This window comes from Pipra filicauda, unplaced genomic scaffold, assembly GCF_003945595.2.
Source record: "Pipra filicauda isolate LSUMZ 115617 unplaced genomic scaffold, ASM394559v2 scaffold305_size881528_pilon, whole genome shotgun sequence".
Lineage (NCBI taxonomy): Eukaryota > Metazoa > Chordata > Aves > Passeriformes > Pipridae > Pipra > Pipra filicauda.
In genome coordinates this window covers 400,581-472,283 of record NW_024104427.1, presented here as the reverse complement: position 1 = coordinate 472,283, position 71,703 = coordinate 400,581, and the positions used below count along the sequence as shown (strand labels likewise).

The following is a 71,703-nucleotide window of genomic DNA, read 5'->3' as shown; positions in this document are numbered from 1 at the left end:
CTTGCGACACCATCTGTCTGGCTTTTCTGAAGCCAGGGTAAATATTTCTGAACCATTGACTTCCATGTCTGCTCCCAATGTAGAGCTTTCCTAGGCAGCTGTGTAGGAGTCAGTCAGCCAGAGTAGCCGTACCAGCTGCTCTGTTCAACTATGGCAATGCAAAGCAAACCAGAAAAACTGGCTAAGCTGCTGTTTCCGTGGACCGGGGAATCCTTTGGCGGGACAGAGCCAGTGCAGGACGATTCCCTCTGCCAGCACGTGGACTGGATTACAGTTGGGTAAAGTGCCAGTAGTGACAGTGAGCTTATATAGGTGTAGATCAGATGATGACAAGAACCTTCAGAGGCCTTTGATGACCTTCCCAAAGCCTGTTGCTCATCAAGTGAAGCCCAACTGGATGTGATGCTCACCAGTTGGTTCTCCAGCACTGCTCTAATGGTGCTGTGCTGGCTGACCTGTGCTGACCTCTGCCATGGCTGAAGAATAGTTTCTTTGCTGGAATAAAGCACTACTGTAGCTTTTACATCTCCCAAATGGATCACAGAGTGGGTGTGTGTATTTTGGACCTAGCGGGCACTTTTCAGTGTGCGTGTGTGAACGTCCTAAGGAGCAGCTTGAGGAAACACCTTACAGGCCCAGCAAGGTTTGTTAGCTCCTTCTGACCAAGAAACTATTCCTGAGTATGTAGTATATTCAACTGGAGCATTTGCACCTCATCTACTACCTGATTGCACAGGCTGGTAACCACTGGAGATGGGAGCTTGTGCTTTTCAAGTGAATAATATGAGACAGCATTTGCAACTGAAACCTTAGGACGAGCTTTGAGAAAGCAGACCACAGTGTAAGGAGCACAGTTTGATGGAGATGGGGTGCAGAGAGTTGCCCCCAGGTCTGGGGAAGTGCACAGAGAGGAGAGCTGTGCTTGTGAGCATGGCTACAGCACATGCACAGGCTGGTCTGGTGTCCAAGAAGCCCTTTGTAGGGAGTGTGCATTGCTAATTCAGCTTGAAACCAGCTTCCAGAAGTTCCCAAGACAATCTCATTGCTCCCAGCAATGCCCTGTTCTGTGGAATTTTGTTGGGAGTGTACAGAGCTCCTGTTGATGCCAGTGGCACAGTTCTATAGGGCTTGTTCTGTAAGCTGCCATTGTGTAAAACTACCCCTGCTGTGAGAAGCTGCTGCCGGGGTGGGTGTTGACCCAGCCCACACATATATAACCTCAGAAAGATTTTCACTTATTCAGTGACCACCAAGACTGGTTCCATTGCTATGGCTTGTCTGTTGTGGAGACTGCCTTGTGTTGGAAAGGATATTATCTGACATGCCTTAACTAGCACCATATTAAATGCTGCTTTGCCCAGCTGTCCTTGTTGCTGCCAAAGGCAAAGTAATATTGAATATTGTGGTGGTGTTGATCTAATCATGCTAACGAATATATTTTCTAAGACGAACTTTTCCAAGATGAACTTTTCCACTGTAGACATAATCTGTAGTTCCAGACAAGTTAAAAAGTACATAACTGATTCATCTCTAGTTGGTGTCTGAGCTCATTATGGTTGTAACTACTAGCTGCTTTTACAGAGATTTTTTGTTAGAGAGGAGAGCATGAGCCCATTTATCTCAACAGCACTGGTCAAGAGGAACAGTGGAGGAACTTAGAGAAAAACTTGCTTCTCCCTCAATTTCTCTTCCAACATCAGGGCAGGTAGGATGCAGGCATCAAGAAGGTTGTGAAAGCCATTGTGAGCATAGAGTAAGGAGCTGAGAAGTGTGTTCTTGGCCCCTTGTTGCTTGTTTTTGCTGGCCTGGCCTGGTGCAATGCATACACTTCTAAGGAACTTGGTAAATCTTCTAGCTTGAGTCAGGAAAGTAGGTTTTGAAAATTGTTCCACAAAACTCTAACCAAGGCCAGCATGTGCTTAGGGGTCCCTATGTGCCTCTGCAGTATGAGTTGGTCAACCCAGTTCAAGGCTGAAATTCCAGCATTTCCCAGGATGGAGATGTTGTGGATGTCCCATCCCTGGAAGTGTTCAAAGTCAGGTTGGATGGGGCCCTGGGCAACCTGATTTAATGAGTGGCATTCCTGTCAGTGGCAGAGGGATTGGAACTACATGATCTTTAAGGTCCCTTCCAACCCAAACCACTCTAGGATTCTATGATTACTACTCTGATACCAGAGAAGCCAGAGAGTTCCATGTGTAACTACTCATTTAATCTTACAGAAAAATCAGGGGTTTTATGGAGGTTATTAAACATGATAGAGATGGAGCTTGAACTGGATTCAGACAAACTCAGTAACAGTTCACTCTTAACTTCTTCCTGTAAGCCAAAATCAGCACGTCACTTCCTATGGGAACCACTTCTGAGAGTCACAGAGGAAAAGTGTGGCTGATAAGGCTCATGACTGAGGGTGATTACCTTGTTCCAGGGCAGTCCCTGTGATCACAAAAGGCTTTTCATGAGGTCTGGAATTTGAGGAAGAAATGCCCTCACTCAGCTTCTGTCGGTGACCCAGAGCATTTTAGGAGCTGAAGGTGATGGAACAGTGAGTGAGGCAGTCTGGCGAGATCTGAGGTACCAACATCATTTTGCCTGAATGTACTAACTGGTAGAAGACTGGAGGCAAATTTAAATAAAAGCACACTGCACAATTATGAGAGATTAGATCAAGTTGAATTAATTGAAGCTGCATGAGCAAAGGGAAGAAATGCACTGCTGCAGTTTGAACAGGTTTTACAGTTTTGTCCAGCAAACGTCCCTGACACTAAACATCCCAAGAGAGGCAACTCTTGGGTTACCTTGAAGGTGGCTCAACAAATGACCCCGTTAGCTTAACACTTGGACCAGTTGGGTAACTCTGCAGAGGACTAAGTAAAAGGGTTTGTAGAGATGTAACTCTGAAGAGGGGTCTGAAAGTCAGAGCTGGGTTCTTTGGATCCTGGTTTGCTTATCTTCACTACCTGATTTTCTTTGGTGCTGTCTACAGACTGATTGCTCACCTCAGCTTGTACCACAACAGCCATTTAGAGGGCAGGGATTGAGCGCCATGCATTTGTACACTGCACAATGCTATGCGTTTTCAGTCTTGTGATATTTGAATAAAATAGTGAGACTAAAACCAAGAAGGTTTTCTGCCCATGTCTGCTCACAGAGAGGCTGTTGTTTGCATCCTGGTGAGAAGAACATACAGAAACTGCAATCTCAAGATGAGTCTCCAAAGAAAAATCATCAAATCATAGGATTAGTTAGGTTGGAAAAGACTTTTAAGGACATCAAGTCCAACCATTAACCTGGCAGTGCCAAGGCCACCACTAAACCATGTCCCTAAGGGTCATATCTGCACATCTTTTAAATACCTCCAGGGCTGGTGACTCCACCACTTCACTGAGCAGCCTGTTTCCATGCAAGAGCACTGGGTCATCCAAAAGAAGAGGTTTTAGCAATAAATCCAGCACAACTAGACATAAAGTATTACTCACTTGTTTTCATATGGCTGAAGATAAAGCATGAAGCACAGGCATGATTGAAATAGCACCTCTCAGAAAGGTTTTAGTGGCCAGTCACCACCACACACCTAATAGGCTGTTCTACTCCAAGCAATGTCATCATCAGAGAGAAGGAAAGAGGGGTAAGTGCATTCAGAACTGAACCATTAGCTAGTTTTGCAAAACTTCTAAATATTTTCATGTCTGAAATTGTCTTTAAAAAGAATTAATTTTACACTATCTTAAATGTGAGTTAAGAGCAGAGTCGGTAACTGTTATCTTTGCTTCCTTTCTTTGAAACCTTAGGTCCTGGGGTTGTGATACTAAATAATGTTTAGATGTTGTGAAGAAAAGCTGTAAATGGCCCTTGGAAAGCACCTTCCAAATTAAACAATGAGAAGCCAAATAAAAAGATCTCCAACTGGTGACTTAGACTGAAAATAATCAGAATTAAAAGTCCTGCTTCTTTGGGCTGGAATTGTGAATGTGTGGGTCTATTAGTATAGAAACCTGCTATTAACCCCATACCCTGCATTTGTCTGGCACAGTGTATTCTGCCATGCCTACGGAAGCAGGACTCTTCCTCTTCCACAGAAATTCAATCTTGGTGTCAGAGATGGATCTCCACCAGAGAGCTAAAGAGAGTTTGTGAAGAAAGCCCACTTCACAAAAGCCAAGGTGGAAGTCCAGATAGAAATCTGTTCTCCAGGCTCTCACTGAGCATGGATTCACATCTGGGGGGAGTGCAGTTCCTTGGGTGCTCTACAGCCACCTGGTCACTCGGTCCAGTATTGACCTGGGTTAATTACCATAAATGCTCTTTGAAGCATATTATGGAGAGGGAATGGCAGATATTTCACCTGAACTGACTTGGTTTAGCTTCTTTCCTTTAGCAAACCGTTTCCCAAAGTACAGGACTGTTAGTTTGCTCCTCTTCATCCTGCAGTGAGAATAATTTATGAGGAACGCATTTTTCCTCCTGCTAAATACTTTTTCTTAGCATGTCAAGCGTGTACATTGCTGCTGGCAAAAAGCAACCAGACTTGTAGAAAGAAAAATTTCTGAAGAATGTGTGGGGTGTTTGGGTGGAGCACAAACGAGCAGATGTTCCCACAGAACAACAGGGTTTTATGGTGAATGAGCAGAGGTAAAGCCCTGGCTCCAGGGCAGCTGGATGCGTTAGGTGTACTCCAGTGTAAGAGTCACAGATGCAGCAGGACTGCAGGAAAAATAACTACTGGGATGTGACTGAACCCTTGAAATGCTGCGTCTGGGTGTTTCCCCCTGAAGGAGCTCGTTGGGATGGTTGTATATGGGATTACTGGGATAATCTGTGTCCAGTTTACAGCCTTGTCGATAGACAGTGTTTGCCTTTCTGAAGCAAACACTGACTAATGTGAGGTTTAATGTCAGGGAGAAAAATGTCTGTAAAAAGTTTCAAACCTGAGCAGTTGAAAATGAGCCAGCTAAATCCACATGTTAGTTGGAAGTAGTAAAATGCCAATTTTTTTTTTTTGCTTGTAATTATTTTATTTTTGTAAGTGAGTGGTTGAAAATATGAAATATCTCTTTCACCTCACCCAGGCAAGACTGAGGAACCCAGAAGCTAATCCTCTGCTGCGTGCCAGTGTGGTCCCCATGCACCAGTTTCTAGGGCTACTGCTGCAACGCTTTACATGTACAATCAGATAGTTAATGAAGCTATTAATTTACACCATATTGGAGCTCTCTGCGCTTCTGAAAATAAAGTGTCCTACCTTCAGCATCTGTAAACTGCGGTAATTAGCTGCAGAAACTCATCTTTCAAGTTTGACAGCTTTAGCACCAACCTAAAAGGTTATGCAGAGAGCTGAAAAGCCCCCCCTGGTGCCCCCACTTGTCACTGGACCCCACCTACTTCTGTGTACCTGGGAGATGTGTTGCCAACTCACCCTGTTCCTTGAGCTTGCATTGTTGTTTTTCTACTAAATTTGTGGAGGTCTTTCTTCTTCAGCACCTATAAGATGTGAAAATAGAGAGAGTAATGATTAACCTGAACGGCTCTATGATCCTAATAATTTATTTTGCTGCTGAAATTCCCACTCTCTGCACATTCCCACACAAAATTTGCTTCATCGGTGCCTGAACTTCAAGGTACCTAAGATGAACAGCTTCAGTTATGCTTCTTGAGTGTTACTGAGAGCTTGGTGATATCTGATTTCCTCTGTCTTGTTTGTATCTTGCTCATGCGTGCATTCTGCACAGAAATCTGACAAATCTATAGCCGAACTAAATTGAGATGTTTCGCCTCATCTAATATTTAATGTGAACCATTGGCTCCTTTGAGGCTGGAATGAAGTATTAGGTTTCAGTCACTGTAATTAGCAGTTGTTTGAAATGATAGTTAAATCCATTTTCTGAGCCAAAGGTATCACTCGGACACCGAGGAAAGAAAAATAAACACAGATCAGATCAGCATTATATTTGATCATTTGGAATTATATGCAAAATAAGCTGGAAACTTTGAAAGGCAGGGGGATGTGGAAGATCTGTCCCTTTGTAGCCACAGATTCTCATTTCTCAAAGGGAGAAGAAAGGTCTCACTATAAGCCACGGGTCTGTGCTTGCCATATCTGTCTTTCACACCTGAATCCTGAGAGATGATGTGGACTTTGTAAAGGAGTATCTGCAGGACCATTTTCAGGTGCTCCTGTGCTTGCAGGAAGGGGCAGTTGCTGTGATATGTATCAACTGTGAGGAGCATCCTAGATCAAGAACCACAAACCAGCAAATTACTGGGTGAATAATAACACAGCTTTCCTAGGAGATGCTGAGGAGGAAAGGCTGGTCTGGTGATGTTTGCGGGGCTGCACAGGCAGTGAGGGACACTCACCTCCCTGGTGCCCTTCTGCAGAGTAGGTAGGAGCTAAAGGCAGTGGTGACACATTTAGACTCTTATTTGGATGCTGACATCCAGAGTGAAACACTCTGTGGTCAACTAAGTGACAGTCTTATTTTAGGCATAATTCTCTCCTGGTGAGAGTGTGAAGTGGCCCCTTGAAACAAGGCACAGCCCACGCAGACCTGGAGATCAAGGACAAAGCATGGGGCTGTGAGGATGGTGAGGTCTGAAAGTGTTGCTTTTTTTTTTCTCCCTTTGCAGGATAATCACAGGTTGATTTGTCACTGAACGACCCCACCTACAGCATGTTTCACAGATCAGATTGGTTATTGCATGGAGTCATAGTGATGTGCAAAACCACACTAGAAGTATTTAAAAGGCATGTGGACGAGGCACTTGGGAACATGGAGGGACTTGATGATCTTAGAGATCTTTTCCATCCTCAGTGATTCTGTTACTGTGATCACCGACACCTAAATACTGGGAGGCAACATTACACCTGAGCACTCACCCCTAACACTGCATTGCTTGACTGCTTCATTTCTCAACTTTAATGTTGCATAAACAGCTGTTTTTCTGCCCCGTCCAACGTGCTCACACACGCACAGAGGCCTTGCTTCTCCAGTCCCTCCCACACAGGCAAACCTCTCTTGGCTTTGCTGGAGATTTTGCCTAACAACTGAAGTGATGGCCTTTTACATGGCTCCTTAAGGTTGACCATAACAATGAGGATGAGTGTTTCCCTTTTGGAGCTGCCCGCTCTCCTTGGGCTCATAGGGCTCTTATGTTCTTCTCTGTTCACAAAATCCATGCGACACACTGATCTGGGCAAGGCAAATGTGAGTTAGTACCACTGACAGGAGAATTGTGGTGCATTCAGAAAAATTAACTAGCTGTTGATCAGCCAACCAAAACTATTTTGGATTCTGCAACCTCAGAGCCACCCCTTTTGCCAATAATTTCTTGCATTTTCTTTACCTTGTAAAAATTTCTTAAATTCTGTATTTAAGTACAAGGTTGATGGAAAAGTCATGACCATTTCTGTGCCAACATAGTGTCGTAGTGTTGTAATGTTGTAATGAATAGAGTACTTACTTTTCTGTTTTCTGAATATCCAGTAACAGCCTTGCTTTTGCAAACTCAGTTCCTGAAAATGTCATTAAAATCATTCTCCAAGAGTGAAAGCTGATAGTGCGGTTTTATATGAAATGGACTTGGTATCTAAAGGCTCTCACTGGCTCAGGTTTCTTAACTTCTGTTTATTTTTTTAAAAAGAGAAAAAAAATGTGATCACCATAAACAAATAATAATTAGTAATAAAAATAGAATGTGTATGTATGTCCTATGCTCTGAGACCTTGTCAATGAAAAATCTCATCACAAGTAATTAACAATGAGGGGGCACAGGTGAAAGTGGAAGAAAGTGCATCCGAAATGTTTCAGCCCATCTGAGACTTCCTCCAGTTCAAGGTAGAATTACAATCTTAGTGGTAAATACCAATAAAACTGGTAAGCAATACTAAAAGAACTCATTTTCCCAGAACTTTTACCTAACAGCAGAACTCTTGCTATGCTGAAATTCTAACTAGCAAGCATGTAGATATAACTATATATTAATAACTATATACTTGTTAACTAGCAGAAAAAAACACTGTTGCAGAGAAAAGGGGAGTGATGCCCACCTGGCACAGCTCCAGGTACATTCTCCTGCCCTCTCCACAGACATTGATCTCAGAAGAAACACCAATTTTTTGCTATTGTGAGGTTGGAGGAGGTCCAGCGCTTGGTCAGCTCCACTCATCCACCGTAAACATCTTTGCTCAGCCTGGGCAAGGAGAGTTGGGAGTTCCTCCCTTGCAGTTTGGACCCAGCACCCCTATCTGGATCTTGGTGTTTGTTCAGCATCAGCCTCACAATGTGTGTTGTATTTATCTGCTTTTTTTTTTTTTTTTTTAATCGTATAGTCCCTGTGCTGCCCTGAAGCCAAGTATAATTGTTCCAGACCTTGGTGGTTGCCTTGCCAGTTGAAAGTCCCTGGTCATCAGGGTTGTATTGCACAGTTTCCCAGCTCTCTTGAGCTACTTGGAAGATGATAAAACTTGCAAAGGCATTATCTAATTTTCATGTGTTTTTGTCATTCCTCCTGTTGGGATATGAATATTTCCTTGGGTAGTTTGTGAAGGGCTTCTTGGCAGACAGTTTTATTATTTGGGTGTTTATACACCCCAGGCTGAGGTGATGAGGGTTGTTCTGAGTGGAATAGCTTTTTTTGAAGAGGAAGAGTCTGCAGGGTCTCATGAAGATGGTACAATTCTGGATTTTCCTGGTATTCTCCAAGAGTTTGGCCATAAATGTCTTTGGGAGGTATTTACAGAAGTTTTGCATGTGTAAGCCATAAACCTCCAACAGAAGCATTTGGTAGGAATGTATATGCTGATGAGGGTGTTCCCACAAATGCATTTTACTATGCCAGATCAAACAGGCCTAAAATTTACCTCCTGTAGGTTAGAGGTAGCTGCATGGTTTCTGTCCAAGAAAGAATATCACCGGAAATCTGAATTACTTGAATAACAAGCCCTGAGATGACATTCAGACTACCATGACGTTGAAATTCTCACATGTAGGCTGTAAATGAGTGGCCCTTTATGACAGCAGCACATTCCCAGTGTGTGGACTCATAAGTCCCTGGAAAGTCATTCCACCTTTCTTAGTAAACCACCTGGCAGCTTGGTCCTTTCCCTCCTTTTTATGAAGATGACTCAGTTTTCACCATCCCTGTGCCTGTCTCTGCTCTTCTTCTTTGGTTTCCTCACCAGCTGAACATCTCAGTGCCATTATGCTGATGTATTCAGCAGTTTCCTAAGGACCCAAGGTCCGTGGTCCTGTAGTTAGCATCCTGCTGTGGTTCCCTTGGCTGGAGCAGGTGGTTGGTGGTGGAGGCCAGACTGCTAAGACTGTCTGCTGAGACAAGACACTGACATCAAATGGGAGAAGACATTACTAGAAGACCATATTAGGCAAAAATATAAGACTGGCACTATGTGTCCTCTGAAGCCACTGTGCAAACTGAATCAATTAGGCACATTCAAGAGCTGATCCTGTCCCGCTGCTCAGCCCTCATGGAGGTGCACAACGAAAATGTGGTGAGCTCAGTGTAATGTCAGCATTTAAGTGCATGTTCTTCCCCTGTGGAAGATGTGTATGTGTCATTCCAGGACAGGAAGATGATTGTTTTGGAACCCTGTAATGTGCAATGAAAAACTGTCAGTGCTCTTTGAGTTTGTTCCTCCAGAGTGGCTTCAGGCACCATCACCTCTGAACCTGCCATCAGCTGGGGGATAGACATGGCTGGGGGAGTTAAACGCTGCAGGGGGGCACAAGAGGGTGAAAACAGATCTCCATCCCCTGCCATATGAAGAGATTACTGGTCAGCTCTACTAAAGAAGGTCTAATACCAGGGTCTGCTTGAAAACATCCACAAAGTCAAGCTAATCTGTTGTTCAGGAAAAAATGGTCTCTGTCTGCCTTTTCTGTATTTCTGGTCTGAAAGTGGAAAAATCGACTGAAACCAATAAATGTGTTTTCTGCCTTGCTGAGCAGACTAGACAAGTGTCTGATGGAAGGTCAGCAGAAAGAATAATTTCTTGACCAAGTTATTGTCTATATTGGGAAAAGGATAATTGTGATACCCAGGAAAGACAAGGACTGATTCCTCTTGTGTTGGGTTCAGGCTTTTTTGGTAGGACCAGAGCCATCACATAGAGCAACATGCTGGCTCCTGAGAAAATGGCAAGCTGCTGGCTGGGTCCTGGTTGTTCAGGCAGCTGTTTGGGCTGTGTAGGAACCTGTCAGGAGTGCATAACAGCACTTCTCCACAGGGCTTCTTGCTGTGTCTGTGCAGTCTGTGCATTTATTCTCCAAAGCAGAGCTCCTTGAGGCAGCTTCAGTGAGGGCTTGTAAGAATTCATTTGGGTTTTTCCCCAGTTCTACCAGTCTGGCAGAGCCTTTAGGGGATGAGTTATATTTTATATTGCTTTTCTCAGCCTTGATTTTCTGCTGGCTATTGAACTTCAGGTTCTGCTCCTCTCCTCTTAAGAGGTCTTGTTGGTATGAACTAAAAGTTTCAACATTTCTGCTTGCAACCTGCTCTTCAATACAGTCTGTAACATCTGGGAAGCCTCTGATTACACTTACATCCATGTGTATGGCCTTTGGCTCAGGGGGTACCGAGCCCAGACACAGTGCCTACCTGAGACATAAGGCACCCACCTTGGATGTGAGGCAGTGGTGCCACCTTCGCCCCATCTCGGTCTCGAGAACATGCAAAGGGGGGCAAGGCAGCCTCAGAGGTGAGTGTGCACAGCACTTAGCTAAATGCCATTAGCAAGGGCTACACAGGGTGTGTTGTCACTGGAGGGGCTGTGTGTTGATTATCCATGGTGTTATCTTGTTCTGCCCAGCGCTGGTTTTAGTTTGTGCTGCCCTATTTTCCGGCCAAATGTGCAGTGAGTGCACCCCAGTGTCATGGAGGTGAGGAGGTACTTGATGCTCTCCTGGTGCCAAATTTCCCCTTGCTTTCACTGCTCAAGTTTGGTGCCCAATGCCTATTTCAATGTAGCATTTGGTTGGAAGATGCACTTGGCTCTGTCCCTTTTTTCTGCTCTCCTCTCCCAGCTGGGGTCCTTCCTCCTTGATGGAAAAGACACTTTTACCTGCACTGGTGAAGAACCTGGAGCAAGCCATGGTTGGTGGGTGATGAATGCAGACTTTGGTCTTCAGCAAAATTGTTCATAGGCCAATCCCACTTGCACATTTGGTAAGACCTTTCTTCTGCTTGCATGCTTTACCATCCCCTACCACACCTGTCCCCCTCCACCAGCCCCAGAAAAACCAAACAAAACAGGTCTGTGACAGGTACAATGGTTACAGCTCGTCTTTGGTGGGCACCAGCAGGAGAGCTGGTCACACAGTGGTGTGTGTGGGCACAAATGTTCCCACAGAGCTCAAAGCTGGCTGTATCACTGGGCACTACAACACTGATTTCTTTCCTGGGTTTAGATAATAATCCTGTTGGGGCAGGGCACAACACTTTTTCCGCTTGACATGTTGCTGACACCTGAGAAGCTGTTTGTGAAAAACTGCATGATGGTGATGAAACAGACAAACTAAATCAGAGCTAACACAGAAAGGGGAGGGAAAAGAGGGTAAAAGAGTGACAAATCCTTTCCCCTGTCTTTTGGTGAGCCCATGGTCCTGGGTCACAAAACCCTAGAAAGCACTTAGCTCCTGGCTTCTCCTCTGGCTGTTCCCTCATGCCCTCCCATTGTTAGTAGCTCCGCTGTGTTGAGCAGAGCCATCATTCGCCTTTTACATTCCTTTTTCATGTCAGCACAACCCATGCCTCCATATTCTCTTTTCTGCGGGTTATATAACTCCTGGGAGGGATGAACTTGCTCAGAGGAGTCCACCAGCAGGAGACACCTCCGAGAGTTTGAAATGGCACCAGGAAACTTTGCTGTTTTGGTTTTAGTTGCCATCTCCTACTGACACCTGCAGGGCTTCAGACTTTTCTTCCTTTTGCCAAATCCTCCCTGTCTCACCATGGAGCCATGACCAATGGAAATAAATCACAATTTTAGGAATTTATTTGAATGTTGCTATGAAACAGGTCACGGCAGCCAGTGAGAGGCCCTATTTATGTAGTCACCCGCAGAGGAAAGAAGACATTTGTTCTGCTTTGAAAAATAACTCTTTCATGTGGAAAGGGCATAGGGTTTGGGTGGAAGGCTGCAGCCAACAAAGGGGAGATGAGCTGCAGTGGGATGTTCTCTCAGGGACACAGCCCAACTGAGCAACTTTGCAAATGTTCCTTGAGATTGTTTTGCGCGTTACTTGATGTGCATCACACGCTGAAGCCAAATATTCATCCTGGACTAAGAACTGGATGCATTGTAGGGCAATTAAAGTAAAATATTACCCCCTCCTCCCTAGGCCACAAGCAAACACTGCTGTGGGTGAAGGCCAGTAGAGGAAGAATGACATCATGAAACCCCAGAGGGAAAGCAAATACCATGGCAGCACCACACGTGGGTCAGTGCTGCGCCAGGACAGAGACTTTCCTCTTTGTGACTTTGACTCTGTGCTATCTGTGTGCTAAGAGGACTTTTTTTGGGACAGCTATAAAGCACAGGTATACTACACACCACAGCTCACTGGCGAACAATCTGCTCTGCTTCTGCTTTTCAAGTCCTGGGGGTTGCAAATGGTTTCATGACATCCTCACCACCCTGCCACAAGGAAGTAATTTCCACATGAGCCAGCAAAAGGCCATTTAGTTGCACTCTGACTTGACTGCAGCCCTGGATGATCAGGGCTTGTCCCCTGGCCCACGTTCCTCCTGCTGGGGCAGGCTCAGGGCTGGCCACCAAAGCATGTCCCTAAAGCATGGAAACAACTTGTGTCAGGTAGCAAGACTTGTCCCACAATGCAGTGGATCTTAGTGGTGCTAAAAGGATGTGTTTTTTTCTTGCAATGGCAGGGAAATGACCTAAATCCCATGTAATTTTTTTATTTTTTAAATTCTATTAGGATGTAACAGTGGTGGTGCCAGTCCCAGTGCCACAGATGTAATTTCCTTGGATGCATGCCATTCCATGCCCAGATACTTAAACACAAGTGCTTGTTCCTGTGGGCAGACTATACAAACTTGCATGCAAAAACCAAGATGTATGGGATGCAGTACAACAGGATCACTTGTAGAAATCCATTAATACTATATGAAAGGGCTGGTAGGATTGGCCCAATCTTTCCCAAACTGCAATATCCCCCCCCTGCATTGTCTGCTACTACCTGAACCAGGATTTCCTGAGCCTGAATCCAAAGCCAAACTTGGTCACCTTTTGCTCCTTGGGATCCAGGCAGGATTAGGTCCCTTGTGCCTGTCCCACTGAGCTGGGAGAAGTCTCCCACTGGGAGCTTTAATGAGCAATTCCTGTCCTTTTGCTACTGCTGTGTGCTTAATTCCGTATGAGAGCAGGGGTTAACAACTCTGTGCACACAGTGGCTTGTGTGGCTATAAATGTACTCACTAACAAATACAGAATACAGTCCCTTCAACCAAAATTGCTATAAACTTATTATGAATTCAAAACCTGTGCTGGCCAGGACTTGCAAAGCAGCACTATAAAAATTAAACCCTCCTGGAACTACAAATCCCAGTGCCTGGAAGACCTGGTTTTGCAAAGGACCCTCACAACTGGATGTAAATCCCAAAATTTAACATCTTGTTTATTTATTAATTTTTTTTTTTGGTAGAAGTAAGTTTCCCATGTTAACAAAAGCAGAATAGTTTTATTTAGTGTTCATCTCACACCTTTGACAGCTACAGCTGTCAGGCACAGAAATACAGTATTAAAATAAACTGAACAGAGTTGCTCATTGCAAAAATCACGCTATGCAAACCTGTGGATTGTAACATCAACAGTATAAAATGTAACAAAATTGGAATTTTTAATTTTTTTTTAAGCTTTTAAAGATAATAGTCCAGGCTATAAAACTATATAAGCATTGAATAAGAAATGTTAAAGTCAACAAGTCTACAACAGATACATCTTGTAAAAACTCAATAAATTATATATATATTTATAATATCTAGTAACATTTAAAATCATGCACAGTTTTGTACATTTTCTTTTTTTCAGTACAGGAAAACTCGATGCTTCGAGTACTTGGAATGTACACAATTAGCAGACATTTGTAAGAAAATACCAAAAAATTCTTTTCTTTTTATTCCAACAAAACAAAAATCTATAGAAATCTACCTTCTCAAACTTCCACTGAAGTAACCTCAAACTATAAATTATTTATTTTAGGGTAAGGATTTTGTGGCTCTAAGAAGAAAAAAAAAATCTTAAAACGAGATGCTGTCATCCTGCTATTCCACAACATTGATATGTAATACGCACCAGAGAAAAATGGAAAGAAAGAATTCAGGATGCAATTTGCCTTGCCTCTTTGTGGTAGTACATGAAGTCTCCTGGACAAAAAAAACAACCCACCCACAAAAAATCCTCAGCCCAAACCTCCCCCATTGTCAGCCTGATCCGTGCTAACATTCCTTATTTCAGTCCTGTGCTTTTAAACAGCTATCTGGCATTGAGGAACAAAACAGCACAGCATTTTAAACACCAAATATCAGGCGTCACTGGTATTTTCCAACGTGTTAGATGCAAAAGAAATACGCAGCCGTAGCAGCTCTCCTGCGAACAGTGTCACTATTTTGCTCACATGGCATTTCTGAAACCCCAAAATACAACAGTACTGGCAAAAGGGAAAAAAAAAACCCTACCCCACATCATCCAAAGTCAACATTTCGCTTTGCTGCACACTTGTTATTAAATCGACCACAAAGAATACCTTCATTTGAAAATAGAAAAATAAACACCCACACCCCCTTAATGCACAGTGGTTAAACTGATGGAAGAATTCTTGGCCTTGTTTTTCTGAAATATGTAAAAATCATCTCTCTGTTGCTATTTGTTTGGTTTTAACCACTGGTGATGTATTGAAAAATAAACTTACCTTTGCTCACTGCAATCCAGGATAAACTAATATTTTTTTAATGAATACATATATATATTTATAACATTAAATGTAATTTGTTAAAGGACTGTACATCTATACATTCTTTCAATATTTCCCATAAACACAAAGGAAAAACTTGATTAATATATTTTTTCTCCACTTTTAATAAGTTAAAAAAACACCCTTAAGCTCGGTGAAATTTAAAGTTTACAGTAACGCTATGCTATTTAAACCAATGAACAGATATGTTAATATCTATAAATAACTTTACAAATATACACGTTAAGGTACAATTTTTAAAACAAAACTGTGAAGATATAAAACAATCAAAAACATCTTTTCTTTTGCCCAGATCAGTATATCCTAGATTGCAATGCTCGTATTTTGAGACTCTCTCTCAGTACTGCTTTATGTTGCATTAGTATTATACATTCTTTTTTTTTAATATATTTATTTATATATATACATGATATATTTATAGATATATACACAGATTCTCTGGAATAAACCTTTTTGATATAAGTTAAAGGCTCTTGCCTACAGGTACCCGTAACTTCTTTCTCCGAGTCACTGCACGTAGATGGAGCCAAACCGCTGGCATCGAGGGGTGGGTGGAGGAGCTGCTCCCCCCACTCACCCTTGGCAAGCAAAAACAGGCAAACACCAAAAGCGAGATTTTTTTTTTTTTTCCCCCAAAAAATGGCTGTTCTCAGAGGCCAGGATGTGACTTGAGATGCTGTGTGGGCACCCAGGAGCCAGGTCTCAGGGCACCCCGCCGCTCTCAGATTGGTGGTGCTCTCTTCCCCAGGGACCCCACGGGGTCTCTGCCCATCCCTGAGGTCTGCTCCTGCCTTGGCACGGCCCCATCGCTCCCAGCCCAGTGCAAGGGCCAAAGCGCTGACACTTCAGGTGACTTGACCGTCTCTTTTTGTTATTTTTATTTTCATTTCTCCGTGACAATTTGCGTTTTACTTAATTTTGTTTTTTTTTCTTCTTCTTCCAAAAAGGATTCCTTCTATGTAGCTGGGTAGCACGATCATGAAGCTATAAAAACGACGACAACAAAAATATAGATATTTTTATAAATATATGAATCCCTGCAGGCAACGTGGCTTTTCAGCTCCACCAAAAAGGTTCATGTACAGATTGCATAAGCCAAGAATTTCCACATTCTTTACACCTTTTTGTGTGTGTGTGTTTTTTGTTTGTTTTCTTTTTTTTTTTTTTAAAGGAAGATTTCTTTTTTTTCTCTTCTTCTTATTGCAGGCACAGAACGGTTACTCTGGCACTCGAAACGCAAGCGCGGAGGCTGGGAGGTCAGCACCCCCCAGGTTCAACATTCTGCGTAGTAAAGATAAAAACCCCCAAAAAAATGAAAAGTAAATAACGACAACAAAAAAAAAATCATCTACGATAGATCATCTTGGCAAGAGATTAGTTCCTTCAGGCCAAACAGTGCTTCTTGACTTTTCATACAGCAATAGGGAGAAAAAAAAACTTTTAAAAAAAATTTATAAAAAAAGTTAATCTTTTTTTTTTTTTTTTTTTTTTACCCTGAACAGCTCGTCGACAACACAAATCTCCGGGCACCATCATGCAGTTCCACTGGAAGATCCTTCACTACGGTTTCACCCTCGGCGGTGCCCCACACTCGCACCTCTGTGGGCACTCTGTCCGCCCTCCCATCCGTCCATCCGTCTGTGCCGGGGGTCCTCACGTCCGGATGACACCGTTGCAGGGGGGATGCTTGGGCAGGCAGGGCTCGTCGGGCAGCAGGTCATGTGCAAAGACCGAGTCGTCCCCTGAGGAGCAGGTGCTGTGGGTGTCCTGGCCAGCCGGCGAGTACTGCTCGAAGGGCACCGAGAGGTCCAGGTACTCCTGCCAGGGTGACAGACCCATCAGTGGGTGCCCCCCGCCGGGGACCGAGGGACCCCTTCCCGCACCCGCCCCACCACACTCACATCGGTGGACGTCACGGTGAGGACTCTGTCCAGGTCTTCCACCAGCTGCTTGAAGGTGGGTCGCTGCGACGGGACGGCGTGCCAGCACTCCCGCATGATCATGTACCTGCATGAGAGGGGAGAGGGGACAGTCACCTTGGTGGGGCTATGCAGCACCCACCGCCTGCCCACCCACCCTAAAATCGCCTGAGAGAACAGCTACGGCCAACGCAACCCCAGTCGTGGTGGCCTCGGTGTGTGGCAGGCTGGGGGGAAGAGGAGGGTTCTGTGGAGCTGTGACTCTCATCACCCATCATCTCATGCATGACTGTGCTCTCCAAGCAGGAGGAGGATCTGTCCTGAAGGTGACATACCAGAGCTACACCCCCAACCAGCACCTGCCAAACGAGGTCAGGCGCCGTACGCTGCTCAGTAGCCATGGGCTGAGCCAAAATGAGTTGGGATGGGTAAGTCTACCTGGAGATGGCTGCAAAATTTTGCAGTGGGGATGCACCAACAGCTCAAACTACAGCTCAAACAGCCTAGGACACTATTTGACCATAGAGGGAAGGGTCAGCAGTGCAAGAAGGTCAGCCCACACCACACACTCACAAATCATGGGTGCAGTTCGCAGGTTTGTCCATCCGATGGCCTTCCTTCAAGAGCTTGAAGAGTTCCTCAACAGGAATTCCCGGGTATGGAGACCCTCCCAAAGTGAAGATCTCCCATAGTAGCACTCCAAAGGACCAGCTGGAAACCAAAGAAAGATCTTTAAAATTCAATGAGTTTTTTTTTCCAAGCATCCCCCCATATCCCTTTCCCCCTGGCTTGGCTTTATTTCTGTGCAGCCATGCATAGCTAACAAAGTCATCAATAGCATGACTAATTGCCTAGGCCATTTTTACTAGTTACTTGGAGATCTCTGCTGATCCAACTCAATAGCAAAGAAATCCCAGGCACCAAGTCTGAAATTGAAATGAGCATTTAATCAGATAGGTGACAGCCCATCTATCACCCCCAGCTCTTTGTTAGGTCTTCCACCAGCTCCACTGAATGGAACAAATCAAATTATTCATGCACGGCTTCACTGAATTGCAGGCTTGGAACCACAGGCCACTAATTGTGCAAGTTGATACCAAAACTTGCTTGTTACAACACTCATTTCACTGGCCAAGCCGGGAGAAAAATACCCCAACAAAAATCAGCGGAGCACTAATGTTACACACTCCAGTCCTGCAGCTGTGCTCTGGTTAAAAGTCCTCTTTTTCAAAAATATCTTCTGCCTTCTTCATTTTCTTTTTAAAAACAGGGATTATCTGTCTCTGTTTCGCTTTCATGCACACTCGCTCTCCCGTTCTCTAGCTTTGATTTATCTGTCATGCCTTCTGCAGCATTACCTAAGCATGGAAACTATGATTTAAGATCAATAAAAGCCAAAGTATGGGAAAACTACAGAAATAGAATAAGATTCGTTTGTGCAACTGCAAGCAGTGAGCTTTGGGGAGCAGGCAGGCTGACTGTAAAAACGCCATTATTGACCAAATATTGCAATAAAAATTCCAGTGTGCATGTGGAGCTGCTTCAGCCCTTGCAAAATTCAGATGTGATACCGACCTACATGTAAGGCGGGCTCTGCTGTTTGCTTACTGTGCAGAGGCACTGAAAAACTAGATAGGATTAGGAAAAATAAAGGAAATAAAGGTGGCAAAATTAATCTGGGGATATATTTGCTGAATACTCTCTGATCAATTCTAACAGCAGACAGAGTATTTCAAGCTCATTCCACATACTTGACTGAAGTGTTAACTCTCTGGGGCAAAGCGTGGAGGATGCCGAGGGTGATTTTTTTTTCATGGAGATTTTTTTTTTAGCACAATATTTTTCAACCGCCAGACGAATCACCTCATCCATAAGCTGGACAAGAAATGCCTGCCTGCTTTCCAATAATTTTTCAGCAGCTCACTAGAGATCCTCAGATGAAAGCAACCAGATAACGGCAAAACAAAACCACGTGAGCGAAGATGCAGCTTGGAACTGATTCCTACGTTTTTGCATCCTCAGGTGCCCCAGGTCATGCTTAGCAGTATGTTTGTCTGTAAGATACTATAGGTGTTGATTTTCCTGTCATTTTATTATTTTTTTTTTTTAAAGTGTAGGTTTGCTTACACATCGCTCTGGTGAGTATAGACCCGGTCAAACAAGGCTTCTGGAGCCATCCATTTCACAGGCAGCCGACCCTGTAATTAGGAAGACAATGGGAACATCCCATCAGCATATTTCCCCAGCCACAACGGCACCATCTGAATCTTCTTTTCTAATCCAGTTTGAAACATTTTCATTAACAACCACATCTGCCTTCCCGGTCACTGGGCAAAGCAGCAGTGGCCACATATAAACAGATTAGAGCATTTGATCCCTGGATCTTCGCTGACAATCTTTGCAGTAAATGCTCTCTGTCAAGGACTGTATTTCACTGCCAAGGCAGGTTTAACGTATCAGCGCATCCAAATCTTTGCATGGGAACAGCATCCACTACTCATAGATGCAGAGCATGGGACAACACTTTCTGTCGCTTTGGTTGGAAGAAACAGTTGATTACAAGTCCAAACCCAGCCTAGGCTCAACTTGAAGGAACTCCTAAAGAGTGAAGGCAAGGGCCAGATCCTCTAAGAAACAAATCCTGATCCTGCTGGAGGCTAAGAGAAGAGGTCTGATCCCATCCTACATCAGGGTCATAAACACAGGCTGTCACATGAGAAATATGAAATGAGAAAGAATAGATTAATTATAATTCTCTGGGGCTTTGCTTGGCCCCTGGAGGGAGTCAGAAAGAACTGTTTCATGTTTAAGCCATAATTTGGCTATGGGGGAACTTTGTCCTCTTCTGACCTACTGTCTCACTGAGGGAGACAACTAGAGATGGAATACACAAATGGGATTATGCTTTCAGCTGTCCAACACAGGTCAAACAGGGAAAATCCATCTATCTGATCTATGACTAAAATTCCCAAGAATTGTTATTAATTTATGATTAAGAAATCCTGGCAATTAAGAAAGATTTCTGATATACTATTGGGAGGGGATAAGTATGGCCATAGTGGGCTTCAAAGGACTGCCTGGACCATCTTCTCACTCTTGGCAGGGGAGTCAAGGAACTTGGGATGTAAAAAAGAGAGAAATGCTCGAAAACCAGGTAGCTCCAGGTATGCAAGTAATGTTCCTCTGTCAAGGGCTCTAGTGAGACAGAAGTTGGCCCCTTGGGACCTTAAGGAACAGTACTGGAGCAGACTTGAGAAGGTTTCATTCCCCTATGGGAGAAACTTCTGTTTCTCTTAGTCTAAAGTTTCCTGGCTAGAGCTGAGACCTCTCAACCCGCTGCTGGCAGGAGCAGGATCTGTCAGGAAGAAAACAGATGGTGTATAGACTCCTTGGACCAGTCTATCTACAGTCCCTCCCTAGGTGAGGTCCCCATCAGATTTCTTCCTCCTAAGCCCCTCTAGAAAGAGAGATGTGGGACAAGGGCCACTTGCTGCAGGAATGACCGAGTTCCCTGTCAGAAGGAGAACTGCGTGTGCTCGGCAGCGCTGTACTTACATTGGTGGTTTTCTTGTAATAGTCAATGTTGTGAACGTCTCTAGCGAGGCCAAAATCAGCTATTTTCATCACATTATCTTCGGTGACTAACACGTTCCTGGCTGCCAAGTCGCGATGAATGCACTGTGGAAGGTGAGCAAGTCAATAAATAAGGGTTCGTTAGCTGCTCGCGCCTGGAACCAGCAGCACCGTGTGGTTTATGAGCTGCCGTTTCATTGACTCCCGAGCTCATAAAGCTGTGGGCACTGCTTAACTCCTGGCTTTCTGTGTCACCGCCCCATCATGCATGCTCAGTGGGAACCACCTCTTAGCAACACCTAATCAGCAGCCCCAGCGCTGACACAGCCATGCACGTGCCTTTTCTCTCCAAAGGGGATGCACAGATGAGAAAAGCCAACTCTCCCCTTCTATGGGCACTTACTGGGACGTGAAGCCAGGAGGAGGAGTGCAGGCTGATGTTTGAGGGGGAAAAAGATCCTTGCATTCAGATATCCCCAATACATTCAAAATACATCGAATCATAGAATGGTTTGGGTTGGAAGGGACTTTTAAAACTCACCTAGTTCAACCCCCAACATCATAGTTGTCAGCTGACAAAGATGTTAAATCAGCCAGCACTGTGCAGAAAAGGTTTAAAGCCACCATGAGCCACCCACCGTGAACTGCAGGCAGAGGACAAACACATCTGACATCTGAAACTGAACTTGCTCTTGCTACAATGCTCCCTTGCCCACAGAAAGGCCATGCTGGCTGGGGCACAGCTTGGTGAACCAAAGCCTGATTCTCCACTTGCTGATGTCAGGGTAGTAAATCAGGAGTAATCCCAGGGCATGATGTAAGCAAACACAGCAGCTGGCTCAGCACCAGCAAAGTGCTCCCCTGGGAGCATCCTGGGCACCGCCATGCATTGAGCCAAATCCACTGCCGGCTCTGCTCCCACTGAGCCTACACGTGCTCGTGACAGCTGCAAACACATGAGCTACACTCAGGATCTCAGTTTCTCTGTGAGTGCTCTGCATCTTTAGCGATCTCAGAAAGGAGGTGAGGGGAACAGGGCTGCACTCAGCTTCTCACTGCTGTCCAACCTAACATCTCCCGCAGTGGAAGTGCACAATTCGGCGTGACGCTCACCCTGACCACTGCTGCCTGAGCCTCAGAACTGCACAGCTCAGTTACCTCTACAAGTGGTAGAGGTTGAACTGGTGAGGAAAGGCACCAAGGACTGGGTTGCTTGTGTTTTATAGGCATTTTGGGGATGCTAATGGTCCTGCAGGTGACAGCAAGGGCTGCACAGCTGCATGGTTCATGAATGAAGCCAGCACACAGGGACTTCTGCATATGGGTGAAGCCTGCAGCAAAAACCCCAAGACACTTCATAGGGAAAAGTCTGATCTCTAAAGGGAGAAGCCTGCAGTGCTTTGCCTGAGGTTGTTCCACACACATAGCATGGCCTGCCTTTGAATACGTGGCTTTGATGGAAGCTTCTACCAAATGATGTTTCTCAACTCACTTTCTGAGATGCCAAGTACTCCATGCCCCGTGCCACCTGGTAGGCGCAGGAAACCAGGTCCTTAAACGTCAGCTGCTCCTCGGGCAGCTTGCAGGTGTCGAAGGAATAGTCCATGCCAGGTGGGCGACGTGCCCTGAGGTATTCCCGCAAGTTCCCCTTTGACGCATATTCCACCAACACATAGAGTGGTCCTGCAAAGAAGGGCACATCAGTGTCCAGCAGAGGAAGAGCTGACCACCAAAATCTCATCTGGGTTATTCTGGACAGCCAGTGAGTAATTACACGGAGGGACAGCCAAACCTGAGCCTCCCACGACCCTGTGAGCACTGGGCTGCTCTGCTACGTACCATCCTGTGTGCAGGCACCGAGGAGGTTAATAATGTTTTTGTGCTTTCCAATCATTTTCATCATTTCCATCTCAGAGACCAGGTCAGAAAGGTCCTTGTCTGTGGCGTCATCTGGAGAAGGTAGGAGAGGAAAGCAAAAAAAATGTCATGGAAAAGAATAAGTGTTTAGGGAAGTAGTTACTACTTACAGTAGTTACAACTGCTGTGTAGCCCTGTGGGGCTTTGGTGTGGAAACAATACTCAAAATATGGCTGTATTTGGTTTTGTTCTACTTTGGGAAGAAGAATCAAAATAAAACCAAAATCTACTACCATTAGAACAAAAAAAGATAAAAGAACAAATAAGTGGAGATAAATGTTCATATGGAAATCAATAATGCCTTTCATCTTCTGTTTCTTCACGGTAAGTATTACAGAAAAAAAGTCAGGTTTTGGTACCTGGTACCTGCTTTTCTGATAGTTTCCCTCCCTCAGCTCCACGGGTAAAGAGTAAATGATGGTGGAAGGTAAGAGCTGGGAGAGTGGCTACATGAAGGATTGTATTTTTTGTATAGAAAACTGCAATTTTTCTACAGAAGTAGAAAAACATTTCTGCAAAAGCAGAAAAATGGGGGAAAACCTTCCCAAAAGAATGCTTTGATTTGGAAAGATGTAAATGTTCCTACTTCCAAACCCCGCTTCAGAATGGACTGAAGAAAATGTAAATTAAACAAATCCTTTTCTGATAAGAAACATTACTTTTTTTTACATGTCACCCCATGTAACCTCAAGCCCAGGCTGCTCACTGCTCACTGCTGGAACCCCTACTCTACTTGCTCCAGCAAGTTTGGGATTGAGTTTTTTCCATGAAGTTCCTCAAGAAGGGGTTTGCCAACCGAATTTCTGCAAACCCCATCTGAGCTCGCTGCATAAGCTTTTGGTAGAACAGGCAGCGCTGGTTATGGGAGGAGCAAGGAGTGGGCTGATTCATGGAGCTGACTAGAAGAGAAGGGGGTTCCCCTTCTTCTCAGGCATGCTATTGCCCCTTGGCAGAGAACTGGTTTAATTCCCAGTCCCTCTTCCTGATGGGATTTGCACTTTTACCTGCTCTCCAAGGACAGCCCTCACCCCCAGGCTATATGGGTGAAGGGGAAGAAAGGCAGTTCTTGCTTTCTTCTACTGTATCTGTTTGTATAAAAGACTTAAAAGAGAGGCAAACAGAGGAAATCCCAGCACAATATGCTGTTCTGCCTTCTGTGGACTCCCCATACCTTTTAACATCTTGACAGCAACCGTGACGGCCTTGTTGGGTTTGTCCTTATCAATCCCAATTGCTTCTGCCATCACCACTTGGCCAAAACACCCCTCACCAAGAGGCTTCCCCAAGGTCAGGCTGCAGGGAGGAACAAACAGGCATGTTATGGGGGTACTGGTGTGGCTACACCACCAGCAGGCACAGAGGCTCCAACCCATGGGTTTGACTGACCGAGAACGTGTCAATTCCCACTTGGGATCTGGAGGCAGTTCCAGCTCGGAAACGTTGGCCAGCATTGGCCCATCACTGGAGGAGAGACGTGTGATCCGGACCAGGGGCGTGTTGGAATTCATGGAAGAGTTGGACTCCAGCGACACCTGCTTGGGTAGAGCAAATGAAGTGTTATTGCCAACTGTATTCCCAGGGCAGGCAGTGCCTGAGATGGAACACTGAGGAGGTTTGAGCTCTCTTTGCCCATGGACACACATTTCTGGAAATTTCTAATCAGGAAATGCCCCCACCCTTGCAGAAATGCACTCATTTAGGCACCTGTGGTCAGGTTTTTAGCTTGTGGAAAGAAGGGACAGATCAGCCAGTGCCCTCCAGCAGCAATCCATTCAGCTGCTCCGCGTGCATCGCCGCAGCACATACAGGCTATGGAGTGACCTCTCCCATTCTGGCACTGTAAACAGCCACCATGAGCTTGCAGCCAAAGCTTGAAATCCGTATCCTTCACTATGGGGTTTCATGTGCTGTCTTTTGCTCCTGCCCCTCTGCAATTCCTCTAACTGCACAGAGGACCCTCTGCCACCTCCATGAGAACTGCTCTGGGTTCACCAGTGACCTCTGTGAAAGCAGGAAGGAGCGCAATTACACGTGCTCCTTCTCCTCAAATCCCTGCTCCATCAGGGAGCCTGGACTGAACTGTTCCTCTGCCAGATGTGCTTCTGTGGCACCCACAGCTGCACTGCCAGCCCCTCCTGGACAAGGGCAGCAGCGATGCCGCTGCTTGGGGGCTGCTCATGAACCAGAGTCAGCAGCCACCTGCCACTGCTCCACTGGCACAGGAATTAATAAAAGGGGGTTACACTTATAGGCTGCAGCCAACTTATGTCCCTCTTGGGCAATGTTTTTCTGATGGAGCTTCTCACCTAGAGAGAAAATGTCATAGAGGAGGAAGAAAAAAAAAAAAAAGAGGGATACCATAGGGGGGAATAGGAATCTTGTATCTACTTTCTGTTACCTGTCTCTTGAGTGGAAATTTGGAGACTTTCTGTACAGTGGGGGTGTTCATGGCCTTTTTGTTTGGCATTTTCATCCTCCAGACAATCACCAAGACCAGCACCAGGAGAAGGAAAGAAAAGCCAGTGCCATAACTGAGAATGCCAGTGTACACTGAGCCTGAATCATCCATTTCCATGAGCTCCTCGGCTGCAGGGTGACAAAAGATGGCAGTCAGGACAGGGCAGGCAGCTGCCCACAGGCAACCACACACACGCAGCACAAAGAATTTGGGGAGGACTTGCTCAGCTACGCCAATTTGCTGAGTGACTTCAGTGAGGGGATTCTCCCAGGCCAGTGGTTTTCTGCCTGCGGCTGTAGCTAAAACATTAGTTCAGTTTGCCTCTTTGGGGTAATTCTACTGCCCTTTGATGCAACCTTTGGTTTTTAAAAGTATTCAGCCCACAGACTGAAAATCACTGCTCTAGGCTGAAGGCATCTTCACACATCTGTGCTGTCCCTCTGACCCAGATCTTGCTTTCTCCACACATCCACACCATGTAGCTAGATGCCTTGGATGTGCAAAAGCTGTAGGACTGGGGTTTGCTTCACTTTACTCAGATTCTCTATCAAAGATTTCCACTGGACCAGTGCCTGCTCTGAGGGACCAAGGGGCTCAAGGAGCACCCAGCAATAAGGTATCACACAGGGAAAAAGCCTCAGAACAATTTGCTTAATTATTCAACGAAAACTGTTTTGCTGTGTAGAGGCTGGAAGGTCTGGTTCAGAGAGGTGCGTGAGCCAGGACGGTGATGGCATGAGCCCATCAGCAGTGGCTACTTGCTAGCAAGACTTTATTTAGAGACCAGTAAAGCTCAGCTGTGTTTTCTCTCTTGTTCCTTTCAGGACAGGCACGTAGACCAGAGAAAGGGGCCATGGTAGGACTGGTTTTCTGTCCCACAAAGGCATGCTGGCATCAGAGGAACAGTCAGCAGTGGGAAACTTTATAATGAAGTCATGCCGGCGCGGGTAGCTCACTGATGGATCGTGTCCACCACTGAGCAGCCCCTTCGGCAAGCAGCAGGAGCCTTTCCCTGGCAGCAGCAGGTTCCATGTCAGGTCATGGATGGTTGTGTCCAGGGGGACATGGGGAAGGGGCTGTCGGTGACAGTGGGGGCTGCACCAGCCTGTGTGCCAGCTGTGGAGGGCCTGATCCTGCCAAACAGCCATCCCTTCCTGTGAGAAAGGGGTACCAGATCTCCTGGGACCAGGCACTACGGTTGGTGCCACAGCTCTGCTGCCTTGGCTCACACTGTCTCGTTCTCTGCTCCACGTCCCTCCTCCCATAGCGTGGACGGGGGTTTACCAGCTGAGGTTCCCCCGACAGGCTGTATCCTGCACCCCCTCTGTGGAGGCCTGCTGCTGCACAGACAGCTGTCCTTCGCTGTGTCTGACTTCAAAATAAAGTTCTGCTTCAGGTTTTTTGGTGGGTTTTCTCCTGCTTATTCTTTGATAAAGTAAGAGGTGTAAATTCATACATTGTAAAAACAGAGCATCAGTCGGTTGAGACAATATTGTGAGATTCTCAAAATAACAGAAACATTAGTCTTCTAACGAAAGGAAATGATTTCTCATCCAGTGCATGTCAGAAGCAGAAACAGGATCAGATCAGCTATTACAGAGCTGGCAAATAAACAGGAAAGATCAGCAGATCCCACCAGCTGCAGGGTCGGGCATGGAGGAGACCTTCTTAAGCCCCAGTAAAAGCGATTACATCCAAATCATCCGCACAGATAAAGTCAAGATTAGAAATGCCAAAGTTTCCAGTTCCTAAACACATCATGAGATGGATGTGTTGTGAGATGGACCCAAATGTGGTCTATGACTGGATGAGTCAGAGTGGGCTGTCCAGGATTTTGCATGCCTTTTCATTAAGGGTCTATTGAACATACTCCAGGTCTGTTTCTGCACTCTGTGCAAGGCACAGCACATATGAGATTCAATATGAATATTGCTAGTGCTTCTCTGGACCATGCTCAAGCCTGCCCTGTAGCTGGAGGCAGATTCTGCAGGTGAAGGGGCAGCACAGCCTCATTCCCCCTTTTGGAGAGCAGATCCCTCTGTTGCATATTCTGTGCTGGCTTCATTGTCAATAAGAGCTTTGCACATGAAAGGACCACAAAATCGAGGTCACTCTGGCCTCGGGTTTCAAGCCCACTGCAGCTTTCATCGATCCCAGCTGGAGCAGGCAGCATGCAATGCCCCTGGGAGCCAGGACTCCTGTGCTCTGTCTGCAGATGACTCTCCTTGACCTTCTGTTTGAGATCACTATCTTGGCCTGCTCATCCGTGAAGTGGAAATAATGCTACAGGCAGGGAAGGGTGTACTCACACCAGACACTTATGCATCTAATTTTAGGTTAAGATATGAGGTCAGACAGAAAGGATCCTTCATAAGATGATCCACAATCCATGTCCAATTTAGGTGCCCTGGATCATCTCATGGGGAGGCTTCCTTCTCTCACTGGCAGTGTAAGAAGACAAAGCTCCTTATTTTGGCACCTAACAGTCTCCTAACAAAGAGGCTGTGAACATCTCCCTGCTATCTAGATAAAAAGGAAAAAAAACAAAACCCGTGCATTTTATTTATTTTATTTTATTTAGTATATTAATTAATATTTAATTTATTATAATATTTAATTTACTGCAATTATTTAAAATTTTAGATGCAGTGCAAAAAGAGTCAGCTGCGAGTATGCAACAGGGGTCTGCAGAAAATCCCTCCCTGGAAAACACCCCTCTTCCAAGCAAGAGGCGGTCTGCGGGAACTTGGCATTTCTAAAGCAAAACATCAAGGCATCCTGGAGAGGGAAGGAGAAGCCAGCACAGAAGGAAATACCTGGTAGCACCGTCAGCCAAGCAGAGTGATGTGAGAACCCAATAGAATTCCCTGCGAGACAAGTATATTCCCCAGCATCCTCAAAAGTAACATTTCGCAAGTACAGAATCTCTAGCTCCTTATCCGTTGTGTTAACACCTGCCGTCTACAGGGAAAAAAAACACACACATATAGAAAGAGGGAAAACAGAGAATAAGCCACATTCCCAGCAAGTGTGAGGACACCACAGGCAAATTTTTTAAAAGCAGATTAAGGTGGTTCTTTTTTTTTATTTTTTTTTCCAATGGCCCATCTTCCACATTTATTTATTCATTCCCCTCTGCAACCTGTAGTCAAAAACAAACAAAAAAAAAAGTTCCCTTCACCAGGTTCTTACTCTGTCCCACTAAAGAAGCATGCAAGCAAAAGCATCCAAATGAAAAATTGCCCCCACAATATGACTGACTTTGGGTTAGTAGGATGAGTACAGGGGTGAGGAAAGAAAGGAGGAAAGAGGAGAGAGAGGAAAGACAGTAAGAAAGGATAAAGGAGGGGAGATGTAGTGGGGAAAGATTCAAGTGCTGATCAGAGGAATATACAAACATTTTGGTTCATGAGTTCATTAAAAAATATAGAATTTTATAATTTTTTATCATTTCTTCAGTGGGCATCTCAGAGCCATATGTTGATTACACAGCCCTCAGTACTGCAGTATAACTCCTGTTAAGAACTTTCCTGCAGTGGCACTGAACAACACAGCAGCCAAACCCTCCAGGCTGGAGTCAAAACCCAGAGCCCAGGAGACTGCTGTTGTTCTTTAGTTAACATGTTTGCTTGCATGAGCCAATGTTGATATTTATTTCTCCATTACTTCTCCAAGGGACAGAACTGATTATATCAGTTTTATGGGTGAAAAACTTGAAACAGCTTGGTTTTTCAGAGCTTTGAACGTCAGAGGTCATTAACATGCAATTCTGTTATCAGCACTCAATTGTAAGGAAGGGAAAGGAATTAAGTATGAAGAGTTGATAGCAAAATTTGACAGTCATTTTATTGTGGGAATTTTTCCATGGCAATTGCTGTATAGGCGTTACATTCTTGTAAAAAAAAATTAGCAAGGAAATAAGATAAAGCCATTCAGCGTCAGTTGACAGGGTATAATACAAAATGAATAGTAATTTTAATCACTAGATTCTTAAAAATGTTATAGCTCATTCTTGCAGTTGCCAGGCCCTTGGGACAGAGTCTATGGTTTACCTGGTTTTGGTTTGCGAATGTGGAGCCAAAATGGCTTTTCGGCTATGCCTACGAAATTGTTGGCTCTACACAGATATTCTCCTTCATCTTGTTCTGTCACATTGAACAGATTTAGGTTAGCATCGGCTTCAGCGCTTTTACTGATCCAAGACTGCAGGAATAGACAGAAACCTGAACTTCAGTAAACCAAACAATACCTCCTTCGCACCTACATCAGATAGGATTGACTGTGCACAGCAGGTTTCTTTTCAGCTGTGGCAACATCCCCAGCTCACCCTGTGGCGAGACACCTAACCCAGGACCTAAATGATGAAGAGAAGTTGCATTTGGCCCCCAAAACACGTGCAGGTGAACTCCCTTCCCTTCACACATGCGATTTCTTTTCTAAAACAGACCAGTTTCCCCCTTCTCCATCTCCTCGGTTTCTTAATAACTCTTCAGACAGGAGCACCAGAGAAAGGGTTTAAGCAGAGATTTGTGTTTGCAACTCAGCCCAGCAAATACTGTTTCAATTATCAGATTCCAAAATAGAATTTGGAAACAAAATATAAGCAGTGGCGGTCTGAAACTCGCTGCTGACTTTGCCTTTCAGAAATTAGCTGTAATTTTTTCCACTGCTTATAGGAGCCTCTTCTTTACTAAATAAAGTGGTGCATATAAATCAAACAAAGTTCAGACTCTTAAGCAAGGGGTTTATTTATCTTCTTCCATGCTGCCACAACAGCACATCAGTTTTTTCCCTAAACACTAAACAGTTGTTTTTATTTTGGCTGAAAATGCACAACTGTTTTAAGTGGCCTCAGAAGAAGCTTCAGTTCTGGAAATGAAAATAAAACAATTCTCAGTTTTGGTCTTACGCTCTCCAACTCAGTCTTGATGCCTTCCATTTCAAGGCCTGATCCTGCCAATATGACTTGCAGCCCATTAAAATCATCAGAGCAGCCAGCTCTGATAGGTTATTAACTGAACCCAGAGGAGGCACCAGGAGAGCCCCAGTGTCCATGTCTGATGACAAACACCACCGTTTTTGACCTGATCTCATCTCTAAGGCTTACGCGCTGGCAAGTTTGTCTGCCCTGACTAGTGGGGAAACGTGCCTGCCTGCTGTTGCTGCCTTGTTTATAATTAAACTGGGCATGTTTCAATGCAGAACGTACAATTTAGCCTTTGACAAAGCTTGGGCACAGTGTTGCCAGCACCCCCTGTAACTGGAATGCATTTAGTGCTCTTCTGCAAAGAAAAAGGGTTTTTCTTTGATCACGAATTAGCCCAGGCTTTCAGGAACTGATGCAGGTGATGGCTTGGTTTTGTCAAGCTGTTTAAAAAACGGGTTGAAAGTACAGCATTCAACTTATCCATCTGGACTGGTGTGGGGTTTTACCCCCCCCCTTTAGATGGGGGTGGGGGGAAATTTCATGTGCTAGGCACCACTCTGTCCCCCTCATGTGATGGAGACTGGGATATTCCCCATACATAAACTGCCCCATAGCAGCTCCTACACTCCACAAAATCTCATAAAGGCAGAAGGGAAGGGCAGGCTGATAAAAAATCCCTTATCTCCCTGCAGGCAGCACAGCGTGGGGCAGGAGAGAGCCCCAAGATGACAGTGAGATCATTTTATCAGATATTTATTTATAAAAAACAAGCACACATACATTTAAAAAAAAAAAAAAATCCCTGCAAAGCTGGGCCTGACACAACTCTGTGGAGGCCCAGTGCTGGCACACAAAAGATGCATCCCAAAATGGAAATGCTCCGTGCCCCAGTGCTGATGCCGGCATTAATACAATTCAAAGCATTCCTGATTAACCAGAAGTAGTAAATAGACGTGTGCTGGTCCTATTCAGCAAAAAACATAAAACCAAACAAAACTTGTGCTTTCAAACGCCTGCCTGTGCTCCCCTTCGAGGAATGCGGAGCCTTTGCCGTTCACAGAAGAGAAGGTATTTGGCAATTCTAATTACCTAGCCACCCCGGTGCCGCTCCAACTTAATTTTAAAACACTATTTATACGGACTATTTATATGTTCTTTGCCACAGCAAAATGGGAGCTTGTGCTTGTGACACAAGGCACTGTTCGCAGCGGCTCTGCAAACTTCCAAAAGGTAGCACTTTTTATCCCACGGGGAGACCACACACAGAGCTCGGAGACTATACGAGATGGCATGTGACACAACCAGCTATTCAGAGCTTGGTACTGGGCTGTGAAACCAGGGGGAAATTCAAATATACATAATTCAAACACATTTGGAGAGATGGCGAGAAATAAAAAGTTTTATCAACTTGTGAGAAGCACATGTTGCCAGTCCTGAAGAACTGTCTCCAACCATTTCTTCCAACCAATCTGTTATTTCAATCTGTGTAATTATTTCCAGGGTCTCTGGCTTTTATTATCATGTATCTGGCTGAGTTACAGTTTTGTAGATACTGTCTGATAAGTGTTTGTTTTTTTCTTAAACTTCATACAAAGAGAAGAAGGGTGTGTGCAGCAGGATGAGCATGGGGAATGTCCACACACAGGACAACCTCAGCTTGAAGCTGCAGAGATAAAATCTGCTTTCAGCATGAACTGCAGACTCAGAAAAACTCCATTATGCCCTATATATTTTAATAAACACCAACACATGATGTCCTTAATTATTTAAAAAGAAAATGAATTTTTGAGGTCCAATGTCTTTTCAGTCTCTATTCCCTACTTCTTATATTTATATTGGTTGAGGAGAACCAGACCCTCTGGCTTTGTTCTAGCTGTAATCTGCAAGTTCCCTTTCAAGAAAGCATTTTAGCAAAGTAAAGTCTTACTATGTGAGTTTTTATTCAATTAAAAAAAAAAAGTTTTCCTGAGCACGGATAATAGCAACGTTCACAAATGTTAGTGGGTGGAACAAGACTATCTTGGCTCTCAGGTGCTGGTTGTTCAGCATTATTTAGTATGTGCATGTTGCAGTACGTTTATTTGGAAAAGGAAGAATGTGTTTTAGTTGGGAGCCTTTTATTTTAACAAGCCCTGAAAATACCTCTATTGAAGTTGTAAAAAAAGGTTATTTTTACAATTTTAGGTCAAGTGTAATCTGACAGCTCCTTTATTATGCTGCATTTCTCACAATTACCTCAGCTCTTTCAACTACTTTGCTTATCTCTGCCACTACAGTAGTAGTGTTATCTCTGGCAAACAGAAGAGTTTGGAACATTGATTTTAGAACATTTTTGCTGTATTCCCTCCAAAATGCAGAGTGTTCCACGGCGCAGACTTACAGAAGGACTGCCCTGAGGGCGAGAAGAAGGAGCATGTACCAACCTTCAGCACCGTGACATATGGGGTCCCATCGGGTCCATACTTGCTGCCATTGACTTCCACGTGTTTCAGCCACTGGATATGAGGCTGGGCATCACTGTAGACCTTGCAGTGAAACTCCACATTGCTCCCTACCACCACGGTCTGGTTGGCAGGGAGCCCTGCTTGCAGGATGGGTCGGTGGGGTGACCTTTCTGAAAAACAGAAAAGAGAAGAAATCCTTTTACTTGTCCTTCTTCCAGCCAGTATTCTCCTCTGAAACCTCTATCTGCTGGCTTTTCAGCAGAAAGGGTGCAAAAAAGTTTTGTTCCCCACAGGTGTCCTGACCACTGCCCTACCCAGTGCTTCTCAAGCCAAACAGAGAAGAACCACCAGGGAACAGAAGAGGCACTTCAGCCCTGCCATGCCTTTTCTGGCCCCTCTGTAGACTGGTTAAGTAATTTACTGATCACAGTTCTGAGCCTGAATTATTGGCCAAAAAGAAGTTTGTTGTTGCTTTTAGAAGACACATGATCCAGCACCTTGGGAAAGAAACTAAGTGCTCCTGCTTCTCATACCCTATCATGAAGCTATTCAACACCACCACCACAGATCAGCTGTAGAGAGAAAACAGTGAAATCTCACCTAATACATCAAGCTGGTACGTGTGCCTAATGCTTCCATATTTGTTCTCCACAACACAGGTGTAATTCCCTCGATCTGACGGCACAACACTCTCCATCACCAGGCTCCACTGCTGGTGTCGCAACTAGAAGAAAACAAACCATCAAGTTCGTGGTCAAGCACCCTCATCACCAGACCATTCCAACCAGTGAACAATCAGTGGGCTCCTACATACTTGGCCAGCATGAATGGACTCCAGAGTAGGCCTGAACATCACAAGGACCCATTACAAGGGTCTTTAAAGTCTGAGAAAAGGCATTAAGACCAATGAAAAAATGATGCAACATAAGTTAACACACTGAGATTTCAATGGGGACTTCTACATGCTTCCACAATAACCACAATAATGAAACCAGCTGACAGCTGAACATGGCACCTCTCATTCGAATAATGACTTCAGAAGGCATCAGGTAAGACAACTCCAATCTGCTGGTCCCCTCTGCCACTCTGGTCCAGAGGCTCTGTCAGCTCAAAACATTGTACTCTCAGTGTAGACCTTTACCAACTGCTGTAGACCTTTACCAACTGCTACATATAATCCGTAAGAAGACTATAAACAATAAAATCATACTTCTCACCCCACCTACAATATATATTTAAAAATGTGTGTGTTATAGAGGCAACAGGTCACTGCATCTGTCTGAACAGAAATGGATGTCTATAACCGAGTCAGTCCCCTAAATTCCCTATAAGAAACAGGAGAAAACATGTCCAGCCTCAAGTCTGGTCCCTAGGATGCTTGGTCAGCCCTTCTATTTTGGCACAGAGTTCTATACTAGATGGTTTTCTGGATGTGGCTCATGTTAAGAAGGGCTGTTCAGTAGCAGAAGGGAAAGCACAACCCATGTCTCCAACTTGACCTGCTGCCCTGTGATCTCAGCTAGAATGTTTGTCTCTAATGACTATAAAGGAAATAACGGATACGGAAAGCAAATCTTGAATTAATACAGAAAGCAACCAACAGTAACAAAGATGACTTCAGGGGGCATAGTATATGAAAGCTCTCCAAATCTCTGGATATTAATTTGATGCCTTCTGCCGCCCAAAGCAGAACATTTAACTTTATTAAATGTTTTGAAGGTGACCCCAAGGACACAGAAGCAGGAGATTACAATAGCACTGTGCTATAGTATGTCAAGGGCTGATGGAAAAAACAAGGGTGTAATTGCTCCTGGAGGTTTCTTGCTGCAGCAGGTGAACTCAAATATGAAGTCATTTAACCTCTTGTGCTACACATAAATTGCATCCACATGCTTCCCTTTAAAGGGCCAAGTTGCAATCAAAGCCAGAATTCTGCAAAGAGAAGGTTTAAAATCATAGGACTAGACAGCTTAAGTTGCAAGATGCGCAAGTAAAAGTCATTTTAACAAAGCTCTGTAGATCTCTGCATCCCTGAAAACAGCACTGCTGAGCACCCCACTTTTCAGAGACCACTGATATAGCATTTCCTTTCATTTCAGGCTATACGTAACAGGAGGCTGGGGCTAAACAGTCTGTACACACATCTCAGCTGGGGCAGATCTCTGGTCAGGTCTGACTGCACCTCTGCCCACACAGGACAGCACAAATGGAAGAGCTCAGCGCAGAACCAACATTACACCTTTTGTAGAGCAACATCCCATTTGCTGCATCTCTGTAACTGTGTGGCAATTACAGGGTAAGAGAAGCTCTGAGAACAGAGAGCCTGGACCCCAAGTTCACAGCTGAACATACCAGACTGTCTCGGAAGTTTCAATGCAAATTTGTGGCTGTTCAGTGGCTCATTTCCATACTGGCTTGTCTCATAGTTGTGTCTAAAAGGCCTCTTTTAATCCACTTTTCAGCATTGCAAAGTGTTTGCATGTTGAACCCCTAGGAGCTACTTCAAGGAAATGGGGCTCCAGACACATGGATGACTCCCTAGTCGGACCTGTATTATAAAATCAGGTCCAAATTACTTGTTTTACTAAGGATGAACTTATATGACACTTTCAAAGAACTTCCTCATGTTTGTGATGGGGACTTTGGACTCTGAACAGAGAGAAGAATCTGGGGGCACAGACTTACAGGGTAGAACTTGTTTGGAAAACCTTTGAGAAGCAACAAATTTGGTTTTTTTTAAGGTTGAGACTGACCGATTTAAAGGATAATAAAATGGGATGTTCCCAAGTTAGAATAGTCACTGCACTCGAAAGAATACTAGAAACATGAAGTGACTTAGTGTAGGCATTAATCAAGTGGGTGAGATACTGGAAATCCCTCTGGTTTATTTGGTGTTGTCATTCTTGGCTCCTTGTGAAACAAACATTTGCAGACACACTTGGAACCTTGTGTTTGCCAGGCTGGTATGCAAGTTAGTGCAATGGTCTGGGGAAGGGATAATCCTCCATCTCCCCTCCCCCTCAATCTTCCCTTCTAGGGTCATTTAACACACACAGGCTTATGATATTAGAGATTCCAACAAGGATTTAACCATTAATGCTCTTTGGGAAATTTCATATGATAAGTCATATGAATTTCTTTACCAGTTAAGGATGAACTGTAACAAAACTAGGTTAGCCTGCCCTTCATGTTTTCAACACTCACCCTTCTCTCCTGCAGGCTTTACGCCCAGCAGTCACACAGGGTCTAAATGCCATGTGCAAGCATCAGACGTGGAAGAGTGGTCAGCTTTCATTTGCTGACAACAGACTTCTCACAATCAACATTTAAACTCTTCCACGCACTGAAAACAAATGAGAACATTCCCAGCTCAGGGATTTCTGGGTTAAGACCAGACCTCGAGATGAAGTAAGCCAACCAAACTCTGCCAGATCTGGATCTTGCCCATTCTTTTCAAGCTGCCTAATCCTGTTATGAAGTTAAGTTGTAACAGGGAATTTAAATCTTAAATACATGAGACACCGAGCAGGTTTTCAATCTCCTTTTCTGGTTCAAATCTCAGCTGATACCTATCAGTATATTTATACTGGATGAGATTTATACTAGACTACTTACACCTAACTGCGGCCCATGAGCAAAAGCAAGCAAATAAAGGAAGGAACATTACAGAGAGAGAGAGATGTCTTTATATCAAGAATGGGACAAAGAACTACACCTAGACAGATAGAGAGCTTAAACCAATCTTCCTGTAATTGGCCTGACATTGCCTTCAAAAGCTCTTTTAAGCATTGGTTTGTTGCTGGAAGGTGTCCCTAGAGACACAAAGTACAGCGATGCCAAAGACTCACTACCATGTTGCAGAGGATTAAACGTGTCAATTTAAACTCAAAGATAGATTAAAACTCCTGGAAAGTGGGTAGGGGAATTGCTTTCAGCTTTAGATTTTATTCTGCAAGCATAATTTAGTGCAGCTGATGTCACATAGTTTAGTGAAAAGCCGTTGGAGTGGCGCACGCAAGCCTGAAAACACTTCATGATGATCCTTACAGCCTGCAATTAGTAAAAGATGCTTGTGCTTTGTGAATGTCATCTGCTGAAAAGCAGTTTACCCACAGGAGCCGACTCCCCACTTCTTTTTCCTCCATAACTTTTCAGAAGATCCAAACCTGAGCATGCTCTCAGCCTCATCCCGGTTGGAATAGGGACAGGACTGAGGAGGGAGCTTCAAAGCCTTCACTGAAGCAATCACAAAAGGCTCTTTCAGGAACAGGTCTGAGCTAACAGGAAAGAAACAGCCCAAAACTGTGGGGAGGGAGGGTTTTTTTGAATCCTTCTCTGGTTTCTGGAGCACGGCACGCTTTGCATGCCTGGTGCCCCTTCAAAACACTACGGATGTGGCAGGCATCAGCACATAGCTATTCCAAGTACTGATGAAAGTGCTTTCCTACAAGTCACCTTCTCTCCTGAGCAGCAGCCCAGGGATATGTCAGGGCTGGCACAGTGCAGACAAAAATTCTTGCTTAGGAGTCCCTCCTGCTATGATGATTTTGTTATAATCAGCTGCTGCCAGTTTTGTTCTCCCCAAATAAAACAAAAAAAGAGTAAAAGAGTCTTACTGTCACCTTTAGTAATAACAACAACAACAAAATCAGAGAAAAGCTGATTTTCCTTTTAAAATCCTGCCATAATTCATCATATACAGTAGCACAGAAACTTATGGCCAATTAAATAGTTCGACTGCATTAAGGTTTAGTGTCCCTGAGCTCCATCTATAAACATGAGCCAGAGCATTTTCCAGAACACCTCATGGTAGAAAGGCAGGAGGGAGCAGCCAAGGAGCAGATGCTATTACTCTGGCTACAAGGGAATCCAACGCTTGACCAAGGGTCAGTGATTTATACCACAAAAATGTTAATGACTACCAGCATGAGCGTCCAGCTCTTTGGTGAAGGTCCTTCCTATACCTTCAAAGGATACTGAATAGGTTTTCCCTGAAAGCTGGGAGTAGCTACAGCTTGGTCTAACACATCTCAATGCACGGGGCTGATCTCCAGAAATTAGGACAGAAGTTTCTGCTGTTGCATTTTTTATCATTGTTCACAATGCAACCATATACCCAGCCCCATTTCTACCTACTCCCTGAATGACCACTATAGACAAACTCAGAAGGAATTAGCCTTCAATCCCAAAGGACAGCAGTCCTTTTTAAAACTCTGGTGTCAAGCAATTCCTAAGGGTGCAGGAGCCACCCTTGTTTCTACACAGTCAGGACAGCGCTCTTACACCCACCAACGTTAATCGCTGTGAAATACAATTTTATAGTTGGTAGAAAACTACTAACAAAAACTGAGATCCAAACCAAGTCCTTACCTTAATGCCCCCAATCCGATGCTCCCCTTTGAACTCTTTGCCGTTTTTCAGCCAGTAGATGGAAGGAGTTGGGTTTCCACCCGCTGGGCATCGGAAGCGAACGGTGTTGGCGGCGGGAACTGCCAGCAGCTTCTTCTCCATCTTATCTGGCCGGGTCCAGAAGGGGACACCTGAGAAAGGAAAAACCAAGTTGAACAGGCCCCTTTCTGCCACAGAGGATATCAGCTGGTGAGCAGATGCATTTGAGGAGGATTTGGCATGTGCGGAGTGACAGTTAAATTGCTACCTGCTGCAGTCAAGATAAATGACACAGAAATGCTTTCCAGCTAAATGACTCTCATAGACATAGACAGGGTGTTTGCATTTTGGCTTTGTGATGAAAGGTTCATGACCAGGTTCTTGTCTTGGTAATGCCAGTATAAATCTAAAGTGGCTGCTTTTAAATCAACAAGTAGAGTTATCCCAGATCAGGATGAGAACCTGGCTTCAGCATGTAAAAAGATACAGACAATAGTAGCCAAGAAGCATAAACAGCAGAAAGATGTTAGAACTGTAAAAGAATGCTGATGGGCCGGCAAGGGAGCAGAGAAAAAGTGTGAGCTGAGTGCACTGGAAAATGTTCCTCCTCAGTGAGTACAAACGTAGTGTAGCCTCCTTAAGGGAAGGAAAGAAAAAAACGCGCCAGCGCCAAACTGGTTTATCATGTTTATGTTCTCTAAGTACGAGTGATTTTAGTTTTAAAGATTCATGTTACCTTTGAACAGGGATAAGTTTTAAAACACCAGTGTTAGCATGAGATACTTTTTATAATCTGCCTCAAGTACAGCTACGTTCCTTGGCTGTGTTACAAACATTACATATTAACTCCAAATTAAGGCAGCAGCAGCAGCAAACTCATTATACTTAGAAGAAAGAAAAAGTTTTTTAAAAAAGCCTCCTGAGCTTTCATTTCTGCTAAAGGAAACACTGCAGAGCTGTACATGCTGTGTTTCTCCTGCCACACTGGGGCCACATCCAGCCCCCCAGATCTGTGCTCCACGCTGAGGCCAAAGGGGGAGATGGGGGCAATGTGTTTGGCAGTGGGGGGGCAGTGTTTGGGCTATAAAGGAGGCAAAAAGGAGGCCAAGGAGGGTAAATGGCATCTCCTCCAGATGTGCAGGAAGTGCTCAGACATGGAGCACCCAAACCCACCAGTTGCAGAGACTTGTGTGCTTCTGGCCAAGACAAACTGAAGGCGCTGGCCCTTCAAGAATTGTCTTGGAGAACACAATGGCTGCCAAGGCTGTTGGGAAAGCATCACTGCTGGTCTCTCCTGCAGCAGTGACGATGCTCAGGATCATCACCATCCAGCATCACAGCCCCATCTCAGCGCTACTCTGAAGCCTCTGTAATCCCCTTCCCCTTAATGACAACTGTGTACAAAGTTGTACCTCTTGCTGAATGCCTTTGAGATGCACAGGAGCTCCCTCCTTTCTCCAGCACTCCCCAGGTGCACTTAGCCCTAGTGCATTTGGCTCCATGACACACATTTTGTTGCAATTCCAGGTAAGTCAGTGATGACCCCACCTTGGTTTAAGTCCCCAGCGTCCCCTACACAGGCTCCCTGCTGCATTCCAGCTCCAGGGATATTGCAGGCAAGGTCATAAAGCTCAGCCAGGGCAATCCGTGCACCCATCTATTTTTAGCACCTACTAACACTCTCCTCGTGGTCCTCTGTCCTTGCAAAGCCCACCTGACCATGATGATCTGGATGTCAGGAGCTACATCCAGAAGGCCCTCCATTTGCTAGAGACATCGCTCTCATGGTTTATCTGCTTTCACACCTCTGCAACTGGATGTAGGTACCTCAGTAACGCTGTCCCAGGGAGGGAAATCCAGTACTGAGGGTTTGCATCTGCCCTCAGCCTCCCTTGCACAATGCTCTGTGATGCCTATCAGAGTCAGCCCCACGTATCAGAGGGATCTGTGCTCACCCATCCCGCGTACGCGCCTCATTTTTTAAACAACGAAACTGCTTAAGGGCCCTTTTCTTGCCAGGATGGCACCGGATACGGCAGGGGAACGGCTGGCACAAGCAGCAACAAAAGGAGGAATCCCCGCAATTCCCATGCTCCTGCAAAATCCCAGCTAAAAACTTCGCTCTGAACACATGACACATCCAGGGGAGGCCTCAAATACTACGTGAAAATATGGGCCAAACTGGGACATCAGGTAGACATCTACCATTCCAAATGGTAGAACTGAACAAAAATGGGGAATATCCTCAAAAAATGTTAGAAGAGTGTGTGCAATCCCTGAAGAAAGAGCCGGTCTTGATGGTAAAATGCTTTTGCTATCAGATGAACTGGAAAGGGCAGAAACCAAGCAAAGGCTGGGCAAAACCCCAGGCAGCAGCAGGGGAGTAAACATGGAGGAGGACACTTGGGGTGGTGTTGTGAAGGCTGAAGAGGAGGGAGCTCCAAAAACCACGTTGGGAGACGTCTGGTCTCTGGTTTCCGAAGCATGGGCTGTTTTCTGTCCGAACGCTTCCTTTTGGAAATGCACCCCAATTTCCTGGGGACTTCACAGGGCTACAGGGGAGAGTTATGGGAAAGGCCAGGCACAGACGGAAAAGTCCCCCCTTGCTGCCACTAAGGAGGGCAGACAAATAACCTGCTGTTTGTTGTCTGATTAACATATCTGCCTACAATAAATTCCATTTTATGGTGCCCGTGACACTCACTGGGCACTGGGGTGTAACTGGATCGCATGGTCACCCTGCCAGGACCAGGGGCCTCCTTGTGCTGTGCTTTTTGGGATCCTTACCCTTTCCACACCAGCTGTATGTGCTGCAGGGTGATGTTTTACCCCATTTTCTCACTCAAAAGATGAGTTTGAATCCCACAGGAGACCCATCAACTCACTGGCTGCAAATGCTGTCACTGAAGCCAAGGGAGATTTTGCTATCAGACATCAGAGACAAGCAAGAAGGAGCCCAGGAAAGTTTCCAGCTGGGGATATTCTCCATATGGAGCAAAGGCAGGATTCGCCCCTGCCTCCTGCAATTAGACACAGCTTCTTCCCTGAGTGCTTTCCCTTCGTTTGGGTGCTCTTCTGTGAGATTCAGGGCTTGCCAGGGCTGGGCACCCCTGGATTAATGTGCCAAGACTCAAACGGGGCACCGCTCTCCAGTCAAACTGGAACTGGAAGAAAGCGTCTACACATTGAAAACAGTGCCTTTGTTCTCACTTGCCGGAGCAGCGAACAAAACATCCCTGCTTTTGGTTTGCTCTGCCCCCTGAGTCCTTTCATTACCACTTTTTAAGGGGCTGAAAATGTTGCTAACTCTTCTTTTCAAGCAAAGCTTGCAAAGCTCCAGAGACTTTTGGGAGCGGGAAAGGAGGAAGGATGAAAGACAGGAAAAATTTCTAGACCTGCTCTCTCTAAATTAATTACCGGCAATGGTTTTGCATGTGCAGGTGTGAAAAAAAAAAAAGGGACCCACAAACATTATCACAGGCCCTTTCCCATCATCAAACACTAAGCCTGATGGTCCATTTTGTTTGTCAAAGACACCGGCCACCCATCCAACTGGAATGACCAATTAAAAAAAACTGAGAGCGATACTTGGAATAATTAATACAACCGAGCGCTCATTTAGCAATTAGGAGCTGCCACCAAATTCTGTGGCAGACAGAATCAACCCTAATTGTGTAATTTCCCCAGCTGACGCCTCCTAGGACACAGCCAGATTTAATTGGAGATTATAGGGGCTCTTTGAAGGTGCTGGGGCTGCGCAGTGGGGGCTCCAAACAAACAGATACAGAGGGGTAGGGAGCACTGGGGCAGAAGTGCAGCGTGTGAAAAGGGAGTTTTGTTTTTGTTTCAGGGCCAGGAAAAACAGCTGTAGAGAACAGAGGTATTGGAAAGCCTCTTTTTGCAAAGGCGGATCATGGTTTGTGACAAGGTTGCAAAAAACAGGCTGATGATTTGAAGGCGCTGAAGTTCCTCCTTATACTTTTCTGCTGCTCATCCCTAAGGGGTGCCCTGTTTCTGTACTGCCCTTCAGAGAGGAAGCCTGAAGGACGGTGAGCAGAGCAGGTCACTCCATGTGGAGGGCCTGTCTCCACGCTCTCCAAGACTTTTTGAACCAAATATTAACTTCTTTTAGGACAAATTTCCTCTCATCCTCTTGCTTTAGTATTTCCAGCTCATCAAAACCCTAAAACTAGTAAGATTGGCTTCAAACTCATGACGCTATGGGAACCAGCTTTCCAAGCTCTCCATTATATGAGGATAAGAAACTCTCTCGAGTAACACAATTAAGACAGAAAAGTAACTTATCACAAGGGGCAGGACACAATCATTTTATTCAGTGATGTACTGTATGGCAACATCCAGTGAGCCAGTCCTGGATGAATTAACTACTCCTAAATACGAAACACTATCAGTTATATTGACTAGATGATCTTTAAGGTCTCTTCCAACCCTGCCCATCCTATGTTTCTATGGTATTTTTCTTTTGCATGAAAGTGTATTTGTTGCCTTTCCTCCTCTAACTACTGACCGGCTATGTCTGATGGCCATGCAGGGGCTCATATGCCCCATTAGTAGGGCACATTTTGCCACAGGAGATGGAGGACCCAGGCCTTTGGGCTCTCCAGAGGACATGGCACTGGCTACATTGTGTCTGCCTGCCTGGGATGGTCCTACAGCCCCTATTCCTGGCGGGATATCCCAACAGTGGTGGTACCAGGGTTAACAGCATGGCTCCCCAGATTCAAGAGATCTGCGAAGGTCAGATGGAGGATCTGATGTCAAAGAAAGCAACATAAAGCACATCCACGTCACAAAATGCCATGAGGTTTCACCACACAGACACGTTAAGCTAACCAACCATTTTTAAAGCAGAAGAGAGTCCCACTTTTTACCCTTCAGGAGAGACCCTTCAGGAAAGCCAGCCATCAGGTCTAAAAAAAGAGACAGCCCGAAGTCAAGAAGACCCAGAAAACAGGCTATAAATACATGCGGAGAAACGCGTGTTTTCCTTTTCAGTGAAGAAAAACGTCTTTCTGTACCATAAACCAGCTGATGTTTTGTGATACCTGTTGCTAAGAGATCGAGTTCTCTACAAACCACATAAAAAAAATGTACTGAACGATTAGTTGTGCTCATCAGAAGCTGGAACAAATCCTGACCAAACCAGACCTTCCCTCTGCCTGTACCATGTTTCAGCAGGCACCAGGAGCCCTGAGCAGCTCTGCAAAGGTGCTTGTCACCTCCCAGGGTCCGGTCCTTAATTAGAAGCTATCAGAAAACCACTAACTGCTGCTGATGGGTCTCCTGGCACTGTAACTTACCATTACTGCCCACATACTGTATGACAGCGCTATGAACTTATTACGTTTGAAAGAGTCCTGCATGTCCAACACTATGGGCAGGAGAGATTTTCCAGTCGTGTTGAACTTCTGCCAGTGTACGTAGCTGATTAGGAGTTCAAATACAAGACATTTATTTATTAAAAACACATACACCCAGGCAGCTCACTTTGCAGAAATATAAAGAGCAGAATAAAATGCAACGCTAATGCCTCTGAAGCACGTAATGATCCTGATTAATGCTATTGCACTTAAAGAAACCAGCACTAGGATTGAAAGAGATTCAGAGTAAAAGCACTGAGAGGCTCTGTCCTGGGACTCCCTTCTCCACATGAGAAAAAAGAAAAAGCCAGTAAATCCAAAGGGGTTGCTCTCACTTATGGCATCAGTAAATTTGGCCCTTGGCTAGTGTAAATTTTATGCTCTGATTCCAGCCAAGATGCTGGTAAGGACCAGAATCGGAACAGTTGAAAGTAAAGCAGTCCAAGGTTTGAAATGGTACGACACTCGTGTAATGTCAGTGTAGTAAAAAAACAATAAATATGGCAAATGGGTTTGTCTGGATTTGCATGCAAGGAGGATTTATAACTACTCATCAATTCAGATTTGCAGCATTGAGTCTCCAAAATACACAACTGCTGCTGTAGGATTCCACAGCAGCTATACCACTCTGGCAGCTATTTCTAAATTTTTAGATAAACATCATCATGGTACCACCCTAAGGTCACTGACTTCAACACAAAGAACGAGCTGCTGTCCAACCACAAGAACATCCAGATGAACTGCACCGCTTGGGAGCCACATCCCCTTGAAAGAAAAGGCCTCTGTACCCCAGAAAAACAAATTACCTGTATCTTCTGACTCATCGTCGTCATCTTCATCATCACCTGACGAAGGAGAATCTGGGAGAACACAGAAAAAGAAGTGAAGCAGAAAGAGGATGGTATGTGGGGACATCATGCTGGATGAGGCTGTTGGTGTCATGGTGGGTTCCAGCAAGGGAGGACAATCAACTGATGGGTCGCCCTTCCCTGCAGCTCCACCAGCCTATCCCTCTGATGCTGCTGGGCCAGGGACAACTAGCCAGGAGCTTTCTGAACTGGTAGAGAGGTGTCATGAGTTTGCCAGTGCTCTGCAACCAGAAACTGGGGTCCCATGCCAAATACTTCTTCCTGTGTGACATGCTCTTCTCCTAATAAATACAAAAGATATTCCAAAATGGAAAGTTTCTTTTCGCAGAACAAGCTGTCTGACTGCTTTTTTTTCCCCCCTCTAGCATTCACTCTGAAGACTTTTTATTTGAGCCATGTCTCAGAGCTACAGGTCAGCATTTCTAATTCACTTTCCCTGCATTTTTCTTTTAACTCAATATACTCCTGCCATGTCTCCTTTCATTAACTCCTTGTTCAACCACTAAGACCAAAGCTTTTGAACTTCTCCATTGACATTCTGATGGCTACTCTGTGACCCAGTTCCCTTGGGTTGTATTCCTCCCACAGAGGCACCTTGAGGCTGTAACTGAATACAGGTTAACAGGTGGGAATCTTCCATCTGTATCTTTCCAAAACATCCTGAACTATTTCTTTTAATGTGGTCTAATATCTCACCTTCTCCAAGCTGTCCACAATAAAGTTTCAGTCCCTCTTCCCTTCACCAAATGACTACTGTAAATGTAAATCCCATTATCAAATAGCAGCTTAGTGTTTGATTTAGTCTACACTATTTAGTACAGTTCAGTACTGTACTCAGTCTTGAAGATTTAACATCACTGACTTTCTATAATCTCCAGGAATTTCTCTTTTAAATAAAGGCAAAATGCTATCAACCCAGCAGCCTTTATATTCTGAGACAGTGGCAAAAGAACTTGGCCTTAAACACTAGAAAACAGAAAACTTTCTGAGTGTTCAACACGTGTCCAGAAATGCAAAGCAGTACTTTAGATCAAGCCAGGCAGAACATCCTTTATTTTGAGATGCACTTGAGTTTTCTGCTGTTCTCCGACCAGTTCGGTGGAGGTGAAAATGCAAAGGCAAAAAAAAAAGGGGGGGGGGGAGGTGAGGGAAGAGGAGGGGAAAAAAGGAAGGAAAGGCAACAACAAATACGTATTCTCTGCAGAATCTGGAAGGACCTTTCAGACCTATATTCACCATCCATAGAATCAAGTAACACAGGAGCCATCTCCCTGCCTTAGACTGCAGGGGCGCATTGTGCTTTCCACCTTCTCTTTGGCAGAGTCTCAAAGACGACTTCAAGCACGTATCTTAACTGCAAATCCACAGTTGAGGTCCTGCTGGCAGCAGAACTAGGGAAATGCCATGGGGCTTGCTGAAAGTGAAGTGGATGTTTAGGTGTTTCGGCTGATCCAGCAGGTTTACTCAAGTCCTGGCGAAGGCAGACACTGAGCCAAATCCCCACCAGCATTGACAGAGAAACCAGCACGTTCTCAGCTCTGCACTCTCAGATTTGGTTACCCATATATTAACATGTGATTAAAGTTCACTTCTGCTTTCCAATGAATGCATCAGGACCAGGGAGTAGAAACAATTTTTAAACTAACTCAAAAACATTTTCGCAAGGTTGAGAGAAGTCTTTGCCTTTGCTTGTGTTTAAGATAAGAGGTGCAGCTCAAATTTTAAGACCAAATATCCCATGTTCATAGCTACTGTCCTATTCAGGTTACTGTAACATCACCTTTTTCAAAAGGTGACTAAAAATTATAAACTGTTTATGATTTACTTAAATAGCAATCTTTTGCAGAAATTGTCAAGTATTGGTATCAGCAAGAACTGCTAGTTATATTCTCAAAAAGGCCTTAATTATGAATGGAAAGGGGCTTAATTTGTTTAGTCACCTGTTTTGTAATGTTTAGCCTTGTGGGTATTTTGAAAGCTCTGTTGGCTGGTACCAGCCTGCAGTCCGTGCTAATCACAGGGATGCTGCTTGGTCACTAAATCCAAAGGCTGTTCTGTGCATGAAATGGTTGCAGAAATAGAGCTTCTGCCAACAGGGCTGGAGATCAGTTTGGGCATGCAGCCTCTACTTGTGATCCTCTCCAAGTGCTCAGGTTTTAAGGGGACAGTACGTTTACTTTTGTAAACTAGCAAAACACTCAAGCCCTTGTCTGTCAAGAGAGGCATTTTAAAGAGACGAGAAAATTTAAAGAGATTAATCAACCTGGTTATCAGCCCTGAAATGCCAGCTCCAGCATCTCCTTGTTCTACTTCCAGCATCAAGCATCTCACTGTGCAAAATGCAGAACAGTCAATTTGTTGCAGACTCAGATCTCATGGCTCTGTGTTGAAAATCCTCATATGCCCCTGGAATCTGGAAGCACCTCTGAAAATGGAACTTACGTGTAGATTGGCTATTCCAAACTCACCTAACCTAGTTTCACTCACTTAAGAAAACAGATTAGAGCAATTCCAGTTTGTTAGTACAGATTTAAACCACTTTAACATAGAGAACAACTCCAGCCCCAAACATCAGGCATCCACATAAACACCTGACCAGACACCTAAGCTAATTGCCAGCGTTACCTTTAAGAATTGGGAACACAAACCACTGATCTCCGATAACAATCTCAACTCTGCAGTGCCACGCTGAGCAATCAATACTAATTATGAAGAAATATCTGAGCATACGAGAGGCGCCACTATTGCCACAGAAAGCAGAGTTTCAAAGTTTAAAATGAGTGCTGCTGACAGCTAAAACAGAGGCTCCCACATTACCAGCACTTTGGTGGTAATGACAGTGGGCTAATAGAATCAAAGACTCATAATGCTGTCAGAAAGCAGGTTCAGGTTACTCTCTAGTTCTTAAGCTGTTATTAGCTATTATTAGCGAAGAGGAAAAATACAGGGGCTTAAACTTTTTAAAAGCAGAGGATTATCAGTCCTTCCACTATTAAAAACAATTTCTCACTTTACGAACTTTTGGGGCTGGCAGCTGTTTCATTTGAGTGTGTAACCAGCTGCCCTCTCCTGCCTCCCTGCTGCCCCTTGAACTCAAAAGCATTTTAATGTCACTTAGAAAAAAACAGAGAGAGCAACATTTCTAACAACCTGCAGTTCCTTGGATAGTTCCAATAATCGTACCTAGTTAAAGAAAGCTTTTCAAGGGCCAAATACTTCTTTAACCATTTAATTGATATGACCTTGAAGCATTCACAGCAATCTCCAGTAACATTCAATGAAAAGCAGATGTTGGTAAAGGCTTGCTGAAACAAGCTTTTATTCTCACCATGGTTTGATTCACTTACACAAAATCCTATTGCTGGCACGAGAAAGCTCTTTATGGAGTGGATGCGATTCACAATCACAAACATCTCTGTGTTTGGTTTTCAGACAGAGACCATTACCTTCTGAGGGAACTCAACTTCTGGAGGAAAGACCTACTATTCAAGGATGCTTGAAAAAGCTCCAGCAGCACAAGGGCATAGGAAAGTTTTCAAAACCTTAGATTCACAAGGGACTAATTCTTCCAAAAACTCAGGGTTTTAAATCTGTGTCATCAGAAGGTTTTCTATCTGCTCGTAGATGCAGAGTATACAGATGCTGAGTATCCATCTACCAATGCATCGGCCTGAAATCATGGAGATGACCTTAGCTATCTGGAAACAACAGATTTTTCTGGCACTCTCTGTTTAGTGATGCAAGCTTGGGCAGCTTGTAGCTGTTTTGCCCTATTGTCCTGATGACAAAAAATGTGGCCAAACAAATGACAGCATGTGCTTTGCTAACACAGCACTCGTTTGCTATATATGAATCCCAACAAGTAACTTTGATGAAGCACTTCTTTGAGGTACACACACTTTACAAATAAGCTACTTCTGAAACAACTAGCAACTTGTGATAACAGAGATGGAGGGCAGAATTTTATCAGCTACAAGAGAAACAGTTTTCAGAACTCTGAGTTTTTACATAGAATTCTGCCACTGATTTGTCACATAAACTGGAAAATGTCATTTAACCTCCCTGAGCCACAGTTCATTCACTCACTTCAAAGGTATATCGTTGGGGCACATTGCACCTATTTGAGTGTTAGGGGGGATTTGGGGTTTAATCTGACTAGCCCCGTTTCTAAGTCTCTCTCAGTATTAACATCAAGCTTTAACATTTGGTATGGACACACAAGCATTCTTCAATTGGTTTGTTTTGTCAGTCTAATCACTGTCAGGAGTTACCAGAGAGGTAGAGACCTACAGACAAACACCACAAATCACCATCTGTGCTGAACACGTGAAAGGGTAAAAATAAAATAAATAAACGAATAAAAAATTAAAAAATCGCGGAGACAGCTGTATTTCTGCACATACCTGTAACTCTGACTGTAAAGTTTCCCAGGACTTCGTTGGAATGCCTTGGCTTGCAACTGTACAGCCCTGAGTCATCATATGACACATTGATTATCTTCAACAGTTTTTGTCCAATATGAGTTCTGTTGGTAGGTGAAATCCCAATACCATCTTTAAACCAGAAAACAGACACAGAAGAGCCTTGGGTGTTACAGGAAAGTTCAATGGTATCTCCATTTCCAAACACCAACTCTTCCAGAAAGGCGGTCTCGCTCCTCAAGTATTCTGCAAAGGGAGAAAGAAATGGAAATGAATTAATAAAAGCAAGTACAAAGAGACAGAAAAAGCATTTTAAAAGCAAACATATCTTATATTTGCCCTACTGATGCTTCCACGGGCCCAGACCTTCTCCTTGCCAGAGGTAAGCCTTGCCTGCCCCGGGGCAGGTAGCAATGTCAAAGTGGCAACTGTGACACTACAGTCAGGTCTCTGCCTGATCTACAAGGATAGATTTGCCCCTGTAGTGACCAAAACATGGGCACCCCACCAGATGCATCACAACAAACAGCACAGACCTCTGCACAGGGGTCACACAACACGCAGTGCTGCGAGGGGGGGGTGATCTGGCAGAAATAAGTGTGTGCTGACAAGTTCACAGTTCACTCTCTGGATCTCCATTTGTTTCTTCCCGTGAATCCATCCACAAACCCTACGAGACCCAGCAAGGACAGGACACAAGGAACAGGACTGGGGAGAAACCAAATTTCTCAGCTGACTCTGGGTGACCCAAAGGCAACGTCTGTGGGTTGAAGAAAACATGTAGAAGGCTGGACAGAAGATGCAGGTCGGAATAGGTAGAATAAATGAAACCAGCACTAGCTCCCTGTTAAAGTAACTCTGTGCAACGGAGAAGTGCAGAGCCAAAGACATATTCATAGGCTATAACTCTGCTGTGAAATCAATGCAATTACAGCAGCTATGAATACCTGAGGATGTATTATTGGCTTCAAGCTGCTCTTTTGCCTTGAAGTGAAAGAGTTGGCTATAAGAAAAAAATGTATTGCTTTTCTTGTCATGCACGTTTTTATTCTCGTGTAAATGTAAAGATTAAAAATATAAAAATGTTTCAGTCAATAGCCTTGCAGGGTAGAAATAAGGAATTCTGGGAGCCTGAAAATGTGGTATTTCATGGGAGGTACCATCTCGCAGGAGGCAAAGCCCACACTCGTTGGGGTTACAAAGAACCTTTCCTCTGATACCTCGGCAGCAATTCCAACTCAAATATTTCAGGGTTTGGTCAGAATTTTGAGGTATTCATACAGTCAAAGGTTTGGAGTGTTGGTTTTGGGTTTTTTTTCCTTTTAATACAAGATTTTCCCTGAAAGCATATGCTTTTAGTAAATCAAAAAAGAAAACTCAGCTTCATCCAGCATCTCCTTCCTATCAGACCAGCACTCATTGGAACATTGAGCGTTCACCCATGGTCTCTTCCCAACTTGGCTATATCCTTGGGGAAAATATGGTTGAGAAATATTCTGGCTTAACTGTTCAAGTTTTTTTCTTCCTTCCTCTAGACTATACAGATTTTTTCACTGTTACTAATTTTGGCTTCAAATTAAAAAGCCCTGTGTAGAGCTTTACACTTGCAGAACTGGGTACTGATCTAACTTTGTTGACTCTGATGGAACCTCTTGCTACTTTAATCTACTGGAAAACAAGCCCCACACAGCTGCACAACCCCTCTACACTGAACACACAGTTTTACCAAAGATGTTTGCCAAATGATCAAGACTTGTATATTTTGGCTTTTGTATTATAAACCTACCGAACAGGAACAAGCCCAGACTAAGCACAAGCCAAACTGTACTGCTTAGCCATTTAAAAGCAAATAACTCTAGCAACAAACTATTTTTATAAAATGTATATAGAGAACGCTGAAGTTAAGAGGAAGGTCACTTTAGACTCAGCAGAGGAACTGGGTTCTCAAGCTTCTTCTGCGGAATGAAGCGTCATCTCTTGTTTCTGACAAGTTTATTTTGGCATCTCTACCCTCAAATCGTCTCATTTAGTGTCCAGCAGATATTGTGATGCACAGTTTGGTTCTTGTGACTTTATTCCTACTGACCAGAAATAATATCTGGGAATATGTAGTGGTGAATTAAAAGGAGAATGGTCTTAATCTCACTTCTCTAAACTGTCTTTCAAATTTCAGTTTATGTGTCTATACCTTAAAAAGTAAACAGGACCTAAATTGGAGACCTCCACAAAGTATTTAAATGTGCACTCAAGTGCTTAAAAGCACTTTGTCCAACTGTGACCTTGAAGAACAAAATGTTACTGTCATTCCTTATATAGTTTTCAAATAAGAGATAAACCCAAAAGGGCAGACAGTCTCATTTCCATGCTGAAAACAGCTGGAGTTTAGAGCAGGGAACCAGAGCTCACATCTCTCACAGGGTGCCCAGAGACCAGCACCTCCTTCCTGCCTTCCAGCTGGCAAGTGCCTCATGTTTCCAACACCTTTACAACAAGAGACACCAAGACATGAAGGAGCCATGAAGTTGCCCCCTCTGAAGCCAAGTATCCAGCCACAAGGAACTGGGAGGGGACACAGCCAGGAGAGCTGGCCCCAATTGACCTAAGGGATATTCCAGACCATATGATGTCATAAGGCTTAGCAATAAAACTGGGTAATGGAGGTGGAAGGGTATAAATTACCAGGGAGTTAACTCATGTAGGGGTTACAGGAGCCCACTCTGCCACTTGCCAGCAGAGCAGGGATTAACATGTTTGCAGCTTTAACGGGTTCTTTGAGAGAAGGTGGCAGTCTGGGTTGTGGGCTTCGAAGATATGACTAAAATTTGACCATTTATTCATTTAGTCAAGGCAGTAATGAGTTGAGAATCACCAAGAAACGCACCTGATGGAGATCAGCTTTTGCAGCAGCGTCACTGCTGCCAGTAGCAAACACACTACAGAAAAAGAGGCGATTTTTAAGCTGTTCAGAAGAGCAAAAAGGCAGGAACCAGCCGGGAAACACCTTCCACAATGAGGAGCAGCTGGCCCAGCAATGCTAAAATGTTTTTGTATGTATTCACTTATAAGGATAAGATACTTCATCTCTGTAGCTGCTTGGCTCATCCCAGTGATAATTCACTTTCTGTGCGGTTCGCAGCTCCAAGTGCTTAAGTGTGTCAGTATTTCCATCAGCTGTCTGCTCCTCTTAGACATCAATACTTGTTTCTGGCTGAGCCTGGAAACGTTTTATTTTTGTTTTAACGCATGCAGCTCTCAAGTTATTTATTTTTCAGGCACGAAAAGACGAGGATGTGGAGGGTGGTGGGCTATTACTGGGCTGCTTATGGCCCCAAAAAACTCCAAGCCAACCTAGGGCCTGGCTGGTGCCCTCCTCAGTGTCAGGGACTGTTTCCAGGTGCTGCTGCAGTACTGCTGCTGGGGACTGCTCCCGGGCAGCAAAGGCCCACAGTGCCTGTGGGAGGGTGAGTGTGGTGAGGGATCCAATGTCACCTCACAGGGTGCTGGGTCCTGGCTCCAGGACATTCCATCCATTTATTTCCCTTCACCTGTGTTTTTTCCCCCACAACAGCTTCCCGCAATCCAGCTTTTCAAAACACCAAAGTGCTCTGGTGGGGTGCATGCATCCCCCCATCATCATCCTTTTCCTTCATCCTGCAGCAGTGGAACATTCACCACACAACTAAAATCCCACTGGGACTCCCTCCACTGCGGGCTTGAGGCACATGACTTTCAGTACCACCAGTAAGAGATTCCTCACACTACCCTGAACCCTGGCAATCCCCGAGAGGCTTTTCAGGATTGCTTCACAGCCCGGTGCTGGAATGGACTAAGGCTCATTTCTAAGCGGATCATATTTTTCCCTTTTCAAGCTGGACAAGCTGTATTTGGCATGTTAACAAGCAGAGAGACAGCAGTGCTCCACGCATTTCTCTCTTCAGGTTAATTTGAAAACGTTTCTTGTTCTATGTATTTTATTGCACCAAATCCACCGTGACAGGATACATTATAGGATCACAGAGCAACAGCCATGCCAGAGCATTCTCCTGTTGAGCTTGTTACCCTGTTCCCAGGGGGATCATGGGAATTCAGCCACTGAGCTGGTGAATAATTGCTGGAGGGGTACGGAAATCTCCAGCATCAGTGGGATGAACACGGTCATGATGGCAAAGAACATGTAGACTATATCCAGGTTCAGACCAGCACCGTGTCCTACATATTTAGCCCTGGTTTATTCTACATAAGTGTCCTACCTGTGTTAACTGAGGCCCACAGAATTATTCACCCAGTGAATAATATTCAAGTGCTTTTTTCACAATACCTGTGTGTCTGTTCCTGGGATGGAGTTGCTTCCCCACCTCACCTCGGGACTTCTGCATTGGGAAGAGCAAACTCCAGAAGGGAAATAAAACACCTTTCTTGCCAAACATTGTTCATTTAGTACCAGTTTAAATTTAAAAAGCAGCCAGGAAGGGCGACAAGTGGCCCCAGTGCCACCTCCCCACAAGAACCATGCCATGAATGGGAAACTGTGCCACAGAGGCAGATGAGCCCCGGGGGGGAATATTAAAAAACACCAAACCAGCCCCAGGCCCTGCACCACTGCAGCCCCTGGGAGAGGTGGGCATGATAAGATTGTGGGATCACCTGTTTACCCAAGAACCTGCCTTCTCAGGGCAGATAAGATCGAGGGAGCCGCCTCGAAGACAAGAGAGCTCACCTGAAGTCGCTGCATACCCTCACTGCACTACAGGGAGCTGACAGGGTACTTTTTATATATGTACTTTTGGCAGCACTTTATGCAAGGTACAGCTTCCCCTCCTTCCTACAACAACCATGATGGTGCCAGTGGTGGAGCATCCCCGCCTGGCTATGGCTCTGCCATCCCAAAGGGCACCTCACAGAAAAATATAATATATAAAATACATACATAATAGTATATATGTTGTGTATATTATATGTTTTAAATTATATTTTGTATATAAAATTGTAAGTATTTTATAAAATACACATCCTGTCTTCTCTCTTCCCCCCCTTTTCTCCCCTTCTGAGGTGAAGACCCCTCTCACAGCAGACTTCCCAGTGTCAGGCTGCAGCTGTTCTGGGAAGAAGGGCTCTGGCAATCACAGCAGCACAGGATGCTTTGCTGAAGCAGTATCATCTCCCAAAATGGTGTTCTGCTGGGTTATCTCCCCTGCTCAGTGGGGTTCACACCCAGAAATAAAATATTGCAAAAATAAAACATCTGGCTGTATCTGTAAAAGCCTAAACTGACAGAAAAATGTGTCTAGGAAATCATATCTGAAAAAGGGTTTGCCTCCATTATTTCACAGAACCATGGAACCACGGAATGATTTGGGTTGGAAGGGACCTCTAAAAATCATCTAGTTCCAACCCTCCCGTTATGGGCAGGGACACCTTCCACTAGACCAGGTCACTCAAAGGTGCCATTTTATCTCTCACCTATTGCACGTAATTGCTTAGAGGGAGGCAGTTCTCCTAGAAGAGCTTATAACAGCTTTCCTAATAACAACAATGCAAAGTAGACTGTCTATACTGTATTACCACTGCAGTGGCCTATGCAGTTGTTACTGGACAGCTTTTCTTCCACAGATATTAACAAGTAAGTGTGCTGCTCTGTATTACAACCCTGTGGGGGTTTTCTTAAATCTGTTTTAGGAGAAAAGCAAACCTTTTTCCTAGAGAATTAGCAGAACAATAACCAGGTTTAGTTCTGTCATATGCAGCTTTCTTTATAAACAAGAGATTATGGAAAGGAATAAAAAAAAAAATCTCTAGTGTTTAGCTTGGCTATCCCCGACAGAGACTTTGGAAGAGCTTCCAGAATGGAAAAAGCAGATGTTGCAAATCTGCCTTATCTACAGAGCAACTGTTGACTCTGTTGTGCAAATCCTAATTTACATCTGCATGAAAGGTTTCAGAGATTAAATGGCATTCAAGGAGGAATATTAGCTTTTCTCTCTCCCTCCAGCCCTTCTTTGAATGGATTTACTACTGGCAATTAGCTTTCTGTTCCATCGGCCAAGTAGAAAACAGGATTCATCAGGACTCTACAGTATCCTCCTTTTAATGGACTGTTTTCTCAGATCACCCAATTCAGATGCTGAGAGTTAGAAGAAATAAATCGTCACAAAGCTAAAACAGTTACAAAAACACTTTGGCCAGAGGGATTTCTCTCTGACACTTAGAAAGTCCTGAGCAGGACAAAAAAACCCGCCAGAGAACAAATCAAAGAGGTCTCCTGGCTACACCTAAAAAAACAAGAATGTAAACCCTCTCAAGAGGCAAAAAACTTTGGTTACTGCTGAGAGCCCAGAGATGGTCCCAAGGACAGCCTTCAGCTGGGGCTTTGCTGCCTTAAAGGAACAGACAGTGACGGGGAATTTTCCTTAAAATCTGGCCAGACTGTACACTCACTTTCCTTGGTTCCCAACTCAAAACATAAAACAGGGAAGCAACCACCACTCATTCGTATCTAGCTAGCTCAGAGTTCTGCACATAATTTTTTTAACAGAAACAAAAGAACTGACGTGAAATGTCCTCCACTTCATCAGTGGTCCCTAAAGACAGGGAGCAGCAGACAGCAGGTAGCATGGGGATGCTGAGGTCCCCAGGTTATGAGAGCTCCTGCTCAGGGATGCCCATTGCATGCCCTGCTCTCCCAGGTGCCGAAGTCTTTGTGCTTTCCTCAAGGAGGGCAGCAACGAGCTGTGTCAGTTCTCAGCAGCCCACGCTCACGGTGCGGATGACACCAGTCCCAGCCTGGCACAGGTGAGCACATCTTTGCAGCTATTTGCCTGCATGTCACACAGCCCACCTCACCCAACCCCGGTGGCCAAACATGGTCAACCCAGACCGCTCCCTGCTCAAGGCAGAGTGACGGGACACCCGCTGGGGCTGATCCTTGGTGGAGCACAAGAGACTGTGTTGTCATCCTTTTGGTGTCTTCCTTTTGTTGCTTCTGAAGAACGGTGGCCAACTTGGCCTCAGCTTTTGCACAGCACAGCAGGGGCATCCAGGCTTGATGTTGACAGACAGATCCCACCACAAAACGGCTGATGTTTTACATTCCTGCTCCACATGCCTGAGGAAGTCCAAAAAAACCTCAGCTTTGCAGCAAGAAAGCAACTACCACAAGCCCTTTCAAAGCCAGTGGTGGCAGCAGTGGAAACTGAGGCACAGAATGAGGTTTCCCAGCATCCCAACGGACTGGGTAAAGCTTGTCCCCAGACTCCATCAGAGCAGAACTTGGTCTTGCTAAACTGTGGAGGCCCTGAGATCTTCAGCATTAGTGCACCGCACCATCCCTCCTGCTTCACTGGACCAGGTCACCTGGAGGGGTTTTGTAGGTGAAGTGCACCAAGCACTTAGCAAAGTTTGCAACAAGGATGGCAGCTTACAAAAATGAGTGCTCAACAAAGTATAAGGAAAGGAAAGCCACTTTATCTTTGAAAATACTTTTAAACCTTCTTGTAAGTACTTAAAAGAATAAGCACACTTTGCTGAATAATTCTTTTAAGTTATTTTTCCTGGGATCTTCCTCTACTGTCTCATTTGCTTCCTAAAAATCCTTCAAAAATTAATTATTGGAATTTTGACCTCCAGAGTGGGCTTAGTGAATTCTATCAAACCTTCACCACCTCTTAAGTACTCTTGCAGATGAATTTTTAAGCAATACGTAAGTTCACCAGGCCCAGAAGTTTAGGTTTACCTCAGAGTAACTTTTTAAGAGATGCAAATGCTCCTGTTTCCTTTACATTTCCCAGGCTGGCTTTGCCCTGGCAGCTACTTGTGATGCTTCTCTGGTACTTGTGATGCTTTTCTGAAGTGGGCTTTAAGATCACATGGCACCAGAAAAAATTTGCCATAAAGCCCCAACCTTTCCCCTTCGGTTCACAGCTATGCAGCTCCCAAATCCCAGGTCCTCTGCATTTCCCTTGCACTTTTAATGTGCACTCCTCTAATCTTCATTTAATGCAGGCAGCTGGCTGCAAATACCCCCAAACAATGACTTTAATCCTAAGTATCCTGAAGCCCCCCCCCCTCCTTGCTTCCCGCACCAAAACTGAAGAAAAAAATAAAAAGAACAGCCTCAAGACAGCAAGATGGAGAAATCCAAGCTATCCAGTGGGCCAAAGGAGCAGAAAGACACAATGAGCTAAATTTTGCCTGGTTTGCTAATTAAAAACGGAAGCTACCCCACTCCGGAGCCAAGGCGGGGAGGTGGGGGGAGTTTTCACGCTATTCAAAAAATCGCCTTCCAACTGGGACCATATTCACTCCACATTAATTGTCATTCCAACTACGAGTGTCCTAGTTTCAAAATGAAAACTACTCTCCAGTGTAGCTAGTGAAAACTAACACCAGTTTCGAAGCATTAAACAAAATTTATTGATTGCATTTTCCCACCCACTAAAACTTTAATAAGCATTAAACCTCAAACTCCTGGCCCCGTTTCCTCCCTCTACCCTCTCTCTCCATAAAAAGGGTCAGGCTCCCCTATATGGAGATTAGGACTTAATGTTTGGTATTTGTTTATGAGCCTATCAATTGCCTTTATTTCAGGGGGAGGGGGGTTTAGGGTTAGGGTTGGGGGGGAGCACATTTTAAAAAAAAAACCACCTCCTCTTGTACATGGATTAAGAGAGGGCAAAGGTTTAGGGTAGTTTGGGTGTTTTTCTTCCCAACTGATTGTGGAGTTTAGATATATGATGGATCATGTTCATGTGAATGAAAATAAGTAAATATTCCCCTTTTTGCAAGTTTCCCATGAGTTACATAAAATGCTATTTTTCAAAGATCCCTATTTCTCAGTAACAAGATGCGGAACTTTCAAGTCTTCTCTGCTGGTCGTTTTCAGCTGTGTAAAAGGGAAAAATAATAATAATTTGGGGGCCACTCAGTCTGCATACTTAGTAAAAGAAAATAAAGGTCAAACATTTGAAATGTAAAGGTCGATGATTAAGGCCAGAAATCCATATCTAGGCATCAAAATGAATAGCCAGATTTTGAGAGTGCTTAAGCAATTTAAATGCAGAGCCTGACCTGGCTCAGCATCTTTTAAAACCAAGCTTGTTATTTCAGAGTCTCAAGCGAGATTTAGGTGCCAGGTACCCAAGCTGAAGAAATTTTAACAGTAATCTCCTTTCGGGAAGTCTGATCCACTTTAATCTGAAGTTTTGAATGACAAACAATTTTGTTACTTATAAAATACATCTAACTAGAGCTGCAACACTTTGTCCTTGTGCTAAACTCAAGTCTTATCCTTCAGCATTATTAGAAAGAGTCGAGAGAGATGGCAAAAAAAAAAGTAATGTAAAAAATTCTTTTATTTCTCCTCTTTAAAGAAGGCTGCTAAAGGGATTAGACAGCTCTGAGTTCACTGCTCTGTTAAATCAACCTTACAATATTTTTTCAGCTTGTTTGACTTGCTGTTTGTGTATACATTTGTGTTTTCACCTTTCTGCATTCAAATCCCACCCTTAGCGTTTGTTCTGCGCTTCTCACAGGAAACTTAGTCAGTTCTTTATTTGTATTAAGTCTACAGAGTTATAGAAAACAGACTTGGAAAACAATCCCTAAATTAGCAGGACTTACCGGCTTCCATGCATACGCGCATACACACAGAGCATCGCATACCATCCAACCCGAATGCAGAGCTTTATCATTTCCAGCAGCAACAGAAGGGCATCAGGTTCACCAGAACGGACCTTTTAATGGTCTCCTGCAACCATATCTATTACACCAGGGTTCGGACTCCACATTACAAATTAAGAGAGAGTTCAAGGAAGTCATGCGTGTCTCAGTTCCCACTGCCTTCAAGCAGTTTTAATGCCCTCGAATAATCATCTTCTACAAACTGCACTAGGTTAGGATCCAGTAACGCCAGAAGCAGGTTAGACACCTCTATGCAAAGGTATTTTAATGCTGCTGTAAGGAAATGCAGATCCTCAGCAGTGGGCCATTTCCAGCATCCTGCAAAAAGACAAGGCTGGCCCTACCTGCATGAACCAGAGACCTTCCACAGGCACTTTGGGATACTTCCCCCATCCTCCAAAGTCTGATTTTCCCAGCTTTTCCCTTCCTTTCCCCACCAGAAACATTTCTAAAATCTCCTTCTCTCCATGAATCTAAGTGTCCAGGTGAGATGATGCAGTTGTGACAGAAAGGATGGCTGCTGCAGCAGGCAAGCCAAGAGAGGAAGTAAACAGGGTCTTCTCTCTGGTAAATGGAAAATACAGATTATAGAAACTGAGCCCAGCAGCCACCAAAGGACTGGATCTGTCTTAAAGGTGGGAACCAAAGCTAAGCTCCTGCCATGCTCCCTTGGGTGGGATGAACCACTAGTACCACTAGTGAAGACAAAGTTGGATAGCCTCCCTTGACATATAACCCATAAATTGAGCAAGAGCTGCCCACAGTATTCTGGTCCCTCCACTCCCTTTCCAAGGGTGGGTGGCTAATTCAGGGTCATCTCTTCTTCCTGCCTGCCTGAGACACCACATGTTGCTCCTCCAACTGCTCCTTCTCATCCCTAAAACAGCCAGGCTCAAGCACTGGGTGAAGTTATTCCTGCAAAGACTGCGCTGCTTGTCTGTGTTTTATTTGCTATGCGCTGGGAAGAGGGAGCAGAGGGGAAAAAACCTCTACTTCAAACATTTACATGTATTTTGAAAGCACCTGAGGAGGTTTCAGGGCCTTTTTTTGCCAGAACTAACACATTCCACCCACAAGATGACCTTGTTCAGAGCATTCTGATGGTTCCTTACAGGCAGGATTTGCACTGCGAGGGGTCACCAGATCCAGGGTCAGGTGGGCAGGGCAGTCCAGTTTCTCAGGTAGTGACCCACTACTGAGAGTGGTGGATACTGCACTGAGGGAGACAGGGCAAAGGAGAAGCCCTGCTGCTCCCCTCTGCCACCTCTGTGCTTCCCATCCATTCACAAAGACTTCCACGATGGAGAAACCCACTGTGTTCTCAAATCCCAAGATGCCAGCATGCCTACACATAAAAATGAGGCAGAAATCTCATTCCTTCACTGAAAATTCACAAGTTGAAGGCCCAGTACATCTCAATAACACTTTCCAGGCATTATTTTCCTTTTTAAATGGGCAGATCACAGAGCATTTCTGTGGTAGGAGGCTTCATGTTTGTGTTTCCTTTGCCTCCTAGTTCAAATAATGGCAATACTAATTGAACCACTGAGCAAAAGAAAATTGAGTATGACGCTTTAGTCAATACTCTGAGGGTTCCCATTTGCTCCTGCAGCTCTCTGCTCTATCTGGAACAAGGGCAAGAGATGGTGCCGCTGCCAAGATGCCCCAACTCTGATACCCAAATCTGAAATAAAGTATCTGTAACACATTGTCTACCCTGCATGTACTTAAAACTCCACAGTATTTACAGTATTTTTACTGTATCCCAGCTAGGATGGCAGCTGGGGATGCAGAAGGGTGGTTTTACCCAGTATCTTCAAGGCTAATGCCACAACCCCGAGTAGCCACTTACACCCTTCTTCCCAAGCCGAGGGAACCAGGAGCCCGGAAAGCCTGAAATGTATTTTTTATGCTTAATTACAGATTTCAAGTGCCTGACACAGGGCCCTCACTCATTATGTTTTGACACTGATGGCTTTGGGCTGAGATAGAACAAATGCTTTGTGCTCACTCATCACTCACTACATCCACCAGTGTGGTGAACGTAACTCAAAAGAAGGTGGGTGATGGATTTGTAGCAACTTTGGGCAGGGATGCAGAGAGGACACCATCTGCTGCTTCTTACTTGTTTTGCCCCCCCCCCCTTCCTTTCTGTAATTAATCAATTCACAAATCAGGAGACAGAGCCTTCTTGCTGTCTCCTCTTGCAATCACCCCTGCGAGGCAAAGGCTAAGGACACGTCAGGGTGGCTGCATGGTCTAAGTGCTGCCTGTGGAGCACGGAGCAGCATTCCGGCCGGTCAGTGGGAGCACTGGGTTCCCAGCCCTGTGGCTCGTCCCACTCAGGGGCCTCTCAGGGCCCAACCCACCATATGCTGGAATAAAGAGGCTTTCTGAATTTTCTTTGGAAAAAAAAAAATAATGCTTTCACAGAAAGCTGTGAAATCATGCATAACACACCGGCTGTAAAAAGCTAAAGCATTTTTTATTTTTTTTTCCCCCAACTGCATTTAGCTCATCTCTTACACAGTAAATACTAGAGGCTGGAACTAGGTGATTTTAAAGGTCCCTTCCAGCCCAAACCATGATTCTATGGTTCTAATTTATGTACCTCCATTTACCAGACCCCCTCACTTCTGCATGAATCCCCAGCTTATTAACATAACTATTTAAACTGGACATGTTTTCTTAAACATTCTTCTTTCATAAACTGCCAAGTGACAGTTGTTTACTGTCAACAAGCCTGGGTACTCCAAGACAGGGAGAATAATGTCCTTTCAAAAGGCAGACATATCGGCTACCAAAGGAAGATTAAAATCTGGTGTTTTTCTTTTCTCCCTCCTCAAAAATGCTTTATTCGTACAGATACTCATGATACAGATCAGGAGAGATGGTACTATGCCTAATTCCAATCATTCTTTTAATTAAAGACAGGCTCATGGAGGATTTATCTTCACTTGCACATGCTAGTTGTCAGGGCACACTCAGAACTCCCTAATCTTCCCACTGCAACTGGTTTTTCCTCTTCACTTTTAGCTGAGATACCCCCACCTCCCAAGGCACATCTCGGCTCATCTCACACAGATCCTGCTACTGGCTAGAAACAAAATGCTTGCCTGGGGGAATCTACAGAGAGAAGTTAAAAAAAAAATTTAAACAAAAATGAAATCACCAGTTGGTTCAGGCCCTACAGTTCCCAAGCAAGCTGCTGAAGTATTTTGGTGGGAGGGAATTGCTTGCACTTGAGTCTTGCACATGAAAGTAGGGATATAAAAGAAAAAAAAACTCCAAAAACCAAACCCTATGTATGGGAAAACTTTCCCCGGAACTCTGTCTGCCCACGAAGTGCCAGGAAAGGTCCTCTGCTGGCTCCTGTTTGGTGCAGAGTCCCGGGGCTCAGCGCTCGTCCCCCAGCCCCGGCTCGCCCGCAGACCCCCTCGGGGGACTATTAACACTTTCCCCGGCGCATTGTGCGGCTCGCAGCTATTATTAGCGCTGGGGCTAAGGCCGGCCGACACTGATACAATGGCAGAGAGGATGGGGCATGAGGGGACGGCGGCGGGACTGCGGATCGACTCCACGCGGACCCGCGACAGAGTCAGGGGGACCCGGGTGGTGGCCGCCACCGCCGCCTCTGGTGCTCGCGTTTAGGTCGTCGCTGGCTCGCATCAAAGCTGCAGTTACAAAAAGCAAGATGGGAAGTGAAGGTCTGTGTTACAGCCAGTTAGAGAGGAATGGGAGGTCACGGAAAGCCAGCTCCAGCGATCCCCACCCCCAAACCGGGAGCCCTTTTACTCGCCAGAGTTTCCTCTGCTTGTTAAAATGTTTGGGTCATTAGAAAACTTTCCAAACAATCCCTGCTTATGCTAAATAGCTGCTCCCACCACGATCTGTGAAGGGCTTCAGCCTGCTCTCTTGGAAATCAATGGGGGCTTTTTTTGCCTAGGATTCAATAGGCGCAAGATCAGGACCTCATTATTATTTTTACAGGACTACAAGCAGCAGAGAATGGCGAAACCCCTAAAGAAAGCAATGACCCTCAGAACCGGGAGCCAAATTCGCTATGAAGGATCTTTACAAGCTCTGTCAAGCATCAAAATAAAATTAAAAATCCAGTTCTTGGGAGCTTTTCAGTTTTTTGACAGGGAAAGCGTAAGGTTGAGAAAGGCTGGCCTCATCATTTGGATCCACGGACATCTCCCGTAGCTCCCTTTTACTCAAAAGAAAAGCCTTCATAGATGTGTATTTTACCTTCCCCAGGGGGAGTGAGCAAGAGGGGACGAGCTGTCAGTTCAGGGTGATGCCAGTTACCCTGTGGTACCCCATGGAACAGAAACACCTTCCGGGGTTCACACGACCTCCTCTGCCACACTCCACAATGAAACCCCCCAGTAAGTCCTCTCTGCAGAGCCACCACCAGCAACACAAGAGGACCAGAAGGCTCCAGGGACATGGGTCCTGCTACAAGGACCATGCCTGCACCCTGTCTTCACAGAGGCCAGGTGTCATCTGCCTTTTGTGAGAGGAGCCCCAGAGATGCTCCTGTCCTTGGCACCCTCCTTGGAGCTCTCCAACAGTCAAGGTCTGCACTTCTTGCCTGTTACTTTACATCACTCCTCTCTCTTGGCATCAGCAGGAACTCACCTACGCACCACATAACCACCACAAGGTTTGGCCCCAGCTATTTTGCTGACTCCCCTCCACCCAACTCACCCCCACGTCAAGTCCAAAATGCTTCAAATCCATTACTTCTGAGTACTAGTCCAATTCCTATAAACTAGCAGTAATCTGTCTCCAAGGCTTTACTGATTTAACTACATCAGCTGAACTAATTTAGTGAGTTTCCTTGCAAACAGCACAAGATAGTTCAGTGCAATCAAGACACTACTACAAAACACTCCACTTTCCAGGGCAAAAGCACAAGATGAAGATAAGCTGATGAACACTTTCATCAGTTATCAAGAAGCAGCAGTTGGGAATGCACCCTTGAAAATTTCTGACATGCCATGGTGCACTATCATTGTCTGTTCCCTAGAAGCCTTATACTCAAGGAACATAGTGATGGCTTGGCTTCTTCAGCGAAAAGAGGGGAAAAAACCCCAAACTGACATGCTGCCATGTGTCACCGTGACATTTGCAGATACTTCAGTAGCTCAGAGTACTAGCCCTGGATGCAAACAACAGTGTTGGGGTCCTGGGGCTGTGGTGTTCCCAGGGAAGAGCCTTCGGCACACAGGGCACCCTGCAGAGCTGAGCCTGCTCCCAGAGAGCGATCCGAGGCTTCGTCCTTTCCTCACAGAAAACTTGGAACCCTTCTCACTTGAGTCATTAATTCTTTTAACCCCTCGCAACCTGCAAAAATGGCACAACCCCAAAATCTCACTGATGCTAAACATGTAAGCACATGGCAATTGTTTTGCATACAGTTCTGCGTGATAAAGAAATCTGCTTCCAAGTTTTAATAGAACCTTTTTATTTAACCAACTCATTATCTTCCCCTGCTCTCCGGATTTGAGAAAAGCAAGGCCAGCACACCAGACCTATCTCCCCTTCTGCAACAAATACCACCCCTTTTTTAGATGAATACGTCTGAAACTGAAGCAGTTGCTGGAGAAATGTTTTCTTACTTGACTGTGCTGCTATTCTTCAAAAATAGCACTGCTACATTGTGAAACCTGAGTGTCATAGCAAAAAAAAAAAAATTGATTTAACTACCTCCTGCCTAGTTCCTATCCACCTGAGCACAACAACCCCTGATAGCCTATCAGAATAATAGTGCTGGTTTACGTCTGATTACCTTTCACATTTTAACTATTAAGTTTACTAAAGGTTTTACTCAGCCCATATCTCACAATTCTTGTTTGCTTTTGATACCACAGAAACTTCCTGGTCATTCAAGCCACGGAACAGATACTTTAGGGGTAAGCACATCAGGAACACTGTATTCACCACAGGAATAAAAGCCCTTCTTCACACATACAGGGCTTTAAGTCATATCTATGGCACTTGGCAACCTGAGCTGTCAGCATATGAGAAAGGGGACACTGGAGGAGTCAACTCTACTTCAGAGAAAAAGTGTATTTTTTTTACAAGATCACCAGATAAACAGCCAAAAGAAGGGCAAATGCTAAACTGATAAGCTATGTAGGAGGCCGAGGAAAAAAAAATCTGGGTGTAACAAGGTATTTTCAGGTGTTTTTGGCATTGTAGGCATCTTCTGACATGGTTGTAGCCCAGTGTTTGCTTAGAGGTGCTTTCAGATTTACTCCTCTAATAGCCCAGGCTGCCCACTGTCACATACCACGAACAGCTGTGCTGAACCACTGTCCCATTTGCTGCAAAAAAAAGGTGAATTTTAGCAGCCGCCATCCTCTCTGGCAAAAAGCCTGGTATACGGAGAATGAAGTTTATTTCTAACCACTATTAAAAGAGATGAAATGGCAAACACTGAAGCAGCTACTTCAAACCACTCCTTTGAATGGCTTGGAGGATGCTGAGTCAGCGGACAAATTCAAGTTCGGGGGATTTTTTAAGGGTCAGAAAAAAGAGAAGAAATGGGTATGCAGAGCCAGACAAAGTCCCACAACACATGAAAAAAGAAAAATATATTCAAACAGGGAAACAGAATAAAAGTAAAGTCAGTTTCATTGTTTATCTATCTGGTTCAGCGAAAAACTTGTCAAACTGGGAAGGGAATGTCAACCGTATTTTCAATAGAAATATCCAAATTTGTTATACTCGCGCTGGGTCTACCTTATATATAGTAAAAATTGCAAAAGCTAAACTGTGATGATAACACAGCCAATTCTCCATGAAGCCTTGCAGCTCATGCTCAGGCTCCTTCACTGAATCCTATGCACTTCAATGACCAGCCAGAAAAAACCCACCAGCAGGCCATGCCCTAACCTTAGCTAAAACTAAGGTTCAGTAAATGCCTTCAGTCACAGCTCTTCATGCCAGCTGATAGATCACTGTCAGAAACACATTGGTCCGATGCTTTTGTAAACAGAAATTTTATTGACTGCTCAGAAACCAGGCTGATTCCCTATATTTTAGGGTCTCTTAAGTGAATAGCAGATGGACACAGCAAGTGTTCAGGGAGGACAGCTTTCTAAGCATGTAGTTGGATATCAAAGTTCGCTTTATCCAGGCAACAGACTGGGTTCCACTGGATGGAAATGGTCCAGAAACAGTGGGAATGCCACAATCAAAACTTCTTTAGTTTTCACCTAACTTCAAAACCCACTCTCAGTCAGGTTTCAGGAGAGGTACGCTTTCCCAAACAGCACTGAAGATCTTTTGGAGGGAGTCATACAAGTTAACATGCCACTCAGAGTAGCTTACTTTAATTACATGATTTAATTAGCAGATCAACACTTTGCTACACAATTTTCAGATTTACTTTTATCACATTCCCTACTCAGCAGTTGCTAATAAAGTCTTAATTAAAAGAAAAAAATCCTCAGATTTAATTGGAGTGACCCCTGTCAACATGCATAGAAGACCCGATGTTATACTGCTAGTATTGAATACACTGAGTCCATCTCTGCACTGGAACAGACTTTCTAGTTCACTATTTGCTAGGTAAGAAATAGATTTTTTTAAAAAAGAAGCCATATTTCATCATCTTTACTTGTGTCCTCTTATTTTATTGCTTAGTAAAATATTTCTACTCTCGACATTGAAGACTTCATTAGCTTTTTTAGCCTGCTGCTCATGAGAACAAATGGATCAGCTTTTAATCTCAAAACTATCTCTTACCGCTGCCCCACTGAACCTAAAATATTTCTGGTCTAGGGCACAAAGTAAGCAGCACCATCAACATATGAGAGACTCTTTGTAGAGGGTTTGAACGCATAAACCCCAAGGCCAGCTCCAGGAACAGCCAGTGCCATTTGGCACTCACTTCAATACCCTTATAATTTCAGGATGAACTTTGAAACGCTCAAATACGCAAAGCAGAGCGACACAGATCACAGTACCCTACACCTTGGACCCCTTGCTGGGCACAGGCTGAAAGGCCACAAGAACCAGGTTGCCATCAGCTGCACAAAAAACACCTCAACCAACGAATGACCAGTTCTTTCCAAGCAAAAAAGTCTCAGGAATTGGTACATGCCGTCCCATTCAATTTAAGCAAAATCCCAAAATGGCCCTTCTTCTGTTCTTCTGGACTAGAAAACTGCCTGTGCAGTATTAACTCTGGGTGACAATTCCACTCCGGTGCTGAACAAGGAAACTTCGGTTCTCGCTCCTGACAGATTGACTCTCCCCTCCCCTTCCTCCACAAACCTGATCAAACATTAGCAGCTCTCTATACAACTCTTTCAATGCATGCAGACAGCTTCAGCAGCTAACTAGTGCAACACAAATCCTAAAAAGCCCAGAAATTGCCTTTTTCGCATATACCCCACACAGACACACACACACAAACCGGCTACAGGAGACAGGCTGGTTATCAGAAGTTTTTAAAAGTGAAATGCTGCTGTTTCAGTTGGTCTGCTCTCTAAGAAAACAGCCAGTGTTACTTGACATTCACAAATCGTACGAAGTAATATCTTTATCTGAATACTAATGCAAATTGGACGGGCTTTTTTATATTGATGTCTATTCTGTGGCTGCTGAATAGAGTGACCGCATGCTCAAGGCTGCAAAGGAGTTCACTGACCTCCCCAATCATCTCTGTCATAGCCGCTGAATGACATACACATTCAATCCTGCCTCGCCTCTCTACTTTCATTCATAAAAAAAAAAAAGAAAAAAAAAAGAAGGAGGAGGAAATTTGACATTGTTCTTCCTGCAGCAGCCCCAAGAACGGGAGAGAAGAGAAACTCAGCCCAGATGAGGCCCCTGGTGTTTTTAGTTTAGCTTCTATTCAGCAACAGCCCCGCCATCTGCCTCCTTCCTGCCAACAGCCGAACACCTCCCTGCGGAGATGTTAAAACCTGCACCCCCTCCACCTCTGCTAATAGCCAGTATTCATATTAGCAAACATACACATACCTCGAGAATGCCTCCCTTCAATGTGTGTTTTATGTAGCTGAGTATAGGCACAAAGCAGTAGCTGTTATAGCCTTCACAGCCCCGTGTGGAGAATTAGATCACTGGGGAAAAATCCTTCCAAGCCCCTTTATGGAAAATAAGGCCTTAGACTGTAAATGCAAAGCCCAGCGAACAACAACCCTCAGTAATGAGCCAATACCCCATGGCCCATTTGACTAGGAGAAAGAATTTGCTTTTTACCATTCAATTCAAAAAGACTGAAAAAGTAAAATGTGTTTTACTTGGCTCTGAAGGTTTATATTCTTTACAGTTTCTTTTGCACAACCTTTTCCCCCCAGGTCGGACAGGCAGTGGGTGCCCTCATGGTCACAGAGCCACTGGCTTTGGCACAGAGCTGGGCAAGCAGCACCGGTTTCATGCTTCCCCACGCACATGGATGGTGGTGGGAGAGACTGGTACTGCAAAGTCCTCTCTGCCCTTGCAGTCCCCAGCCATGGGAGCTTTCGACAGCTCATAGTGATGGGGCAACTCTTGGAGACTTTGCTAGGTGTTGGAGTTGACCGCCCAGGTTCAGGGACAAATCCCATTCCCAGGGAGCACAGTGGGGGTTGGCAGTGACACCTTTGCTTTGGAGAAAGCTGTCCTAGTGGTAAGAGTGCCTGTCCCGAGGATTTCCACTGGAGGCCCTGGAGATCCCAACCCACCGCTCAGCTCACAGTCATCGCTGGAGGGATGTTTCCCTCTGTGTGACCTCTGAGTACGCCACTTCCCGCGATTCCAACAGCATCCCAAAGCTTTAACTTGCAAAAGTGTCTTAGAGCACGGGAAGGGTTTAGCACCGCTTCAACACGTCATCAACCCCAGCTACAAGCTGAAGGTGTGGGTGGAAGCCCAGGGACCACCGAGGCAGCCACCGAGGTTGCTCCTTGCCCCCATGTGCCTGAAGTGACAGCACCAATACATACTTCAGGCTAAACCAGAGAGAACTGGGGACACTTCGCTTCTGTCACTCCCACCCAGCACAGGCTGCCCGCTGCCTCCCGCACACCGACCTCATCTGCTCTGACCACGTCCCTGCGATGCTGCCCCATAAATCAATTCTTTTGGCTGTGAAAAATGAGCCAAACGAGTTACACTAAGAATCTGGTGTTTTATTAGGACTTTCTTGAAAACAAAACCAACCCCCGGTGTGATTTATAGCTTTAACCAAAAGGGGTATGAAAGTAATGCCCCCACCCCCCAGCCTTCACGAAGTCCATTTATTCCCCTGTCACTTTTTTGGCAAACAGGCTTCAAACCCTTTCCTGAACAATGGAAACTTTCTGCCGGGTCCATGCAAGCCCGAGGACAGGGGGTTGCGAGGGGGCTCCCTTCCATTAAAGAGCTTTGAAAAATAAACAGGGACTCAGGTAGCAGCTGAGGCGGATCAGAGAGGCACGATGTTTCAAACCCGCTGTATATTATTTCGAAAGAAAAAAAAAAGAAACAGGAAAAAAACTCAAAAAACAGCTTTTGTCCGACGTGTTAACTTTTTTTCACTTGCAACTGCGGCGCTGCCACTCGGGGGGAGATCATCACCGGCTTCCCCGAAATGCAGCTCCCTTCTCAGCACAGCCGCTTGTTCAGCTGCGACCCAGCGTGTGCCTACCCGGAGCTGTCGCAACTCCACTTTTGATCCCAAAACCTATATATAAGTGAACTTTCCTTACTTTTCCCACCCGAACACAGAGCAGTCAGAGCATTTCCGACACGCGCCGAAGATGCGCCGCTACACACGCACGGAGGCATCTTCCCTTCCCAACCGCTGTTACACACGGGGTGTAACACTGAGAGAGGGCTCCTGGCAGTCAAGGGATCCTCTTAAAAGCAGTTTGTCCCTCCTGGGAGCCTCCGCGGCTCCCCGGAGCCACGGCAAGGTTGGAACCACACCGTCCCGCTGCCACCGCCCCGCGTTCCTAACTCCCGCTCCACAGCCGGCTCCAGTGGTCTCCATCCATCCGCCCCCCTCCGCTCGCTCAGGGAAGAGGACTCGTAGAGCCCTCGCACATCCCGCCGGAGCCGTGCCCCCGGAGCACGTGTGCGCGGCCGCGTAAGCCTTACCTGCCGGCTGCCCGCCGCTCCTCGTCGCCGCCTTGCCGCCGCCCCGCCTTGCCGCCGGTATCCCGCCGACGGCCGCCGCCAGGCACAGGCACCAGACGGAGCCCCAGGCCGCCCGCATGCCTCCGGAGCGGCGCCGGGGCAGCGCGGCCGCCGCCGCACCGCCCGCCTCAGACATCCCCCGGCCGCCGCATCGCTGCCGCCGCTCACCGCTCCGCTCCGCCGCCGCGCTGCCGGGAGAGGGAGAGAGGTGCTCAGCGCGGGGAAGGAGGACGAGGGAACCCCCCCCCCGCCCGCCGGTGCCCACGCGGAGGGGGGAACAAGAAAAAAAAAATGATAGTAAAAAAGCGGAAAAAAAAAAAAAAAAGAGTGGTGGGGGCAGTAAAAAAGTGAAGGGGGCCGCGCCAAGCCCGGTGCCGAACGGCGGCGGGGCGCCCTACCTGCGCAAGCCCCGCGGCCGGCCGCGCACCGCGCATCGAGCGAGGGAGGGACGGAGCGCCCGCGGGAGCCGCCGCCGCCGCCCGCCCGCCGCCGCGGCGCTCCTGCGTCTGCTCGGCGCGGAGCGGGCGCGGAGCGGGGCGGCCGCGATGTCCCCGCCCGCCGGGCCGGGCCGCCCGCCCCGTCCCCGCCGCCCCGCCCCGCCCCGCCGCCGCCGCCGCCGCGGGGGGCCGCGCCCGCCCCGCTCCGCGCCCGGCCCCGGGGCTGCGCGGGGGGGACGGGGGGGTGCCACTGCTCGAGGCCGCTCCCACCGAGCCCCCGGGGTGGAGCGGGCACCCGCTTCCCAGAGGCGTGAGGTTGAAGTTGGCTCAGCGCTCCCCTGATGGGTCCTGAGCGGCACCGTGCGCCGCGACACGCAACAGCGTGTCCCCTTATCCTGCCTCCGGAACAGCGCATTTTCTGGAAAGAGGGGCTGAAACGGCATCCGTGGGTCGGGGGCAGCTCTGTGCGTGCGGCACTTCGGGTCAGCCTGGGACTTGCGCAGCAAATGGCCCAGGCACCCATTCCCCCTGCCGGGCTGCCACACTGTACCCCGAAGTGAAGCCATCCTCTTCGAGCACCCTGATTTCACCCACCCACACTCATCACCACTGACGAGAGTAATCACAGCCTCCACGCGACTCTGCGTGTTTGCTGCTGCCAACTGGACGTGCTCTTTGTTAATAAAGTCTGATTAAATGTATCTAGTTACATTTACAATTACGATTACAACGATCTAGTCACTATCATAGTAATGGTTTGGGATATGGTGGTCATCTCAGGGACCCCCGACACGGCCGAGTTGCTGAAGTGACATGCATCAGTTACCGCTGACAGCGAGCTGAGCTGCCTCATACAGAGAAGTCACAGCTCTGCTTTAATCCCACTTGACATAGCAGCTCATTCGCCGAAAATAGACGCAAATATTATCAGAGCTGAAAATGCTCTGCTATAAGGGGCCCAAAAAACCCAACCTGCGTAAGGGTCAAGCTGAGGGTTCGTTTGGGTCAGAGGAAAAGCCGGGCAGTGTGGAGGTTTGGCTTTCAGCGAGGGCAAACAGTGGGGATTGCTCGTGGCCACTGTGGAGGGCTCGGAGTTCGCACTGTTGTCGCTGCAACCGGGATCTGTCTTGACACCTTTATCAGGCACAGAGACTCTGACATCTCAATACTGCTGCATTGTGTGGGGAAGCATTGAGACGGGGCTGTAGCGAGGAAATCCTACATGTCAGCGGAGACCCTCGCCAGTGACACCGTTGGTTTAAATGAAAACAATGGGGGGAAAATCAGACATATAAATAAAATGTGGTTATTTCACCGTCACAGAGAAGGCTTGGCAGCACGTCAAGCTGCACGTTGTTTGCTCTCATAACTGCTGTGCTGGTGGTGCCAGAAAATCACTAAAAATTAAAACAACAGCAGCATAATTATAACACTGCATGAGGAGTTGTTGGCGTCGTTATTTTGAAGGCGAAATTGCAGAAGCAGGGCCAAATTTTGTGCTCAAGTAAAGTCACCAGGGTAGAGATTGTTGTAATGATACTGTTACTACTGTTACTAAGTGTTATTAATATTATTACTATGACGACTCCCATTTTCCAAGCGGAGAGCAGCAAAGGAGGATCAGGAGCTTTCCTAAGCCTGCACCTGAAATAAAAACATTGGTGAGGATTCAGTGTGGTTTCTCACACTGTGGCTGCATTTTAGAAGCGCCACAGTGTGATTGTTCCTCTGTGTCAGGTGAAGGCAAACATTTTCATGATGCTCCTGGATTAACAGGATGGAAATGGCTGATCTGAACCTGGGGAGTTTTAAGGTTGCTGGGACATATAAAGGTCTACACCTCGGATCAAGTCAGCTCAGCCCTTTAATGGCTTTGAACTGGTTTTCATTTGGAGGAAAACTAAAAGCTTATAACATTTGGAAGCCCTTTGCAACAGGAAATCAAAGGGGTATTGAGATAGTCCTGTATGAAAGACTTCAAGGTTTGCAGTTTTCCCTAGAGTGGGATATTTTTAGGTTTCCCATTTATTAACCTCTGGTGCAGCACACTCATGTGGGACTGGGGAACACAGACCCGACTAGAGCGCAGATTTTCTGATGCTGCTTTGTCACTGTGGTGGCCACTGTAACAGAGCCTGGGATGT

The 71,703-nt window shown here is 45.3% G+C and overlaps 1 protein-coding gene across 3 annotated transcripts; it reads right to left on the bottom strand.

Moving 5' to 3' along the window:
* Nucleotides 1–13,627: 13,627 nt before the first annotated feature.
* FGFR3 (fibroblast growth factor receptor 3) lies at nt 13,628–69,582 on the bottom strand. Of its 3 annotated transcripts, XM_039383341.1 has the most exons (18): nt 69,521–69,582; nt 69,084–69,310; nt 48,288–48,551; nt 43,822–43,875; nt 37,617–37,786; nt 32,847–32,970; nt 32,226–32,416; nt 27,692–27,836; nt 24,810–25,003; nt 23,804–23,949; nt 23,589–23,710; nt 22,340–22,450; nt 21,993–22,183; nt 20,483–20,605; nt 19,055–19,125; nt 17,501–17,638; nt 16,910–17,015; nt 13,628–16,826 (listed from the first exon to the last, which is right to left on the bottom strand). In XM_039383341.1, exons 2-18 carry the CDS (start codon nt 69,256–69,258, stop codon nt 16,662–16,664), a joined length of 2,490 nt encoding a protein of 829 aa, XP_039239275.1. In that variant the 5' UTR covers nt 69,259–69,310; nt 69,521–69,582; the 3' UTR covers nt 13,628–16,661. The 3 variants fall into 3 exon arrangements, with proteins under 3 accessions (XP_039239275.1, XP_027571348.1, XP_027571349.2); XM_027715547.2 differs by lacking the exon at nt 69,521–69,582 and having other exon boundaries at nt 23,804–23,952; nt 24,816–25,003; nt 69,084–69,288; XM_027715548.2 differs by lacking the exon at nt 69,521–69,582 and having other exon boundaries at nt 24,816–25,003; nt 69,084–69,274.
* Nucleotides 69,583–71,703: the final 2,121 nt, after the last annotated feature.

Excerpts from the sequence above, each read along its gene's own strand:
- FGFR3 (XM_039383341.1), bottom strand. The coding sequence starts at position 69,258 with ATGTCTGAGGCGGGCGGTGCGGCGGCGGCCGCGCTGCCCCGGCGCCGC. Across the intron at positions 32,417-32,846 it reads GTACCAGCTTGATGTATTAG|AAAGGTCACCCCACCGACCC; the intron begins GTGAGATTTCAC and ends TCTGTTTTTCAG. Across the intron at positions 25,004-27,691 it reads TTGGCTGACGGTGCTACCAG|CCGAGGAGCTCATGGAAATG; the intron begins GTATTTCCTTCT and ends GTCACCCTGCAG.